Source organism: Clinocottus analis, unplaced genomic scaffold (assembly GCF_023055335.1).
Source record: "Clinocottus analis isolate CAN_PGR_092001 unplaced genomic scaffold, fCliAna1.0.p SCAF_87, whole genome shotgun sequence".
Classification (NCBI taxonomy): Eukaryota; Metazoa; Chordata; class Actinopteri; order Perciformes; family Cottidae; genus Clinocottus; species Clinocottus analis.
This window is the reverse complement of record NW_027176248.1, coordinates 22,501-85,811: the sequence shown is the minus strand read 5'-3', so window position 1 is coordinate 85,811 and position 63,311 is coordinate 22,501. Positions and strand designations below refer to the sequence as shown.

General features: G+C 44.6%; 2 protein-coding genes across 2 annotated transcripts in view; both read right to left on the bottom strand.

Annotated features, from left to right (window-relative positions):
• Positions 1 to 9,235: 9,235 nt before the first annotated feature.
• scn4ab (sodium channel, voltage-gated, type IV, alpha, b) lies at positions 9,236 to 56,646 on the bottom strand. The gene is made up of 31 exons (XM_068568911.1): positions 56,551 to 56,646; positions 43,126 to 43,309; positions 42,544 to 42,681; positions 40,370 to 40,488; positions 39,785 to 39,874; positions 38,741 to 38,869; positions 35,044 to 35,135; positions 34,682 to 34,951; positions 31,667 to 31,730; positions 31,446 to 31,587; positions 30,960 to 31,160; positions 30,772 to 30,880; positions 29,205 to 29,443; positions 23,922 to 23,993; positions 23,547 to 23,648; positions 23,074 to 23,430; positions 19,175 to 19,358; positions 18,734 to 18,968; positions 17,475 to 17,602; positions 16,799 to 16,953; positions 15,325 to 15,498; positions 14,721 to 14,843; positions 14,129 to 14,413; positions 13,914 to 13,967; positions 13,064 to 13,201; positions 12,877 to 12,981; positions 12,507 to 12,777; positions 11,667 to 12,288; positions 11,439 to 11,583; positions 11,275 to 11,352; positions 9,236 to 11,171 (listed from the first exon to the last, which is right to left on the bottom strand). Exons 2-31 carry the CDS (start codon positions 43,255 to 43,257, stop codon positions 10,827 to 10,829), a joined length of 5,298 nt encoding a protein of 1,765 aa, XP_068425012.1. The 5' UTR covers positions 43,258 to 43,309; positions 56,551 to 56,646; the 3' UTR covers positions 9,236 to 10,826.
• A 4,632-nt stretch (positions 56,647 to 61,278) lies between these two features.
• The window catches only part of LOC137780723 (globoside alpha-1,3-N-acetylgalactosaminyltransferase 1-like), a 3,077-nt gene continuing 1,044 nt past the window's right edge, over positions 61,279 to 63,311 (bottom strand). Inside the window, exons 4-5 of the mRNA XM_068568912.1 lie at positions 63,118 to 63,311; positions 61,279 to 61,526 (exon numbers count right to left, since the gene is read on the bottom strand). The exon at positions 63,118 to 63,311 is cut by the window's right edge and continues 26 nt beyond it. Of these exons, the coding sequence (XP_068425013.1) occupies positions 61,385 to 61,526; positions 63,118 to 63,311 (336 nt within the window). The 3' untranslated portion in view covers positions 61,279 to 61,384. The remainder of the gene's footprint in view (positions 61,527 to 63,117) is intronic.

Below are 63,311 nucleotides of genomic sequence, written 5' to 3'. Positions count from 1 at the left end.
CCTAACCACCTAACCCTAACCCTAACCCTAACCCTAACCCTAACCTAACCCTAACCCTAACCCTAACCCTAACCCTAACCCTAACCCTAACCCTAACCCTAACCCTAACCCTAACCCTAACCCTAACCCTAACCCTAACCCTAACCCTAACCCTAACCCTAACCCTAACCCCTAACCCTAACCCTAACCCTAACCCTAACCCTAACCCTAACCCTAACCCTAACCCTAACCCTAACCCTAACCCTAACCCTAACCCTAACCCTAAACCCTAACCTAACCCTAACCCTAACCCCTAACCCTAACCCTAACCTAACCCTAACCCTAACCCTAACCCTAACCCTAACCCTAACCCTAACCCTAACCCTAACCCTAACCCTAACCCTAACCCTAACCCTAACCCTAACCCTAACCCTAACCCTAACCCTAACCCTAACCCTAACCCTAACCCTAACCCTAACCCTAACCCTAACCCTAACCCTAACCCTAACCCTAACCCTAACCCTAACCTAACCCTAACCCTAACCCTAACCCTAACCCTAACCCTAACCCTAACCCTAACCCTAACCCTAACCCTAACCCTAACCCTAACCCTAACCCTAACCCTAACCCTAACCCTAACCCTAACCCTAACCCTAACCCTAACCCTAACCCTAACCCTAACCCTAACCCTAACCCTAACCCTAACCCTAACCCTAACCCTAACCCTAACCCTAACCCTAACCCTAACCCTAACCCTAACCCTAACCCTAACCCTAACCCTAACCCTAACCCTAACCCTAACCCTAACCCTAACCCTAACCCTAACCCTAACCCTAACCCTAACCCTAACCCTAACCCTAACCCTAACCCTAACCCTAACCCTAACCCTAACCCTAACCCTAACCCTAACCCTAACCCTAACCCTAACCCTAACCCTAACCCTAACCCTAACCCTAACCCTAACCCTAACCCTAACCCTAACCCTAACCCTAACCCTAACCCTAACCCTAACCCTAACCCTAACCCTAACCCTAACCCTAACCCTAACCCTAACCCTAACCCTAACCCTAACCCTAACCCTAACCCTAACCCTAACCCTAACCCTAACCCTAACCCTAACCCTAACCCTAACCCTAACCCTAACCCTAACCCTAACCCTAACCCTAACCCTAACCCTAACCCTAACCCTAACCCTAACCCTAACCCTAACCCTAACCCTAACCCTAACCCTAACCCTAACCCTAACCCTAACCCTAACCCTAACCCTAACCCTAACCCTAACCCTAACCCTAACCCTAACCCTAACCCTAACCCTAACCCTAACCCTAACCCTAACCCTAACCCTAACCCTAACCCTAACCCTAACCCTAACCCTAACCCTAACCCTAACCCTAACCCTAACCCTAACCCTAACCCTAACCCTAACCCTAACCCTAACCCTAACCCTAACCCTAACCCTAACCCTAACCCTAACCCTAACCCTAACCCTAACCCTAACCCTAACCCTAACCCTAACCCTAACCCTAACCCTAACCCTAACCCTAACCCTAACCCTAACCCTAACCCTAACCCTAACCCTAACCCTAACCCTAACCCTAACCCTAACCCTAACCCTAACCCTAACCCTAACCCTAACCCTAACCCTAACCCTAACCCTAACCCTAACCCTAACCCTAACCCTAACCCTAACCCTAACCCTAACCCTAACCCTAACCCTAACCCTAACCCTAACCCTAACCCTAACCCTAACCCTAACCCTAACCCTAACCCTAACCCTAACCCTAACCCTAACCCTAACCCTAACCCTAACCCTAACCCTAACCCTAACCCTAACCCTAACCCTAACCCTAACCCTAACCCTAACCCTAACCCTAACCCTAACCCTAACCCTAACCCTAACCCTAACCCTAACCCTAACCCTAACCCTAACCCTAACCCTAACCCTAACCCTAACCCTAACCCTAACCCTAACCCTAACCCTAACCCTAACCCTAACCCTAACCCTAACCCTAACCCTAACCCTAACCCTAACCCTAACCCTAACCCTAACCCTAACCCTAACCCTAACCCTAACCCTAACCCTAACCCTAACCCTAACCCTAACCCTAACCCTAACCCTAACCCTAACCCTAACCCTAACCCTAACCCTAACCCTAACCCTAACCCTAACCCTAACCCTAACCCTAACCCTAACCCTAACCCTAACCCTAACCCTAACCCTAACCCTAACCCTAACCCTAACCCTAACCCTAACCCTAACCCTAACCCTAACCCTAACCCTAACCCTAACCCTAACCCTAACCCTAACCCTAACCCTAACCCTAACCCTAACCCTAACCCTAACCCTAACCCTAACCCTAACCCTAACCCTAACCCTAACCCTAACCCTAACCCTAACCCTAACCCTAACCCTAACCCTAACCCTAACCCTAACCCTAACCCTAACCCTAACCCTAACCCTAACCCTAACCCTAACCCTAACCCTAACCCTAACCCTAACCCTAACCCTAACCCTAACCCTAACCCTAACCCTAACCCTAACCCTAACCCTAACCCTAACCCTAACCCTAACCCTAACCCTAACCCTAACCCTAACCCTAACCCTAACCCTAACCCTAACCCTAACCCTAACCCTAACCCTAACCCTAACCCTAACCCTAACCCTAACCCTAACCCTAACCCTAACCCTAACCCTAACCCTAACCCTAACCCTAACCCTAACCCTAACCCTAACCCTAACCCTAACCCTAACCCTAACCCTAACCCTAACCCTAACCCTAACCCTAACCCTAACCCTAACCCTAACCCTAACCCTAACCCTAACCCTAACCCTAACCCTAACCCTAACCCTAACCCTAACCCTAACCCTAACCCTAACCCTAACCCTAACCCTAACCCTAACCCTAACCCTAACCCTAACCCTAACCCTAACCCTAACCCTAACCCTAACCCTAACCCTAACCCTAACCCTAACCCTAACCCTAACCCTAACCCTAACCCTAACCCTAACCCTAACCCTAACCCTAACCCTAACCCTAACCCTAACCCTAACCCTAACCCTAACCCTAACCCTAACCCTAACCCTAACCCTAACCCTAACCCTAACCCTAACCCTAACCCTAACCCTAACCCTAACCCTAACCCTAACCCTAACCCTAACCCTAACCCTAACCCTAACCCTAACCCTAACCCTAACCCTAACCCTAACCCTAACCCTAACCCTAACCCTAACCCTAACCCTAACCCTAACCCTAACCCTAACCCTAACCCTAACCCTAACCCTAACCCTAACCCTAACCCTAACCCTAACCCTAACCCTAACCCTAACCCTAACCCTAACCCTAACCCTAACCCTAACCCTAACCCTAACCCTAACCCTAACCCTAACCCTAACCCTAACCCTAACCCTAACCCTAACCCTAACCCTAACCCTAACCCTAACCCTAACCCTAACCCTAACCCTAACCCTAACCCTAACCCTAACCCTAACCCTAACCCTAACCCTAACCCTAACCCTAACCCTAACCCTAACCCTAACCCTAACCCTAACCCTAACCCTAACCCTAACCCTAACCCTAACCCTAACCCTAACCCTAACCCTAACCCTAACCCTAACCCTAACCCTAACCCTAACCCTAACCCTAACCCTAACCCTAACCCTAACCCTAACCCTAACCCTAACCCTAACCCTAACCCTAACCCTAACCCTAACCCTAACCCTAACCCTAACCCTAACCCTAACCCTAACCCTAACCCTAACCCTAACCCTAACCCTAACCCTAACCCTAACCCTAACCCTAACCCTAACCCTAACCCTAACCCTAACCCTAACCCTAACCCTAACCCTAACCCTAACCCTAACCCTAACCCTAACCCTAACCCTAACCCTAACCCTAACCCTAACCCTAACCCTAACCCTAACCCTAACCCTAACCCTAACCCTAACCCTAACCCTAACCCTAACCCTAACCCTAACCCTAACCCTAACCCTAACCCTAACCCTAACCCTAACCCTAACCCTAACCCTAACCCTAACCCTAACCCTAACCCTAACCCTAACCCTAACCCTAACCCTAACCCTAACCCTAACCCTAACCCTAACCCTAACCCTAACCCTAACCCTAACCCTAACCCTAACCCTAACCCTAACCCTAACCCTAACCCTAACCCTAACCCTAACCCTAACCCTAACCCTAACCCTAACCCTAACCCTAACCCTAACCCTAACCCTAACCCTAACCCTAACCCTAACCCTAACCCTAACCCTAACCCTAACCCTAACCCTAACCCTAACCCTAACCCTAACCCTAACCCTAACCCTAACCCTAACCCTAACCCTAACCCTAACCCTAACCCTAACCCTAACCCTAACCCTAACCCTAACCCTAACCCTAACCCTAACCCTAACCCTAACCCTAACCCTAACCCTAACCCTAACCCTAACCCTAACCCTAACCCTAACCCTAACCCTAACCCTAACCCTAACCCTAACCCTAACCCTAACCCTAACCCTAACCCTAACCCTAACCCTAACCCTAACCCTAACCCTAACCCTAACCCTAACCCTAACCCTAACCCTAACCCTAACCCTAACCCTAACCCTAACCCTAACCCTAACCCTAACCCTAACCCTAACCCTAACCCTAACCCTAACCCTAACCCTAACCCTAACCCTAACCCTAACCCTAACCCTAACCCTAACCCTAACCCTAACCCTAACCCTAACCCTAACCCTAACCCTAACCCTAACCCTAACCCTAACCCTAACCCTAACCCTAACCCTAACCCTAACCCTAACCCTAACCCTAACCCTAACCCTAACCCTAACCCTAACCCTAACCCTAACCCTAACCCTAACCCTAACCCTAACCCTAACCCTAACCCTAACCCTAACCCTAACCCTAACCCTAACCCTAACCCTAACCCTAACCCTAACCCTAACCCTAACCCTAACCCTAACCCTAACCCTAACCCTAACCCTAACCCTAACCCTAACCCTAACCCTAACCCTAACCCTAACCCTAACCCTAACCCTAACCCTAACCCTAACCCTAACCCTAACCCTAACCCTAACCCTAACCCTAACCCTAACCCTAACCCTAACCCTAACCCTAACCCTAACCCTAACCCTAACCCTAACCCTAACCCTAACCCTAACCCTAACCCTAACCCTAACCCTAACCCTAACCCTAACCCTAACCCTAACCCTAACCCTAACCCTAACCCTAACCCTAACCCTAACCCTAACCCTAACCCTAACCCTAACCCTAACCCTAACCCTAACCCTAACCCTAACCCTAACCCTAACCCTAACCCTAACCCTAACCCTAACCCTAACCCTAACCCTAACCCTAACCCTAACCCTAACCCTAACCCTAACCCTAACCCTAACCCTAACCCTAACCCTAACCCTAACCCTAACCCTAACCCTAACCCTAACCCTAACCCTAACCCTAACCCTAACCCTAACCCTAACCCTAACCCTAACCCTAACCCTAACCCTAACCCTAACCCTAACCCTAACCCTAACCCTAACCCTAACCCTAACCCTAACCCTAACCCTAACCCTAACCCTAACCCTAACCCTAACCCTAACCCTAACCCTAACCCTAACCCTAACCCTAACCCTAACCCTAACCCTAACCCTAACCCTAACCCTAACCCTAACCCTAACCCTAACCCTAACCCTAACCCTAACCCTAACCCTAACCCTAACCCTAACCCTAACCCTAACCCTAACCCTAACCCTAACCCTAACCCTAACCCTAACCCTAACCCTAACCCTAACCCTAACCCTAACCCTAACCCTAACCCTAACCCTAACCCTAACCCTAACCCTAACCCTAACCCTAACCCTAACCCTAACCCTAACCCTAACCCTCTAACCCTAACCCTCTAACCCTCTAACCCTAACCCTCTAACCCTAACCCTAACCCTAACCCCCTAACCCTCTAACCCTAACCCTCTAACCCTCTAACCCTAACCCTCTAACCCTCTAACCCTAACCCTCTAACCCTCTAACCCTAACCCTCTAACCCTAACCCTCTAACCCTCTAACCCTAGGGGGCGGGGCCAGGTTTTTTTAATCGGGAAAAATACTTATCTTCGTCGGATCAGCTCGTGTGAGGTCTCGTTGGAAAGGTCTGCTTCTCCCGAAGAGGCCTGCCCAGGCCGCATGCTTCTACAGCCCCCACGGACCGAGCTACACCAGGAAAGGTGCAGCAGGTCAGGTTTCATACCAGAGTAGGGACCGCGGCCATCAGAGAGAGCCAGCATCCCTAAACCAGCCCCACCAGGCCTGCTTGTTCGCAATGCCTGGACATTTAGCCTTGAACACTTGATAACTGAGTGCGCAGCAAAGCTACTTAGCTGTCTGCATTCTTAACTTTCATCATGGTGCAGGGTTAGGGTTACACCAAGACTGCATGCTGGGAAATGCTAATTTCCCTGGGGGCAAACAGCTGTTCGTCCCAGAATGCATTTTGCCACAATTAAACAGGAAACAATGGCGAGGACAAATCAAAACTCAAACTTCACACTATCAATAGACTGTTGTTGACTCACAAAATACATTTTTGGAATGTAATAAGCAGCGGGGCCCTGCTCTGCAATTACACAGCTTAGGTACACTTGGATAACACAACGTCTTGTCCTCAGACCAAATGGAGGCGCTGCAGCACAACCTGACCGCCGTGCTCTGCCCAAAAATACTGCGTCACCTTAGCATTAGCATTAACGAGCGACTCCAGCCACGTTCATACTGACAATAAAAAACAATACTTCAATTAACACAAAAACACGCCACGACAACAAATAAAGCCAGCTCAACACTCACGCACTTTTACTAATTATTTACACAAACGTTTACACACACATTTAGACAACTTACCTGCGCAAGCGTCCGACATTACTCTCACGATTTACCACAATCCTTTGCGTTACATATGAAGCACAGTGACACATTTCGAACGCCAGGTGGCACAATTTTCACATTTCGGCTGGATTTAACCTGCATCTAATTCAACTATGTTACAAACGCAGCATAAAGCTTTGCCGTGATTAAGCTCGGACTTACTCAAATGCCTTCATGATCATCTCCTGCTCCTCACGGGGAAAACTCACTCCTTCTTACTTTTAATACACAACACAGAGACGGACTTTTTCGGGTTAGCGTATGTCGACAGGTTAAGTCACAGGTTATTCACAGACGGAAGCATCCGCTCATCTTTCAAAATAAAACATTTTACAAACAATTACTTGCTTACATTCATTGGCTCTCTCCAGCCCGGTACCGAGGGACACACGGACCGCTACTGCTGGCTGGGACCGCCGCTCTAAAAGACACGCCGGCATAACACACTTTAACACAAAACACACAACTTTAACAAACTCATGGACGCACAGTCCTTAGCAAACACACCGCCGCGATTACCTCAAACAACAAGCTTCGACCCACAATTCACACACACACACAAGGAAATACACCGCACACACGAGCTATGAGGCAAAGACACAAAGCGCGGAGCTCCGCAACAGTAGCTTCAGCTTACCCAGTGGACAGCACATCAACCAACACGTCGAGCTTTTACACTGCGGGACGCTCGTTTCCTTTTGTGTTACAACAAAATTATTCACGCTCACACAAACAAATACACTTCAGAAGCAAAGTCTAGTGCACTCAAGTGATTCGTAACCATAGAGGACACCGAAAACATTTGCTTTTTCCTTTCTGAGCAGCGAGAGGCAAGGGACAGGTTATTAGTTTAACACTCAATTACAAGTGTTAACCAAAACACGCTCACTTGCAATACAGCTTCACACCACTTGGTGGCGGTGACGCATCAGTCACTTCTTTAACCTTTGTATGATGTTCTGCAAACAACATATATCAGACAAAACGGTACATTTTAAAGCACATGGATTTATGGAAACTACTCACTGCACTGGAGCCTTCAGTGTCTATGACTTGTTTTCATCAAGACCCATTTCATCAAATCCAAAATATTACAGTAAGGTCAACTACTGCTTCATGAGCAAAAACTCACTTTAAACATATCTATTGTATAATACATGCTTAAGTTCAGGAGAGCCATTTGGCACAAAACGTGACAATAGAATGATAAAGCAGCAAGCAATAATCAAAAGGCTACAACAATCAACCCACAGTGCTGTCCACACTGACACAAATGCTTTCTCATAAAGGCATAGAAAGACTATAGTCACTACTTTTTCTTTATTTCTCATGTGCCTAGTAGCTAAGAAAACATATTGTCTGTAAAGAGCAAAATATGAAATAAAACATGGGACACTCTTCTCTACATGTCAGCTTCAACAAACTCACTTAGTCAAGTGTTTACCACACATCAGGTACACAGCCTCAGGGTTCAGGTAAATTGCTTGGAGGTTGCCACGGGCCACTCTGGGCCCGCGGAGTCATGAGGGGTTAGGTGCCTTGCTCAAGGACACTTCGACTTGTGAGCTGCAGGCAGACCGGGGATCGAACCGGGTACCTTGTGGTATCCAGACGACCGCTCATCCTCCTGAGCTACAGCCGCCCCTTCAAAGAAACAAAGCTAGTGACCCGACTATAAATTACATGCAGTCTTGTTCAGGGGGATCTCTGTGTGTGTGTGTGTGTGTGTGTGTGTGTGTGTGTGTGTGTGTGTGTGTGTGTGTGTGTGTGTGTGTGTGTGTGTGTGTGTGTGTGTGTGTATTTGGCCTTGAGATATCACTGTGCAGATTCGGAGAAAATATAATTCAAAATCTGATTTTAACCTTCAAGGTTCTGCTTTTAAAGCTGTTTGAATATTGGACCATTACAAAAAAATAACATTTACATTGTCTTTTGAGACGACTTTGCCTTCAATTTGCTCCAAACCTGTACAGTACTACATCAAGGCCAAGAGCATAGCAGGCACCGCCCTGAACAAGAAGTCATTGTGATGTTAATTTACAGTTTTAAGGATCTATTTTTAGACATGTGTGAATATTGGAAGATTGTGAAATTAGGAATATCATTATTTAATTTCAGCTGACTTTGAATTATCGATCTACAGCAGGGGGTTCAAACTCATGTTAGTGAAGGGGCCACATGCTGCCCATTTTAATCTCAAGTGGGCCGGACATGTAAAATCACAGCATAATAAGGCATAAATAACAACCATATTTCTCTATCTTTAAATCATTGGTGAAGGTTTTTGGATGATGAACTTTATTTTAAGGTCTTTCAACAATAACTAGAAACATAAAGACCAGACATTCAGACATCAGTCCTCTGTTTATCTGCCTGCTCTCCTCCGCAGATTCCCTCGCTTTATGGCATATTGTATATTTGTATATTTCACAGCATTCTTACTGTGAAATGAAAATCAGTACCTCTGGAATACTGTAGTCATTTTTACAGTAACAATCAGTCAGTACCGTAATTGTTATATCAGTAGTAATCTAAATACTGTACTTGTGATCACAGTAAGATGGAACTGTATTATGTTTAACAGCAAATCCTGGACTACTTTAAAATTCACCACTGGATTCATTTTAATACTGTGAATGAATAACAGTCAAATAATTACATACAGTAAAATAAAGACACTGATTTCAGGTACGCATGAAGGCCTGAAGAACAGCAGCAGAAACAAAGGAATTGGAGCTTCTATTATTTTATCTTCACTGCAGGTCACAACTGTCAATCATCATCTTCAAACATTCAAAGCGCACCAATCAGCAGACTGATGGCACGCAGCCACCAATCACATAAAGTGTGACCCGAGCCACAGTTTGAAGTTAAAGAAAGATGATCAGAGGTTACTGCACAGATCAATACAAATACACATTATAATAAATACTGATAAACCACAAATACAAAATACATGAAATAAAAAAGAAATAATGAAACGAGCAAAACAAGAAAACAATGCAGAATAATTTGATCATTAATGGTACATTTTTATTTTTTCAGCTTTCTCAACACACCTCCTGTTTATGTGTTTTTGATTGACAGCTGAGTTTAGTGGTCAGCTCCATACATTCTGATTAAAAGACGAGGAACATCACTTTATAACCACAGCTGGAGATCCTGTTGACTTCAGTAAGTAATATAATAATGCAAACATTGATATAATCAGGTATTAAATATGGCAAGCAGCCACAATGAGTTCATCAACGTAGAACACGCATATCTGATAAATGATCAATGTCAGGGGTTAGAAGATTTTCTGAAGATCAGACTCAGATCTAATACTAAGTATGGATTTGATACTAAGTATGGATTTGATACAAAGTATCGGTATGATACCAGTGCATCAAAGACAAAAGACTCTAGGTCATAAGCCCCTCTCTAAAATGTCAGACAATTATCAATTTGACTCAATGGACTCTGAAGGTCTCATAATGTAATTCAATGGAACCGCCGTTAACAGCTGTTAACTTTGTTATTTAGCCAATCGTGATTGTGCTGCTCCTAGCTAATGTTAGCCAGCTCTCCTGCCGAGCTGTATTTCACAATGTAGCATTAAGGGAGGTAACATAAGCTGCGTGTCTGTATTTCCTGCAGCAGAGAAGTCAACATCAATACTGTGACGTCAGTGTCCTCACTTACTGATCCTTTTATTTCAGACTGGAGCTTCAGAATTTCTGCTACAGAAAACATTATGAAACCTAGTTATACACTTCTGCCTCACACAAATAACATTCTAATAACTGTTACTAATAACCTTACATTCATCTGCAAAGTGTGAAATATGAAAACACAAGGATGAAACTATCTATTGTTCAGGATGCATCACTCTGCATTCTTTACAGAAGCCAACACAGAGATTAGTCTGCTGTTCCTCCGACAGCTGAGGACATCAGACAATAGACTCCCTCAGCTTCTCAACCGGCAGGAAGTTGGAGGTATTGAGAGGTGGAGCAGCGTGGAGGAGAAAGTCGCTCTGAAGCGCCACCCGGGTGGACGTTTCCTCACCTGAGACCTCGCTGCCGCCGTACAGCTGACTGATGCGTTTATAGAGAAGTCCTTTTGTCTCGGGCGGCGACTCCTTATCTTGCCGTCCCTCCGTCTTCTCTCGGTATTTGTAAGACGCCAACTTGACCGTCCGCTTCAGGAGGCGTTTCCTGTATGCTCTCTGAATCACTGTTGCTGCCACTTCTTCCTGTTTCCTCCGCAGAGTGCTGCTGATTGGTTCATACGACACCTGGAGGTAACAACCGTTATCTATGACTTCAGTATACTTTGATGAATGAAACAATATCCACCCCTTTTAGAATATGTCAATATTTTAAACTGTAAAACCTTACCTTGGAGGGATTGTTGGCCATGAACTTCTCCTCCATGCTGGCTTTAAGAGCATCCATCTCTCCTGAATCACCCAAAACCTACATACACATATCATCAAACTATGTGATCTGATATGCCACAACATGACAGCACAAGATGAATATAAGTGAGCCGGTCATGTTACCTGTGCAGTGAGAGCAAGCAGGATGTCCAGACAGTGGATCTTGTCTCCAGGAACCAGAGGCAGATCCATGTGGATCAGTTTGATGGTGTTTGGTTTGGAGATCCTCAGCGGATCCTTCAGAGTATCGCAGAAATCTGACAGCTCACTGAGTAATACAAAAAAGTATATTAAAGCCCTGCAGAGTTTTGGAACAACACATCAGAGTCCAAATCGGATCTCAAGACTCGCCTGTACTGGATGAACTGAGATGCATCTGGGTCAAACTTCTCCCAGGTTTCATAGAACATCTCAAAGTCGTCCTCACACAGCGGGTCAGCGCTCTCCTCTGTCGCCACATTGAAGTTCTCCAGGATGATGGCAATGTACATGTTGACCACCACGAGAAAGGACATAATGATGTAGGTGGTGAAGAAGACGATGCCCAATGCCGGGCTGCCACAGTCCCCCCTGACCATGGACCCGGGGTTCTCCATGTCGGGGTCACAGTCCGGTGGTGTGTTCATGATGGGGTTCAGCAAACCGTCCCATCCGGCCGACGTGGTGATCATAAACAAACAGATCATGCTGTTCCCAAACGTCTCAAAGTTAAACATGTCGTCAATCATGGCCTCCTTCCTCACATATGCAAAGTTAGACATGCCAAAGATGGAGAAGATGAACATTATAAGGAATAGGAGGAGGCCGATGTTGAAGAGGGCAGGAAGTGACATCATCAGGGCAAACAGCAGTGTCCGGATCCCCTTGGCTCCACGAATGAGACGAAGGACTCGGCCGATCCGAGCCAATCGAATTACACGGAAGAGCGTTGGAGAAACAAAATATTTCTCTATGATGTCAGCAAGAAGGAGGCCTGAAGGGAAGTACGTAAGGAAGTGGGGAAAAAGAAAACCTGTTTTTCTTCTGGATTGTTTGACTTATCACAAACCAGCACATCTCTGACCATAATTCATAACCCTTAACTTTGAAACATCTCCGGACATGTCTGGGCCTTAAATATGAAAAGAAGACACTTTAATGACATCAGTTGATGAGAAAATGACATCACCAGACACAGATTCACTGACTCACCCACAATGGACAGGATGACCACAACAAAGTCAAAGATGTTCCAACCGACAGCAAAGTAGTGCTGCCGGAGAGCGATCATCTTCAGAGTGCACTCTGTGGTGAAGACGACGATGAAGACGAGATTGACCCAGTACAGGATCATCTCTTTCTCCTCGCTCTGCTCGTCTGTCTCCACCATCATGGTCACCATGTTGAGGCAGATTAGCACCATGATGAAGATGTCGAAAAGCTGAGTGGTCACCAGGTCAAAGACCAGAGCTTGGAACTTGTTCTGGTTAGACAGAGAGACCAGAACCAGGTGAGGACGGGTGCCACCTGAACCTTTCACACCTGTAGTTCACAAAGTCTGGTGGGAAGGATCTGAACTGACCTCTGGCCGTGGAACAGGTTTCTGAGGTTTCTTGGAGCCTAGTTTCTTCATGGCGTTGTAATACTTCTTCTGTTCCTCGGTCATGAACAGATCTGTTCCCCCCAAGTAAAGAGAACCAAACAGAGGAACCATAAATGTCTGTTATCACCACTAAATCTGAAGATAATGTCAGTGAGTAGAAACATATCTTAGATTTCTGCTGGTTGAAGTTGTCTATGATGACTCCGATGAAGAGATTGAGGGTGAAGAAGGAGCCGAATATGATAAAGATGACAAAGTATAGGTACATGTACAAATTGGCCTCGTATTGCGGCTGGGACTCCACCTACACACATGGGACAGTAATCATCATAACATGGTGGTTGAGTTAGTATTGAATTAAGAAATTCATGAAACATGAGACACTCAATTAAATGTAAGTTTGAACCTGTAACAGCATCTATACCACTAAAGTACCTGTTAGTACTGGTACTAGTACCAGTAGTAGTAGCCACACTTTCAAAATTTCTTGTGAAATTTTCTAGTTCTCCCTGTGATTACTCCATCAGCTGACTTCAAATCAACCAGTCAGATTATGTGTCCTAAAGTCAATCACATAATTGCTGTCAAACCTTTAAACAGGTTCTACTCTCTGCTGCTGTCAGAGTTCACGTCAGCTCAAACAGATGGACAAACTCATTCATCATCGGTTGCAGTAAGCCTTCACCACCACCAGGGCGTCTGGACTCCAGGAGGTTCTGCATATCGGACTCAGCATCACTGCCGCTTGGCTATTAGTTTCAGAATGGAGTCCAATCGCCAAAGACTTTGTACTATTCAAATGTTATGCATATGTAATACATTCAACAAGTCTCTCCTGATTGAACTCGTCAAATTATTAAAATACATACTTGTACGAGTATCAGTACCTGGAACCTATTAGAAATAGTACTCGTATCAGTTATATCTTCAAGTCCACACTAGCATTAGTTCCAGTAGGATTACTAGTATTAGTTCCAGTAGTACTAGTATCAGCAGTACATAGCTCTTGTACTGACGTCTCTGGAGTCCACAGCTGCGTACATGATGTCCATCCAACCTTTAAACGTGGCCTGGAAAAGATTATTGTATTATTTGTATTATCAAAGTGAAAACAGCAACAGCAGGAATGAGCTCAGATTAAGACAGTTTGGTTCTGTGGTGTTTTGATGCGACTGTGTCAGGGAAATTATGGGATGCCATGAGCTGTCTAGTGGTTGTCATGGTGACTCACCACTTGCAGCAGGGACAGGTAGCCCAGCCCAACGTTGTCATAGTTGACCTTCACGTTCTTCCAGCGGACCTCAGTGAAGTTGGCCTCCATCAGAGCGAAGCAGTCGGTCTTGTTGTTGACATCTTCAGGAGGAAACATCTCCTCAGACGTCTCGTTAAAACAATAATAAAACTTTCCTGCAAACATATTGACTCCCATGATGCTGAAGATCAGCCAGAATATCAGACAAACCAGCAGCACGTTAAAGATAGACGGGATCGCTCCAACCAGGGCGTTCACCACCACCTGCAGACAGACAGGTACAGGGGAGGGTCAGACAGACAGGTACAGGGGAGGGTCAGACAGACAGGTACAGGGGAGGGTCAGGTAGGTACAGAGGAGGGTCAGACATGTGTCACCTAACAGAATAAAAACGTTTCACTGACTTGGACGTGTTTATATGTTCTTATCAGAACATGGAAACACAACTTATTACACCATAACTTATTACTTCTGTCATTATGAAAGATAGAATTCTTTAGATCTGTCAGATTCAGATAGAAGGTTACCAGCCTCTGGTGACACAGAGACATGTTTAAAATGCCTGTCTCACCCTCATGCCCTCAAAGCGAGACAGGGCCCTCAGGGGCCTCAGAGCTCTCAGAGTCCTCAGAGACTTGATGGCTCCCAGCTCAGAGTATCCCAGGAGGTTTGCTGTCAGAGACACGAGAGACACCTGGAAGACAAGCACACCTGGTGATGACATCACACATTATAAAACAGCTGGTGATGACATCACACATTATGGAACAGCTTGATGATGACATCACACATTATAAAACAGCTGGTGATGACATCACACATTATAAATCACAGAAATAATCCTATAGAGACACCACTGGAATTTTATTATAGGAATAGAATCATAATAATATATAACATATAACTTAATATGGATATAATGTCTAGAAATCTGGTTTTAAAGCCAATTTAAAAAAAAGCATTTTGAATGTTAAATTACAAATGAGATTTTAACTTTGATCTATCAGTGTGTGTCCTGAGGAGATAGATAGATAGATAGATAGATAGATAGATAGATAGATAGATAGATAGATAGATAGATAGATAGATAATTACTTTATTGATCCCCGAAGGGAAAATCAGTGGGTGTCTCCTATGATATTACTGTTGATATGGTTACCAGCAGGTGCCCTTACGTCTACGATAAGGAAGTCCAGCCAGCACCAAGCATTGGTGAAGTAGGTCTTGAACCCGTATGCGACCCACTTGAGGATCATTTCCAGCACGAACACGTAGGTGAACACCTGGTCCGCGTACTCCAGAACCGTCTTGATGACCTGCCTCTGCTCCAGGTAGATGTCCTCAAACGCCTGCTCCCACACACACACACACATACACACACACACACACACACGTGTTCATGTTTCATGTCCTCAAACGCCTGCACACTCACACACGCACGCACGCACACACACCCACACACACACACGTTCATGTTTCATGTCCTCAAACGCCTGCTCTCTCTCTCTCTCTCTCTCTCTCTCTCTCTCTGTCTCTCTCTCTCTCTCCCCCACACACACACACATACACACACACACACACACACACACACACGTGTTCATGTTTCATGTCCTCAAACGCCTGCACACTCACACACGCACGCACGCACACCCACCCACACACACACACGTTCATGTTTCATGTCCTCAAACGCCTGCTCTCTCTCTCTCTCTCTCTCTCTCTCTCTCTCTCTCTCTCTCTCTCTCTCTCTCTCTCTCTCTCTCACACACACACACACACACACACACACATTCATGTTTCCTGTGATCCTATTTCAATGCATTTCCTTTTAATGTGCAAACATATCTGTACACATACGACATCCTGACCTTTCACCCACAGATCAGAACAGGATTACTAAATAACCAGTGCACTGCCGTGAGTCTCTATTCAACTGCCGAGCCGTCGGGTGAACAAGGGGAGAGTCATGAATAAATACATGACACCTCACCCTATTCATGAGTGAATACATGACACCTCACCCTATTCATGAGTAAATACATGACACCTCACCCTATTCATGAGTAAATACATGACACCTCACCCTATTCATGAGTGAATACATGACACCTCACCCTATTCATGAGTGAATACATGACACCTCACCCTATTCATGAGTAAATACATGACACCTCACCCTATTCATGAGTAAATACATGACACCTCACCCTATTCATGAGTGAATACATGACACCTCACCCTATTCATGAATAAATACATGACACCTCACCCTATTCATGAATAAACACATAATACCTAACCATATTCATGAATAAATACATGATACCTCACCTGCTGGATCAGACTTCACAACTCTTAATGATAGTTAATGATGGTTCATGATGGTTAATAGTTGTTAATGGTGGTTAATGAGGGATAATGGGGGTTAATGAGGTCAAGGTCATCTCACCTGGGTAACATGCGGTGAGCCTGCTGCTATCGGCCATGTTGTCTCCACAGGTTAGTAATCACACCGCATGCATTCTTGATGAACCAATCAGATCACACCTGCTCTGGTATGCGATCACAATAAACAGACATTATAGAATATTCAAAAGAAAATATGACATGCAACCTAACATGTATGAATCAATAATCTCTAACATTTACCAGAGCTCCACTGCTCATCAGGATCATGAAAATGATGAAGGTCTCAAAGTAGTTGTGTTCTACGATGGAGAAACAGGTTCTTCTGATGTTAGCCCAGACCTTCCCTCTGCTCTTGGACGTGTCTATGTCCAAGAATGGGCAGCGTCTGTAACACTCTGGAATATATACAAACAACAAATGTTGTATTTGAATAGTTATATTACAAGGTATACATTTCACCTGCTGTCTTTTTCTGTGAACCTGACGAGATCCTTTCACACTAAGGTACATTCATATTCTCATTACCACAACCTACCTCTGGATGGAGATGTTTGTCCCACAGCGAGATGTAAACAGGAAGATGAATGAAGTTGAAGCTCAAAGAAGTGCAGAGTGGCAGACAGTGTTGATGACAGAAGGTACCATGAGACTGCCATGTTAGTGAGGAGGACCTCAGCTGTTAGAAGCTCTACTTCTTCAGAGAGGAAGGTACCATGAGACTGCCATGTTAGTGAGGAGGACCTTAGCTGTTAGAAGCTCTACTTCTTCAGAGAGGAAGGGAGCGGCTCAAACCATGGATAAGTCATTGATTGGCTTCATTTCTTTAATACCTTTTTATGCATGTCGGAAGTTGTTTTACAAGTTACACAAAGGTGTAATTGGATGTGTGTGTGAGTGCCTGTGTGTGTTTCCGTACTGTCACTGAAGCAGTCCTCAGGTGTGTTGGCTTCTTGCTCTTCTTCTACGTCATCATGAGCTTCAGGATGTTTCTGAACGGTGCTGCAGACCGACGACTCGTCACACTGTTGAAACATTTCAAACAGCCTGTCGTTGATATTCATGTTCATATCTGATAAACGGTACTTCAGTGCACTCTCTGAACAGACACTCCCACAGGCAAGCTCGCCACGTTTTTTACTGAATGTACCACATACCACTGGAAAGCTTCTTAGCGTTCGGAATCCTTCGGAATTATCTCGTAAAGCGTTAATTTTTGAAGAGTTTCAGTAATTTGAATTTGGAATGTCACTTTCTGTCACCAGAGACAGGGTTCGGACTACAAGAGTTTCAGAGTTGTACAATGAACTGACAGCTGCATCCAGAGTATTTCTCCTCGGCATAACGAACGCACATCAGCTCATGTCATGTGTACTGTTGGGTTCTGCCTGCAGCCTCCTGCCAGCTTCCTGCATTGAGCCCTTCTGTAACAATGAGTGGACCAAAGAAAGGTCCAGTGAGTGCCGAGTTTTTAATGAGTGGACTGCTAAATATTTTTTCACAGGAGTAATTTTTGACAGGAGACACTTTTCCGCCAAGATGCTAATGCTGCGTTCACACCAAAAACGTTGCAAATTTGACGCACGAGTAGATTACATGCAAAGTCAATGCACAGGCGCTATAGGTTGCGAAAAAGCAAATGTTTCGCCTGACGGCGTGAATGACATGTTTAACAGGGCGTGAATTTGTACGAGTTTACATTTTCCAACTGTCAAAAATGTGCGTGACGCTGAGCCAATCAGCGTTGAGAAGCTCTGCCCTTCATCACGGCTGTTCTGCCATTGTTGAATCAAACTGCTGCTGGTCCCCTTGAAGTGACGCTGATAGCGGCTGTCATTCAGATGCTGTTGTGGCACTACAGATAATATTATGAACTTGCCAAATTTTACAACTCCTTGTGGCATTCTCTCCCAGAGAAGGAATTTGTTTCCTGTACTGTAATAAAGCATCTTTTACACATGCAATGCTTGACTTGTTAAGATGAAAGAGCTTCCAATTCTACAATTTACCTGCAAAAAACTTCTAGTTGTATTTATGTTCCAATATCTTGTATTAACTTCCCTTCTATTAAGTATGGAATAGATTAGATTTGAATAGAATACAATTGAATAGAATAGAATGAATGGAAAAGAATAGAATAAAATAAAATTGAATATAATGATGTTTTCCTGGGAGTGCTTTTCTTCATCCTCATCCTCTTCTTCATCCTCTTCATCATCATGGTCATGCATCTCAAAGTCGGACTCGGCCTCGGCGATTGGGACTGTCAGACAGGGAATGATGTCATAGTTGCTTCTCAGGTTGCCATGGCTATAGTGGAGTGACTTGACCTCTGACCCCGACTGGCCTGAGGTCACAAAGCTCAAAGCTAAAATTTCCTTTGTCGTCCTATGGTCTTCCTCAGTGTCGAACACTAAAGATGAAATTCACAAACGTGAAAAATCAGTAAGTTGCCTAAAATGCATTTGAAAGAACTTCAACCATTTGAAATCATAGTGAATATTTAATTTTAATATGACAAAGAAAATACCTGGAACACTGAATAAATACTAAACACAGATAAATACACAAGGAAATCAATAAATAATGTATTTGCTGTGGTTGCAGGTCTGGTCCTACCGGGGTGGTCTGGGCCGATGTGGTTGGTCCAGATTTGTTCCAGGATCCATTTCTTTGCCCAAGCCACCGCCCGACTGATCCTGTTCATCGCGATCTGCAGATTGTTTTCTCCCTCATCTTCTGGAGCCGCAAGATTATCACCACTAAATGAGCTCAGCAACAAGGCCAGGAACAGATTCAGGACCTGAAACAAGACCAGGGACATATTCAGGACCTGAAACAAGATCAAGGACAGTATGTAAGGCTATCTTACACCTTCTTACCAAGTGGCATAGGCTCGGCAGGGCTCCCTTGATTGAGGGCTCGTCCTATGGTTATAGAACTAACCTTAATTCTAACCCACACAGGGTCCACCCTCTTCTGGCCTCTATGTGTACTGCGGATGGAGCATGCCCTGCCACCACACAACATAGATCCCAACCACACCCATTAAAGATTAGTCGCCACAGTCCATCTACCCGGAATGTTTTTGTCCACACCATCAAATGTTCTTCTGAGATTGGCCCTCCCGCAACCTGTTATGCATGCTTACGTGAACACTGTCATGTAGGAATTCCCTCATCCCAGCTATGTTCCATTCAATCACAGTTATGGGAATCACAAATAGCAAAGGTCAAAGCATAGCTTGTGTTTTTTGGCATCCAAGCAGAGGCTGGCGAACTCTATCTGCAGGTGTCTTGTGTGTTGCAGCCACAGTCGCACTGCCATGAACCAGGCACGTCCTGGTTGTTCGGCTACATTTATGCATAATGTCAGTGCGAGAACACATGCTTGTGACTCGGCCACGGACGTTCTCCTCTCCACCCTGTCTTCCTCCCTCGATTCTCTCTGTCCTCTCACGACACGAAAGGTCTACAAGTCCCCGCCAGCTCCGTGGTTGTCTGACTCAGTGTGCGCTGAGAGAGCCACTCTGCAAGCATCGGAAAGGAAATGGCGAAAATCCAGACATCCTGATGACCTGGTCGCCTACCACTCTCTCCTCTGCCTTCTTCAATGCACATTACTAACTCTACTCCTTTCCGGGAGCCTCTGTGCTTCCTTGCCTTAAGTTTCCATGGACCGTGGCTGTCTGGAGTTGGACCTGCCCCCCCCCCCCCCTTCTCCACCATGGATGATGGCTGTCTGGAGTTGGTCCTTCATGCTACAATGGACTGTGGCTGGATCGTGGTCCATGCCTACCACTCACTAATTATATGAATGTTTTTGTCATATTCATGTAATGTGCTGCAACTCTGTTACGTTGCTCATTCTGGTCACATGTTATCTGTTGCTTCTGTCCATCCGGGGAGAGGATCCCCTTCTGTTGCTCTCCTTCAGGTTTCTTCCCCTTTTTTCCCCTGTGAAAGGGTTTTACTATCTTTATTTGGGGAGTTGTTCCTGATCCGATGTGAGGTTCTGGGACACGATGTCATGGGTACAGATTGTAAAGCCCTTCGAGGCAAATCTTGTATTTGTGATTTTGGGCTATACAAAATAAACTGAATTGAATTCTCCATCTTCTCCAACCTCCTGGACCCCCCATCCTCTCCTCCTCCGTCAACCCTTCAACCAAGCCACTTCATTGACGACTTGACTAAAAAGATAGATGACATCCGCTCCTCATTCACCACTCGACCTTCTTCAACCACTTCACCTCCATCAACTCCGTCCTCCCCTACGCTGTCCTCCTTCCAACACCCTGTCTCCCAATCAAGTTCTCTCCTTGGTGACCTCCGCTCATCCAACCCTCTGCCCTCTGGACCCCATCCCATCTCACATCCTCAAGTCCATCGCTCCTGACCTTCTTCCCTTCCTCACCCATCTCATCAACACCTCCCTCTCAACCGGCTGTTTCCCCAACTCTCAGAAGGAAGCAAGAGTTAACCCTCTGCTGAAGAAACCCACTCTAAATCCGTCCGAAGTCAACAACTACCGACCTGTCTCTCTCCTTCCCTTTGTTTCCAAAACTATGGACCGAGCTATCTTTCTCCACCAGAACAACCTTCTGGACCCTCATCAGTCTGGATTCAAGGCAGGCCACTCCACAGAGACGGCCCTCCTTGTTGTCTCTGAGCAGCTCCACACTGCTAGAGCAGCCTCCCTCTCCTCTGTCCTCATCCTTCTAGACCTCACTGCTACCTTTGACACCGTGAACCACCAGATCCTCATCTCCTCCCTCCAGGATCTCAGTATCTCAGTCACTGTGCTCTCCCTCTTCTCATCATACCTCGACAATCACACTTACCGGGTAAGTTGGAAAGGATCTGTGTCTAAACCTCGTCATCTCACTACTGGGGTCCTTCAGGGCTCTGTCCTGGGTCCTCTCATTACTGAGGTCCCTCAGGGCTCTGTCCTGGGTCCTCTCCTCTTCTCTCTGTACACCAACCCCCTCTGCTCTGTCATTCGCTCGCATGGCTTCTCCTACCATCGCTATGCTGATGACACTCAACTGATTCTTTCGTTTTCCCGATCAGAAACAGGGATACCAGAGCGAATCTCTGCCTCTCTGACTGACATCTCTCAGTGGATGTTCACACACCACCTGAAGATCAACCCTGACAAGACTGAACTGCTTTTCCTTCCAGGAAAAGGCTCCCCCACCAAAGAACTCACGATCACCTTCAACAACGCAGTCTTGGCCCCGACCTCAACTGCCAAGGACCTCGGTGTGACACTTGACAGTCAACTCTCCCTGACTGCCAACATCACCGCAACAACACGCTCCTGTAGGTTCATGCTACACAACATCAGGAGAATACGTCCTCTTCTCCTGGAGGTTCATGCTACACAACATCAGAAGAATACGTCCTCTTCTCCTGGAGGTTCATGCTACACAACATCAGGAGAATACGTCCCCTGCTCACACAGAAGGCAGCACAGGTTCTGGTCCAGGCTCTGATCATCTCCTTGACTACTGCAACTCCCTCCTGCAACTCTACCTGCCAATGCAACTCCACCTCTACAGCTCATCCAGAACGCAGCGGCTCGACTGATCTTCAACCTCCAGAAGTTCACTCACACTACTCCAGTCCTCCGCGCCCTGCACTGGCTACCGGTGGCTGCAGCATCCGCTTCAAGACATTGGCACTTACGTACCGTGCTACGATCAGATCGGGTCCGACCTACATCCAGGACATGGTGAAACCGTACACACCAGCTCGTTCGCTCCGCTCAGCTTCAGCCAATCAGCTTGTCGCTCCGTCAACACTCAACAAAATCACGACTGTTTGCTTCCTGGCTCCTCGATGGTGGAATGAGTTCCTCATTGACATCAGGACAGCAGGAAGTGTCTACATCTTCCACCGCAAACTAAAAACTCATCTTTTTCGACTTGGATGGCTCTTACTGATAGCACTTAGTAGTTTGACTTTATTTGGAGATTGTTCTGTCTAGATTCTTGTTGTTCCTACTTCGTACTTACGGTTGAATGCACATATTGTAAGTCGCTTTGGATAAAAGTGTCAGCTAAATGACATGTAATGTTCTGTTAACTGCGTAAGTTAGACCTATATGTCCAGTCTACTGCTTAATTTAAACCCACTTCACAAAGACAGGATGTTGGAAATGGAGGCATGGTTTCAAGAGCTTTTTTGATGATCTCAAGTATACTCTGCCTTGATGTTAATCCAGAACACCAAGTTGAAACAGACTTTTAAGTTTCATTTTTAGAGTAACTATCACGTAACATGTGTCAAGAGGTTACATCAGAGGTTACGCGCAGACGGATGTCTTTTTTCAAAATAAAACGTTTTTCTGACCTTCATTTATTTTTCATTCATTCTTTCTCTGGGCCCGGCATCAAGGGACCCACGGACCGGTACGGGGCCGCGGTCCGGTGGTTGGGGACCACTGCAGTAGAAGGCGCACCTTGTGTGAGTTCAGGCTCAGGTCAGAGTATCTTTGTGCCTACAGGGACTCACCACCAGATTTCCGATGACGAGGACCATCATGAAGACAATCAGACACATTGTCTGACCAGAGACCTCCATGCAGTCCCACATGGTCTCAATCCACTCTCCACACAGGACCCTGAAGATGATGAGGAAGGCGTGGAAGAAGTCATACATGTGCCAGCGGGGAAGTTCGCAGTCAAGTGCAATGCGACAGACGCAGTCTTTGTAGTTTTTCCCGAACAGCTGCATGCCGACGACGGCAAAGATGAAGACGATGATGGCCAGGACGAGAGTCAGGTTTCCCAGAGCACCCACCGAGTTCCCAATGATCTTTATCAACATGTTGAGGGTTGGCCACGACTTTGCCAGCTTGAACACTCGCATCTGGACATGAGACAGGCAAGGAAACAGGTCAGAAGACAGAAAGGTAGGTAGACAGGTAGACATAATCAATCACGACATAATGATTGGTTTTAAAAATCAAATGAGTTCACACTGACCAATCGGAAGGAGCGCAGCACAGAAAGGCCCTGAACGTTAGCCAATCCAAGCTCCACCAAACTCATGGTGACAATGATGCTGTCAAAGATGTTCCAGCCCACCTGCAGCCACAGCAACAGAACAATCACAGAAACAAGTTACAATGGAAACAGCTGTCATGACCACTGAGTTGAGCTGCAGTCATAAAGTAAAAAAATGGCGTCTTGTGTCTTTTTCTAACTCAGTTTTTACCTGGATTTAAAATGTCATGTGGTGAAAGAACTTAGGAAAAAAAAGAAGATCAAAAGCACTTCCATACTTCGGCTCGTTTCACTCACTTTTCCAAATATAAACACTATTTGACCGGAGCATAGTCAACAAGCAGGAAGTCTGACCTGAAAGTAATTGTATGGGTCCATGGCCAGAAGTTTGAGGACCATCTCAGCTGTGAAGATCCCTGTGAAGACCTGAATGGGGTCAGAGGTCAGCAGAAAAAGCTTAACACCAATTCTGTGTCTACGACCAGACACTTGAGCACTTCGAGCACTGACTTTCAGTGCTTAGGGCGCCACACCGACAAAACCAGCAGAACTCAGAGCCCTGAAAGAACCGGGATGGAGCGCTGCAAACAGTCACACTATGCAGTGTAAAACGATGGACACTACTCGCACTAAACGGACGCCATCATGGCTACATAGCGAAAGAGGAAGAGCCCTTTCTGCCAGCTTTTCATTTATATCCTCCTGCCGCAATTGTGGAGGTGTCGCAGTTTCCACATGGGTTAGAGAAAGGGTTACACAAGTGACAAAAAGAGGGCAAGAAGTGTGTTCATTTTCGCAGGTATCGCAAGCAGATTTGTGTCCGTCACTTCCGCCAATTGGGTAACGTCAGTGTTCCATTTGATACAGTGCCTATGAGCGACGGAGTGCACTAACATCTGTAGTGCACTCCAAAGTATTGCAGTGTACTTTGTAAAGTGTTTGGTAATAGACACAGTCCAAGGCTATTGAATGAATGGGGTTTGTCCAAGCTTTTCAGTAGACCGAATGGTGGCTAATAGAGAAAAGAACATCATGGTATGAATAGCATTTTTTGTTAAAGATCTTTTCGATAATTTCAGAATTGTAATTCTCAGCTATGAACCAGGCAGCTATGACAACCTTCCTTTGAAAGAATTAACCCTCTGCTGAAGAAACCCATTCTCAAGTCAACAACACAGACTTGTCTCTCTCCTTCCCTTTCTTTCCAAAACCCTGGAGCGAGCTATCTGTAACCAAGTCTCTTCCTTCCTCACCAGAACAACCTTCTGGACCCTCACCAGTCTGGATTCAAGGCCTCAACAGAGACTACCTTCCTTGCTGTCTCTGAGCAGCCTCTCTTTCCTCTGTCCTTATCCTTCTAGACCTTTTTGCTCAATTAACCCTAACCCTCTCCTCTTCTCTCTGGACACCAACTCTCTCTCTCATTCACTCGCATGGCTTCTCCTACCATAGCTGTGCTGATGACACCCAACTTATCCTCTCGTTTCCCCAATCGGAAACATAGGTAGCAGCAGGAATCTCTGCCTGTCTAATGGATATCTCTCAGTGGATGTTCACACGTACAAGGGTTGGCTAAATGCATTGAAGAAATCAACATCTGGATGTGCCAGAATCTTCTTCAATTAAATAAAGATCAAACAGAAGTAATTGTTTTTGGTCGCAAGGATGAACGATTGAAAGTGAGCGCTCAGCTTCAATCACTGATGTTAAAAACCTCAAACCAAGCCAGAAATCTAGGTGTAGTTATGGATTCAGACCTCACCCTGAACAGCTACATCAAGACAATTACAAAGTCAGCCTCCTATCACCTGAAGAACATATCGAGGGTTAGAGGACTCATGTCTGAACGGGATCTGGAGAAACTTGTTCATGCATTCATCTTCAGTAGACTAGATTACTGTAACGATGTGTTCACAGGTCATTCATCTTCAGTAGACTACTGTAACGGTGTGTTCACAGGTCATTTATCTTCAGTAGACTACTGTAACGATGTGTTCACAGGTCATTTATCTTCAGTAGACTACTGTAACGGTGTGTTCACAGGTCATTTATCTTCAGTAGACTACTGTAACGGTGTGTTCACAGGTCATTTATCTTCAGTAGACTACTGTAACGGTGTGTTCACAGGTCATTTATCTTCAGTAGACTACTGTAACGATGTGTTCACAGGTCATTTATCTTCAGTAGACTACTGTAACGGTGTGTTCACAGGTCATTTATCTTCAGTAGACTGGACTACTGTAACGGTGTGTTCACAGGTCATTTATCTTCAGTAGACTGGACTACTGTAACGGTGTGTTCACAGGTCATTTATCTTCAGTAGACTACTGTAACGGTGTGTTCACAGGTCATTTATCTTCAGTAGACTGGACTACTGTAACGGTGTGTTCACAGGTCATTTATCTTCAGTAGACTACTGTAACGATGTGTTCACAGGTCATTTATCTTCAGTAGACTACTGTAACGGTGTGTTCACAGGTCATTTATCTTCAGTAGACTAGACTACTGTAACGGTGTGTTCACAGGTCATTCATCTTCAGTAGACTACTGTAACGGTGTGTTCACAGGTCATTTATCTTCAGTAGACTACTGTAACGGTGTGTTCACAGGTCATTTATCTTCAGTAGACTGGACTACTGTAACGGTGTGTTCACAGGTCATTTATCTTCAGTAGACTAGACTACTGTAACGGTGTGTTCACAGGTCATTCATCTTCAGTAGACTACTGTAACGATGTGTTCACAGGTCATTTATCTTCAGTAGACTACTGTAACGGTGTGTTCACAGGTCATTTATCTTCAGTAGACTGGACTACTGTAACGGTGTGTTCACAGGTCATTTATCTTCAGTAGACTGGACTACTGTAACGGTGTGTTCACAGGTCATTTATCTTCAGTAGACTAGACTACTGTAACGGTGTGTTCACAGGTCATTCATCTTCAGTAGACTACTGTAACGGTGTGTTCACAGGTCATTTATCTTCAGTAGACTACTGTAACGGTGTGTTCACAGGTCATTTATCTTCAGTAGACTGGACTACTGTAACGGTGTGTTCACAGGTCATTTATCTTCAGTAGACTGGACTACTGTAACGGTGTGTTCACAGGTCATTTATCTTCAGTAGACTAGACTACTGTAACGGTGTGTTCACAGGTCATTCATCTTCAGTAGACTACTGTAACGATGTGTTCACAGGTCATTTATCTTCAGTAGACTACTGTAACGGTGTGTTCACAGGTCATTTATCTTCAGTAGACTACTGTAACGATGTGTTCACAGGTCATTTATCTTCAGTAGACTACTGTAACGGTGTGTTCACAGGTCATTTATCTTCAGTAGACTGGACTACTGTAACGGTGTGTTCACAGGTCATTTATCTTCAGTAGACTACTGTAACGGTGTGTTCACAGGTCATTTATCTTCAGTAGACTACTGTAACGGTGTGTTCACAGGTCATTTATCTTCAGTAGACTACTGTAACGGTGTGTTCACAGGTCATTTATCTTCAGTAGACTACTGTAACGATGTGTTCACAGGTCATTTATCTTCAGTAGACTACTGTAACGGTGTGTTCACAGGTCATTTATCTTCAGTAGACTACTGTAACGGTGTGTTCACAGGTCATTCATCTTCAGTAGACTACTGTAACGATGTGTTCACAGGTCATTTATCTTCAGTAGACTACTGTAACGGTGTGTTCACAGGTCATTTATCTTCAGTAGACTACTGTAACGGTGTGTTCACAGGTCATTTATCTTCAGTAGACTACTGTAACGGTGTGTTCACAGGTCATTTATCTTCAGTAGACTACTGTAACGGTGTGTTCACAGGTCATTTATCTTCAGTAGACTACTGTAACGGTGTGTTCACAGGTCATTTATCTTCAGTAGACTACTGTAACGATGTGTTCACAGGCCTCTGTAAAAAGTCAATCAGAACGCTGCAGCTCGAGTTCTCACTAAGACCAGGAACGTGGATCACATCGCTCCAGTTTGAGGTCTTTGCTCTGGCTTCCTGTCAAACAAAGAATTGACTTCAACATCCTGCTGCTGGTTTATAAAGCGCTGAATGGTTTAGGGCCTAAGTATGTTTGTGATCTGGTCTACTTTATGAACCATCAGACCCCTCAGGTGGTCTGGTTCTGGTCTACCTTATGAACCATCAGACCCCTCAGGTCCTCTGGTTCTGGTCTACTTTCTCTTCCAAGAGTCAGAACTAAACATGGAGAGGCAGTGTTCAGCTTTTCTGCTCCACATTTATGGAACAAGGTCCCTGAAAGCTGCAGGTCTGCTGAGACCCTCACAGACCCTTAGAGACCCTCACAGACCCTTAGAGACCCTCAGAGACCCTTAGAGACCTTCAGAGACCCTTAGAGACCCTCAGCTCCTGTAAATCCAGTTTGAAGACTTTTCTGTTTGTGGTTGCCTTTAATTGAACCAGACTCAATGCTGCATCTCACTACTGCATTTTATTTATTAAACTGCACTGCAACTCTTATTAATTTTATTTGTATTGTACTGTTTTAATGTTTTCTAAATTGTTTTTAAATCTGCTTTTATGTGAAGCACTTTGAATCGCCTTGTTGCTGAAATGTGCTGTACAAATAAACTTGCCTTGCCTTGCCACACACCACCTGAAAATGAACTACTTTTCCTTCTGTGAAAAGGCTCTCACATTCACAACCTTCAACAACTCAGTGTTGGCCACAACCCCGACTGCCAATAAACTCGGTGTGACACTCAACAGTCAACTCTCCCTGACTGCCAACATCACCACAACAACATGTTCCTGTAGGTACATGCTGTACAACATCAGGAGAATACGTCCCTTTCTCTATCAAAAGTCGGCAGGTTCTCGTTCAGGCAACATCGGTACTTGCGTACTGTGCTACGAACAGATTGGGTCCGAGCTACATCCTGGACATGGTAAATCCGTACAGCTCGTTCACTCCGCTCAGCTTCAGCCAATCGGCTTGTAGCTCCGTCACTGCGAACTCAACACTCAACTAAGTCTCAACTGTTTGCTTCTTGGCTAGTCAATGGTGGAACGAGCTTCTCATTGACATCAGGACAGCAGGAAATCTCCACATTTTCAGTCGCAAACTAAAAACACATCATTTTCGACTATACCTTGAATAAAGACAGTAGCAGCAGCATTTAGTAACACTTAAATGTATTTTACTGATAGCACTTTGTAGTTCGACTTTATTGAAAAAATTGTACTTTTTTAATTCTTGTTGTTCTGAGTTAGTACTTACGGTTAAATGCACTTATTGTAAGTCGCTTTGGATAAAAGCGTCAGTTACATGAAAGGTAATGTCTTAGTGGCCGCATCAACGATTAGAAAAAGGTTCTGTCTTTGACTTGTGGTTGTTCATGAAACTGTTCCGGAAAAAAGACACAAAAATAAATAAGCCCGATGGTATGAACATGACTCATCTGATATTAGACTGATACAGCGATGTGATGGGAAACATTTATACTGAGAAGATTAATGTTGACGCTCCTATTGACTAGGTGACACAAACAATATAATATAGTATGATACATTTTTTACATTTTGTGAAACGCAGTTTGGGAACAAAGACCACGGCCCGAAAAGAAACAATTCTCTGACTGGATTTTCTTCATCACTGACCAGATTTCCAATGCTCAGAAGCTCCTCAAACTCCTGTGTCATTGGATAATGCTCCATGGCCATGAAGACTGTGTTGAGGACGATACAGATCGTGATTCCAAGGTCAACAAAAGGGTCCATGACAATGGTGTAGAGGTACTGTTTGAGCCTCCGCCAGCAGCCACAACAGTTCCATTTCAGGAAGATGTCAGCAAAGACATACCAACATGGAGGACACGGCCTCTGGTCGTCTGCAAAGTCTGAAACACACAGCAAGTTAAAGAGGATACAAATAGAAAGTTGTTTTTGAGACCTCAGTCTACAGGACGATGCTGTTGATCGTTGTAATAACGCTGAGCAACAGGAACGTTTTCCTCCTCAGTCTATGAACAGAACATTACATCATCTGTCTGCCTCCTTCCTTCATCTCGCCTCTTTAATCTGTTTTTTCTCCTTTTCTGTGAAGGCTCATTCCTATACCGATCGATGCGCTAAATCGATTGGTATATTGATGGATTTGGTGTAATGATCGTTGGTGATTCCTATAATGCTCTAATGTGTTCAGGAACACAGTATGGTGGCGGGTTAGGGTCCCTAGTTTAGGGTTAGGCACTGTTGTGTCTGTCTTCATGATGTTCACTTGATTTTCAGTGACAGATTTCTTACGGGACAGGTCAGGGCGACTGTGGTTCAGAAGGTAGAGCGGGTCGTCCCCAATCAGAAGATTGACGGTTTGAACCCTGGCTCCTCTGGTCAATGTGTCCTTGAGCACGACACTTAACCCCAAAAAGGTTGTGCGATCCGTGTGTGAGTGGGCAGGTGGCACATTACGTGGTAGTCCCTCCCATCATAGTCGCTCCTCTCATCAGGGTATGAATATAGGTGAGTAATGACATTAAAGAGTAGACCCAAGACTTTCCTCTATGATAGCGCTTAAAGTTAGAACTGGGTCGGGTTTATATTTAGGGTTGGTTCAGGTTCATAGTTAGGACTGGTTCAGGTCTACAGTTAGGACTGGTTCAGGTCTACAGTTAGGACTGGTTCAGGTCTACAGTTAGGACTGGTTCAGGTCTACAGTTAGGGCTGGTTCAGGTCTATAGTTAGGACTAGTTCAGGTTAGCTCTGCTCCAGCCCCTAGATATGCTGCTATAGGCCTAGACTGCTGAGGGACATCTTAGGATGCACTGCACTCCTCTTTTCTCTCTCCTTCTTGATGAATGTATGTCTCTTCAATAAACATTACTAACTCTACTTCTTCCCGGAAGCCTCTGTGCTTCCTTGTCTTAAGTTTCCATGGATCGTGGTTGTGTCTGGAACCGGTAGATATGTATTCTACTCGCATGTGAACAGATTGTAAATCCCTCTGAGGACAGTTTGTAATTGGTGACTTTGGGCTCTATAAAATATATTACAGTGTTAAAGAGGTTTGAGAGGTCAGGAGACTAGAAAAGATGTATACAGTTTATTCACCATTAGGCTTTTGTGTTGTTAAACTATTGATATTGTCTGGTGTCATTAGTTTGTAATGCGTATGTTTATAAGGTCTTCATGTATGTTTATTTGTCTGTGTGGACATGTATGTGTGTACCTTCCATGGCAGTGTGTTCTTGGTCGTGGCCCTTTGTTTCTGCAGAATAATTATTCTTCTGTGATGCTGCATCTGGTTCCTCTGGGAGCTGAGCCCTGCAGGCTGCCTCCTGGAATGACAAGAAGAATAAGTGTTAGGTTGTGGGTCTTCACTGTCAGCTGCTTAAAAGTTATTTTATCACATCAGACCTCCTCCTCTCTCTTCTTCAGCATCTCCAGGATCTGAGCGTACTCTTCCTCCTTCTGTTTGGCCTCAGCCTTGGTGGCCTCGTTCTGCTCGGCGTAAGCCATGGCAACCACAGCCAGGATGAGGTTAATAAGGTAGAACGAGCCGAGGAAGATGACGACCACAAAGAAGATCATGTAGGTTTTACCGGCTGCTCGCAGTGTCTGCAGTCAGACAGACGGGTGAGAGACAGACAGGTAAAGTGAGAGTGTCACAAATGTCCTTGACAAAAGAGGCATATGCACATGAACAAATTCTGTGTTAACCTAAAGACAACATGAGAGGTCAGCTAAACCTATAATGTCTGCAGTCAGACAGACGATAGATGGACAGATGAAATGCATACACTGAAGTAAATGTTCATACTGAAATAAATATATCCGCACAATGTCAGTCAAAGTCAGAGACCAGTGAGGACCAGTTACTACTGGGACCAGTTTGTTACTGACCAGCTGGAATAGGTTCTCCCAGAAGTCCTGAGTCATCAGTCTGAACAGAGACAGGTACGCCCAACCAAACGAGTCGTAGCTTGTGTATCCGTAGTTTGGGTTTCTCCCCGCTTTCAGACAAATGTAACCCTCCGGACAGACCCTGAAATAGTCATCATTATCACATCATCATCGTCACATCATCATCACCATCATCATCACCATCATCATCATCACCGTACCCGGCATCAGAGCTGTTTCCACACAGCAGAGCATCAAGTTGACCTCGCAGGTAGTAGTAGTTCTCTATCAGACAGACAGATGCATCAGTAATAAGTTCACTAAATATGTGAAGCACAAACATCTGATGACTGACCCTCTGGTGTTGTGAAGTGTCCCACAACTTAACTGATGAACTCAAACAGAGCTATTAAAGGACATCACACCGTCGTAACAATAAGTAAGGAGTACAACATCTCCTGGTTTCTCGAGAACAGGGGGTTGGGGCTGTTGAGAAGGCCGAACCAATAGGCTGAACTTAATTCAATTAACTCAATATTTATATTATAACTTTGTAAAACAAACTGTTCATTACATGATGTTAAGCTGCTACTGGTTAAAATACAATAAGGTTAAGAAAATATGTCAAAAAAAATATTTAATTTTTGATGTTTTCAAGTTCAGTTCAGTTTTTCTTCCTAAGTGAGAAAAGTCCAGTCTGTGTTGACTTGAACAAGAGCACTGACTGGTTGAATGAAGTGGAGACGTGACGGACAGCTGACAGGTATCATGAGAGATCTGTTGAACTTCATCACTGAGACTATAACATGCTAAGGTCTTCTCTAGAACCTGGTCTGTACCTTACTGAAGCTGGTCTGTACCTTACTGAAGTAAAGCTGGTCTGTACCTTACAGACGCTGGTCTGTACCTTAATGAAGTACAGCTGGTCTGTACCTTACTGAAGTAAAGCTGGTCTGTACCTTACTGAAGTAAAGCTGGTCTGTACCTTACTGAAGTAAAGCTGGTCTGTACCTTACTGAAGTAAAGCTGGTCTGTACCTTACTGAAGTACAGCTGGTCTGTACCTTACTGAAGTAAAGCTGGTCTGTACCTTACTGAAGTAAAGCTGGTCTGTACCTTACAGACGCTGGTCTGTACCTTAATGAAGTACAGCTGGTCTGTACCTTACTGAAGTAAAGCTGGTCTGTACCTTACTGAAGTAAAGCTGGTCTGTACCTTACAGACGCTGGTCTGTACCTTAATGAAGTACAGCTGGTCTGTACCTTACTGAAGTAAAGCTGGTCTGTACCTTACTGAAGTACAGCTGGTCTGTACCTTACAGACGCTGGTCTGTACCTTAATGAAGTACAGCTGGTCTGTACCTTACTGAAGTAAAGCTGGTCTGTACCTTACTGAAGTAAAGCTGGTCTGTACCTTACTGAAGTAAAGCTGGTCTGTACCTTACAGACGCTGGTCTGTACCTTACTGAAGTACAGCTGGTCTGTACCTTACAGACGCTGGTCTGTACCTTAATGAAGTACAGCTGGTCTGTACCTTACTGAAGTAAAGCTGGTCTGTACCTTACTGAAGTAAAGCTGGTCTGTACCTTACTGAAGTACAGCTGGTCTGTACCTTACAGACGCTGGTCTGTACCTTACTGAAGTACAGCTGGTCTGTACCTTACTGAAGTAAAGCTGGTCTGTACCTTACTGAAGTAAAGCTGGTCTGTACCTTACTGAAGTAAAGCTGGTCTGTACCTTACTGAAGTAAAGCTGGTCTGTACCTTACTGAAGTACAGCTGGTCTGTACCTTACTGAAGTAAAGCTGGTCTGTACCTTACTGAAGTAAAGCTGGTCTGTACCTTACTGAAGTACAGCTGGTCTGTACCTTACTGAAGTAAAGCTGGTCTGTACCTTACTGAAGTACAGCTGGTCTGTACCTTACTGAAGTAAAGCTGGTCTGTACCTTACTGAAGTAAAGCTGGTCTGTACCTTACTGAAGTACAGCTGGTCTGTACCTTACAGACGCTGGTCTGTACCTTACTGAAGTAAAGCTGGTCTGTACCTTACTGAAGTACAGCTGGTCTGTACCTTACTGAAGTAAAGCTGGTCTGTACCTTACTGAAGTAAAGCTGATCTGTACCTTACTGAAGTAAAGCTGGTCTGTACCTTACTGAAGCTGGTCTGTACCTTACTGAAGTACAGCTGGTCTGTACCTTACTGAAGTAAAGCTGATCTGTACCTTACTGAAGTAAAGCTGGTCTGTACCTTACTGAAGTACAGCTGGTCTGTACCTTACTGAAGTAAAGCTGGTCTGTACCTTACAGACGCTGGTCTGTACCTTACTGAAGTAAAGCTGGTCTGTACCTTACTGAAGTAAAGCTGGTCTGTACCTTACAGACGCTGGTCTGTACCTTAATGAAGTACAGCTGGTCTGTACCTTACTGAAGTAAAGCTGGTCTGTACCTTACAGACGCTGGTCTGTACCTTACTGAAGTACAGCTGGTCTGTACCTTACTGAAGTAAAGCTGGTCTGTACCTTACTGAAGCTGGTCTGTACCTTACTGAAGTGAAGCTGGTCTGTACCTTACTGAAGTAAAGCTGGTCTGTACCTTACTGAAGTAAAGCTGGTCTGTACCTTACTGAAGTAAAGCTGGTCTGTACCTTACTGAAGTAAAGCTGGTCTGTACCTTACTGAAGTACAGCTGGTCTGTACCTTACTGAAGTAAAGCTGGTCTGTACCTTACTGAAGTAAAGCTGGTCTGTACCTTACAGACGCTGGTCTGTACCTTACTGAAGTACAGCTGGTCTGTACCTTACTGAAGTAAAGCTGGTCTGTACCTTACTGAAGCTGGTCTGTACCTTACTGAAGTGAAGCTGGTCTGTACCTTACTGAAGTAAAGCTGGTCTGTACCTTACTGAAGTAAAGCTGGTCTGTACCTTACTGAAGTAAAGCTGGTCTGTACCTTACTGAAGTACAGCTGGTCTGTACCTTACTGAAGTAAAGCTGGTCTGTACCTTACTGAAGTAAAGCTGGTCTGTACCTTACTGAAGTAAAGCTGGTCTGTACCTTACTGAAGTAAAGCTGGTCTGTACCTTACTGAAGTAAAGCTGGTCTGTACCTTACTGAAGTAAAGCTGGTCTGTACCTTACTGAAGTAAAGCTGCACACCATCACAGTAGTAGTCCTGTTATTTGTACTTTGGCCAGGTAGTTCATGAGGTATTGTAGAATTAGTGGTCGTAGTACCTGTATCATACCTGGGTTGTTGATGTACTCTGAGAAATCAAATTCGCTGCTTCCTGTGTTGTTGCTTTGGGTGTCGTTACCATGGTCACCAGTACCGAGGTGGGTATGGGAGGTGTTGCCCAGCAGCAGCGGTGGGACCAGAACACATTTCTGACGCAGGTTTCCCATAAAGAGCTGCAGACCGATCAGAGCGAAGACGCACAGGCAGAACACGGTCAGAATCATCACATCAGCCAGCTTCTTCACTGATTGTATGAGCGCTCCCACAATCGTCTTCAGTCCTGAGGAGGAGGGGGCATTAAAAACGGACTGACTCTTTAGAAGCTGCGCCTTTGCGCAATTGTAAACTAACACAACAGACACACAGACTGACCAGGGATGACTGTGATGGTCTTCAGTGCTCGAAGAACTCTAAACGTTCTCAACACAGAAACATTTCCCAAATCTACAAACTCTGTCAGGTATCTGAAACACAGAGAGCCTCATCTCATCATCATCATCATCAACATCATCACACCAACATTATCATCATCACCAGCAACATCATCATCACCAACAAAATCATCACCAACAACAACAACATCATCACCAACAACATCATCATCATCATCATCATCACTAACAACATCATCATCATCACCAACAACATCATCATCACCAACAACATCATCACCAACAACAACATCATCATCTTCACCAACAACATCATCATCTTCACCAACATCATCATCACCAACAACATCATCACCAACAACAACATCATCATCTTCACCAACAACATCATCATCTTCACCAACAACATCATCATCACCAACAACATCATCATCACCAACATCACCAACAACAACATCATCATCATCATCACCAACAACATCATCATCTTCACCAACATCATCATCATCATCACCAACGACAACATCATCATCACCAACAACATCATCATCATCACCACCAACATCATCATCTTTACCAACATCATCATCATCACCAACAACATCATCACCAACATCATCATCACCAACAATATCATGGAGGAAAAACCCAATACCAAACAAGTCAACGTCTTAAATTAAAACGTTGACGTTAACTGTTTTAAATAAAATAAGTTAACCTTTAATTAAGTAGTAATCGCTGCAACGTTGATGTAAATGTGATGACCTTGTGACATAAGGCTGACTTCCTGTTGCCAATCGAAACAAATTGGTTCCCTCATTCGTTTCTTCTTGACTGGATTACTGTAAAACCTTATTATCAGGCTGCTCTAATAAGTCTCCAGTTTATCCAGAATTGTGCAGCTTGTGTGCTAACGAGGACGAAGAAGAGAGATCACATTACTCCTGTAGTAGTTCCTCTGCACTGGCTTCCTGTAAAATCATATTACCCCACTAGAGAGCTCATAGTACCATGTTACCCCACTAGAGAGATCATAGTACCATATTACCCCACTAGAGACATCATAGTACCTTATTACCCCACTAGAGAGATCATAGTACCATGTTACCCCACTAGAGAGATCATAGTACCATGTTACCCCACTAGAGAGATCATAGTACCATATTACCCCACTAGAGAGATCATAGTACCATGTTACCCCACTAGAGAGATCATAGTACCATATTACCCCACTAGAGACATCATAGTACCTTATTACCCCACTAGAGAGATCATAGTACCATGTTACCCCACTAGAGAGATCAAAGTACCATGTTACCCCACTAGAGAGATCATAGTACCATATTACCCCACTAGAGAGATCATAGTACCATGTTACCCCACTAGAGAGATCATAGTACCATATTACCCCACTAGAGACATCATAGTACCTTATTACCCCACTAGAGAGATCATAGTACCATGTTACCCCACTAGAGAGATCATAGTACCATATTACCCCACTAGAGAGATCATAGTACCATATTACCCTACTAGAGAGATCATAGTACCATATTACCCCACTAGAGAGATCATAGTACCATGTTACCCCACTAGAGAGATCATAGTACCATATTACCCCACTAGAGAGATCATAGTACCATATTACCCCACTAGAGAGATCATAGTACCATATTACCCCAGTAGAGAGATCATAGTACCATGTTACCCCACTAGAGAGATCATAGTACCATATTACCCCACTAGAGAGATCATAGTACCATATTACCCCACTAGAGAGATCATAGCACCATATTACCCCACTAGAGAGATCATAGTACTATATTACCCCACTAGAGAGCTCATAGCACCATGTTACCCCACTAGAGAGCTCATAGTACCATATTACCCCACTAGAGACATCATAGTACCTTATTACCCCACTAGAGAGATCATAGTACCATGTTACCCCACTAGAGAGATCATAGTACCATATTACCCCACTAGAGAGATCATAGTACAATATTACCCCACTAGAGACATCATAGTACCTTATTACCCCACTAGAGAGATCATAGTACCATGTTACCCCACTAGAGAGATCATAGTACCATGTTACCCCACTAGAGAGATCATAGTACCATATTACCCCACTAGAGACATCATAGTACCATGTTACCCCACTAGAGAGATCATAGTACCATATTACCCCACTAGAGACATCATAGTACCTTATTACCCCACTAGAGAGATCATAGTACCATGTTACCCCACTAGAGAGATCATAGTACCATATTACCCCACTAGAGACATCATAGTACCTTATTACCCCACTAGAGACATCATAGTACCATGTTACCCCACTAGAGAGATCATAGTACCATATTACCCCACTAGAGACATCATAGTACCTTATTACCCCACTAGAGAGATCATAGTACCATGTTACCCCACTAGAGAGATCATAGTACCATATTACCCCACTAGAGACATCATAGTACCTTATTACCCCACTAGAGACATCATAGTACCATGTTACCCCACTAGAGAGATCATAGTACCATATTACCCCACTAGAGAGATCATAGTACCATATTACCCCACTAGAGAGATCATAGTACCATATTACCCCACTAGAGAGATCATAGTACCATATTACCCCACTAGAGAGATCATAGTACTATATTACCCCACTAGAGAGATCATAGTACCATGTTACCCCACTAGAGAGATCATAGTACCATATTACCCCACTAGAGAGATCATAGTACTATATTACCCCACTAGAGAGATCATAGTACCATGTTACCCCACTAGAGAGATCATAGTACCATATTACCCCACTAGAGAGATCATAGTACCATATTACCCCACTAGAGAGATCATAGTACTATATTACCCCACTAGAGAGATCATAGTACCATGTTACCCCACTAGAGAGATCATAGTACCATATTACCCCACTAGAGAGATCATAGTACCATATTACCCCACTAGAGAGATCATAGTACCATATTACCCCACTAGAGAGATCATAGTACCATATTACCCCACTAGAGAGATCATAGTACCATATTACCCCACTAGAGAGATCATAGTACTATATTACCCCACTAGAGAGATCATAGTACCATGTTACCCTACTAGAGAGATCATAGTACCATGTTACCCCACTAGAGAGCTGCGCTCACTGAATGCATGATTTTGTCATCATCAGCTGACGGGTCCCATGCAGGAAAGTAGGAGGATGGGCTGGGACCTCAACAACTTCGACTCGCTAAACAAAACACGTTTTGGGAATATCGTACAAATATGTCCAAATAAAGGCCCTCTACACATGAGGGGCGCTATTGACTCTAAACACAAATGAATCCGATCGCTCCATGTTCTCGCAATGTTCACAGGGTTTTTTGAATTTTACAGTGTGTGTCAAAAATATGATTAGGAGGTGCTGGACAGCTGATGTGCAGCGCTCAAACCTAGTTATGACATTGAATCGAAATATTTACTTGTCAAGTCACTTTTTGTCATCCCAGGCCCGTGGAGAATGTGATTGTACATCAGAATAACAACAACATTAAAAATGACAAAAACAACAATAATAACTTATCATCATGTGCTATAGCTTTAAATAGGTTAAAGTATGTGTATTATTGTGTATGACAGTCAATGTTCAATAAGTGTGTTATGAATATTACGCCATGCTGATGACCATGAAGTCCAACCAGTTCCAGGGGTCTTTCAGGAAAGTGAAACCACCGACACAGAATCCTCTGGACAGAACTTTGATTGTCGCTTCAAACGTGTAGATGAATGTAAACACGTATCTGTTCAACAGAAAAATACGTCAGACATCGACATGCAACAAACAAAATACTAGAATTGAAACTACAGACGGAGAGAGAGCAAATATTTCTCTGATGACATGAAATGTCCGTGCCCCTAGAGACTCAACCAACTGAACAAACACATCATGTCCTGATGGTGTTTTTATGAAGCCCACCCGCTTTTGGTGCTAAACTATTCATTTATTAACTAGGAATTTAAGTGGTGAAGAATCACTGCTGCCACTGGGACAGCTACACGTTAAGCAGCTCTTTCTAAATAACATTATGGTTTTGTCAAACAAACTAAGAAGACTAAACAGGACATAACATGGCAGACACCAAGGTCACTGATTGGATAGTTTGATATACGACATATATTTGATATAAGTATTTTACACATAGAAAGACAAGGTCGCTATGTGAATGGTGAATAAGAATAAACACATTATTTATTGACAAAGTACATTTTTAAACTGCAACAATCTTAATTCGGGGCGGCTGTAGCTGAGGGGGATGAGAGGTCGTCCCGTTACCACAAGGTAGCCGGTTCCATCCCCAGCCCCCCCACAGTTCACACGTCAAAGTGTCTCTGAGCAGGACACTTAACCCCTCGTTGCTCCCCGGCGCCTCACAGGGCCACTGCTCCTTCATCAAGGACGGTCAAATGCAGAGAAGAACTTCCCCAAGGGGATTAATAAAAGTGTATTTTTCTTTTTTTAGAGTCGTCCCCTGGTTCTTGGCAGTGGCTGCAGTGTAGGAGACGCTTATGGCTGTGTAATTGTGTGTTTTGTGTGTTGACCCACTCCACAGTCTGAGACGCTTATGGCTGTGTAATTGTGTGTTTTGTGTGTTGACCCACTCCACAGTCTGAGACGCTTATGGCTGTGTAATTGTGTGTTTTGTGTGTTGACTCACTCCACAGTCTTGCTCCATGCAGGAGGATCACTCAGAGTCATGAACACACAGTTGGCCAGAATCGTCAACATGATGAACAAACTGAATAAAGTTTGGGTTTTAAGGAACAAAAAACATCATCAGCTGATTATTAAAGAGTAGCCTGCAAATTAAAGCTAACATTTAACACCTGTCATAAAGAATATGAATCTCCATAAAGGTTATGAGTCTTCATAAAGGTTATGAGTCTTCATAAAAGGTTATGAGTCTTTATAAAGGATATGAGTCTTTATAAAGGTTGTAAGTCTTCATAAAGGATATGAGTCTTTATAAAGGTTGTAAGTCTTCATAAAGGTTGTAAGTCTTCATAAAGGATATGAGTCTTTATAAAGGTTGTAAGTCTTCATAAAGGTTGTAAGTCTTCATAAAGGATATGAGTCTTTATAAAGGTTGTAAGTCTTCATAAAGGTTGTAAGTCTTCATAAAGGATATGAGTCTTTATAAAGGTTGTAAGTCTTCATAAAGGTTGTAAGTCTTCATAAAGGATATGAGTCTTTATAAAGGTTGTAAGTCTTCATAAAGGTTGTAAGTCTTCATAAAGGATATGAGTGAATGAGGATCTTGATGGCGACGGTCCTCAGAGGGTTGAATGGACTCAGGAGGTAACAGGCCGACTCAGCATTAAATCTGTAGATGATGTTTCCTTTACCAAGCACAATGAATGTCTGCAGTGAGACAGACAGGTCAGAGAGAGAGAGACGGGTCAGAGAGACAGACACAAAGAGACAGACGGGTTAGAGAGAGAGAGACGGGTCAGAGAGACAGACACAAAGAGACAGACAGGTCAGAGAGAGAGAGACGGGTCAGAGAGACAGACACAAAGAGACAGACGGGTTAGAGAGAGAGAGACGGGTCAGAGAGACAGACACAAAGAGACAGACGGGTCAGAGAGAGAGAGACGGGTCAGAGAGACAGACACAAAGAGACACACGGGTTAGAGAGAGAGAGACGGGTCAGAGAGACAGACACAAAGAGACAGACAGGTCAGAGAGAGAGAGACGGGTCAGAGAGACAGACACAAAGAGACAGACGGGTTAGAGAGAGAGACGGGTCAGAGAGACAGACACAAAGAGACAGACGGGTCAGAGAGAGAGAGACGGGTCAGAGAGACAGACACAAAGAGACAGACATGTCAGAGAGAGAGAGACGGGTCAGAGAGACAGACACAAAGAGACAGACGGGTCAGAGAGAGAGAGACGGGTCAGAGAGACAGACACAAAGAGACAGACATGTCAGAGAGAGAGAGACGGGTCAGAGAGACAGACACAAAGAGACAGACGGGTTAGAGAGAGAGACGGGTCAGAGAGACAGACACAAAGAGACAGACGGGTCAGAGAGAGAGAGACGGGTCAGAGAGACAGACACAAAGAGACAGACGGGTTAGAGAGAGAGACGGGTCAGAGAGACAGACACAAAGAGACAGACGGGTCAGAGAGAGAGAGACGGGTCAGAGAGACAGACACAAAGAGACAGACGGGTCAGAGAGAGAGAGACGGGTCAGAGAGACAGACACAAAGAGACAGACATGTCAGAGAGAGAGAGACGGGTCAGAGAGACAGACACAAAGAGACAGACGGGTCAGAGAGAGAGAGACGGGTCAGAGAGACAGACACAAAGAGACAGACATGTCAGAGAGAGAGAGACGGGTCAGAGAGACAGACACAAAGAGACAGACGGGTTAGAGAGAGAGACGGGTCAGAGAGACAGACACAAAGAGACAGACGGGTCAGAGAGAGAGAGACGGGTCAGAGAGACAGACACAAAGAGACAGACGGGTTAGAGAGAGAGACGGGTCAGAGAGACAGACACAAAGAGACAGACGGGTCAGAGAGAGAGAGACGGGTCAGAGAGACAGACACAAAGAGACAGACATGTCAGAGAGAGAGAGACGGGTCAGAGAGACAGACACAAAGAGACAGACGGGTCAGAGAGAGAGAGACGGGTCAGAGAGACAGACACAAAGAGACAGACGGGTTAGAGAGAGAGAGACGGGTCAGAGAGACAGACACAAAGAGACAGACGGGTCAGAGAGAGAGAGACGGGTCAGAGAGACAGACACAAAGAGACAGACGGGTCAGAGAGAGAGAGACGGGTCAGAGAGACAGACACAAAGAGACAGACAGGTCAGAGAGAGAGAGACGGGTCAGAGAGACAGACACAAAGAGACAGACGGGTCAGAGATAGAGAGACGGGTCAGAGAGACAGACACAAAGAGACAGACGGGTTAGAGACAGACACAAAGAGACAGACAGGTCAGAGAGAGAGAGACGGGTCAGAGAGACAGACACAAAGAGACAGACGGGTTAGAGAGAGAGACGGGTCAGAGAGACAGACACAAAGAGACAGACGGGTTAGAGAGAGAGAGACGGGTCAGAGAGACAGACACAAAGAGACAGACGGGTTAGAGAGAGAGACGGGTCAGAGAGACAGACACAAAGAGACAGACGGGTCAGAGAGACAGACACAAAGAGACAGACGGGTTAGAGAGAGAGACGGGTCAGAGAGACAGACACAAAGAGACAGACGGGTCAGAGAGACAGACAGGTCAGAGACTGATTCATTACATTATTAGATGATGATTGAAACCTTCACTGAGACAAACCCTGAAACTGAATCAACACATCATCAGATTTAATTTCCACTTTCTGATTAATTTATTGATTAATACTGATCAATCCTCAGGCCATAGGGAATATCGTTGGTCAAAGAAAGAGAGAGACCTTCTGTGATAGGTAGAAGGGATCCAGCTCCTCCAATGGGGTGTTGAGAAGCCCTGAGGGCGGGTCTCCGTAGATGAATGGGAGGGGCTTCCCGGCCTCCAGGTCACTGGCTGGTTTAGGAAGATCTTCCTCTGCTGTCTGTCCACAAGAGGTAGGCTTTATTATTCATTTATTACTTTATTAATTTATTTTCATGAGTTCCATTCATGCTATCTTATCATTGTGATCCTTTGCTCCGCTCTGCCCTCTGTGGACTGCACGCCCTAAATACATATGCTCTAATGTTTGGACAAACATAAAGAGGAGCACGCAGACGGGTCTACAACATACATTTGAAGGATGTATCCAAAAATTAAAGATGAACATGTGCAAGAGTCAACAGATCACATTACAAAACAACGCCGGTCTGTCGCCACCGTTGGTCATTAAAAAGCTAAAGCAGCATGTGTACACATTTAGCATACGTTCTAGCGTAACACAGATACACCCACTCTTTAATGTTAGCTCTACAAAACCAGCCTGAAAATGAACAAAAAAACATCTCAAACAATTACATGAAAGACGCATGAATATTTTCAGTACCTCTATGTTCTTCTCCTTCCTGCTCTGTCGCTCCTTCTCCTCCACTTCATATCGATGAAGGACTTCCTCCAGCGAGGATGGCGTAAAGCGTCTGAAGACCTCCGAACCAAGAGGGGGCAGCAGAGGCGCCATGCTGGCATTATGCAACGCTGCTGGCACTCCACTGTCTTTCAGCAAGCGCCTCCTGTAAGAAGAGGGGAGGGGGGGGGTCACATGCCGGTTTGTGAAACAGTCACCAAATGGACACTTCATGTAGCTCAGGATGCAAACGATGGTGAACGGTCATGACTTGTAGAGTAGCTTTAACACCACCTGATGGGAAGCCAACACGGTGCGGTGAGAGGGGAGCCCGGGCCGGCCCGCTGCCACCGAGACCCCACCCCAGAAAAGCGGATGATAATGAATGAATGGATGAATTTTAGATGGAGAAGAGGGACCGAGGGCAGGTGCTCCCGTGTTCATGGGGTTGACTTTCTATCGGACATTTATTTATTTAATTCAACTCGCAATAAAGCTCACAGATAACAAACCATTGCTAAAAGCAATATTGCTTTTAAATGTTAAACAAATGTTCTCTGTTGGAACATGGAATTAATAGTTCTGACATTTTTTTAGGGTTAGGATTATATATTTAGTTCAAATGGAGTTTTTATGGTGTAATTACAGCCACCAACCAGCAGGTTGTTCATCAGAAATTAAACTAGGCACTTAAACTGATCTACAGTTTGACAGCAAATGAAACACACACACACACACACACACACACACACACACACACACACACACACACACACACACACACACACAGTCTCTGGTGTCTTTATCATTGCCAGGGTTGACCCCACCCTTGCGTTGCCATGGCAGCAGCAGCTGTTACAAGTCATCAGTTTGACCTTTTGGTGTAAAGTTGCAGTCGCTACGATGACCCAGCTCATTCCAACACACACACACACACACACACACACACACACACACACACACACACACACACACACACACACACTGACTTGGGGAACCTTTGGGGACCTTGCATGGACTTCATTCATCTCTTGAGTCTGAAACATGTCATGGAGCTGAAGTCAGAAACAAACTCACTTCATTCACTTTGATCAACCTCTGACTATATGTTCCTTCACTTTTCCCCTCATTGTTTCTTCTCCTTGTCTCCTTGTTTCCTCTGTACAACATGGAGGGAGTTATGGCTTGAAAAGATTCATTTGCATCCATTCAAGCCTCAAATGGGGTAATATTGTACTATGATCTCTCTAGTGGGGTAATATAGTACTATGATCTCTCTAGTGGGGTAATATGGTACTATGATCTCTCTAGTGGGGTAACATGGTACTATGATGTCTCTAGTGGGGTAATATGGTACTATGATCTCTCTAGTGGGGTAACATGGTACTATGATCTCTCTAGTGGGGTAACATGGTACTATGATCTCTCTAGTGGGGTAATATAGTACTATGATCTCTCTAGTGGGGTAACATGGTACTATGATCTCTCTAGTGGGGTAATATAGTACTATGATCTCTCTAGTGGGGTAATATGGTACTATGATCTCTCTAGTGGGGTAATATGGTACTATGATCTCTCTACTGGGGTAATATGGTACTATGATGTCTCTAGTGGGGTAATATGGTACTATGATCTCTCTAGTGTGTAATAAGGTACTATGATGTCTCTAGTGGGGTAATATGGTACTATGAGGTACTTAAGATTTGATGGTGCATCATCAGTTAAGGCTTTATAGGTGAGAAGGACTTTAAATATGATTTTTGATCTCACAGGAAGCCAGTGGAGAGCAGCTGGAGTACAAGAGTAACGTGATTTCTCTTCTTAGTCCTTGTTAGTACACGAGCTGCAGCATTCTGGATCAATTGGAGAGATTTAACAGACTGATTAGAGCAGCCTGATAATACAGTATTACAGCAATCTAGTCTTGAAGGAACAAATTAACCAGTTTCTACACTGATGTGAGAGCTTTGGTTCAGTGTCTTCATGGACACATTGAGCCCCGGTATCTTATGAACACTGACATCCAGAAAAGATCATGTGCACACTGAACATGTTGCGCTTCCCTCCAGCTCTTGTTTTACATCATCATCCTCATCCTCACCTCATCTCCAACAAAACAAACTCAGAAGCATCCCACTATCAAGTAACAGGAATCCCTCTAAACCCATCCCACTGCTTCCCTTTGGTCAGATCTTCTTCCATCACTTCCCTGGAGAAGAGCGGTGGGAACTCACTGGGCAGGATGGGATTCAAACCCTCTCTCTAGTTATTTCTTACAAAACCAAACCGTAACATAAACATAATCTAATCCTAACACTAACATAAACCTAACCCTAACATAACCCTAAGCCTAACATAAACATAACCCTAACATAAACCTAACCCTAACACAACCCTAATCCTAACAAAAACCTAATCCTAACATAAACCTAACACTAACATAAACCTAACCCTAACATAAACCTAACCCTAACATAAACCTAACACTAACATAACCCTAGCCCTAACATAAACCTAATCCTAACATAAACCTAACACTAACATAACCCTAATCCTAACATAAACCTAACCCTAACATAACCCTAACACTAACATAACCCTAACATAAACATAACCCTAACATAGCCCTAATCCTAACATAAACCTAACCCTAACATAGCCCTAATCCTAACACTAACATAAACCTAACACTAACATAAACCTAACACTAACATAAACCTAACACTAACATAACCCTAATCCTAACATAAACCTAACCATAACATAGACTTAACCCTAACATAAACCTAATCCTAACATAAACCTAACACTAACATAACCCTAACCCTAACATAAACCTAACCCTAACATAAACCTAACACTAACATAACCCTAACATAAACATAACCCTAACATAAACATAACCCTAACATAAACATAACCCTAACATAAACCTAACACTAACATAACCCTAACATAAACCTAACCCTAACCCTAACATAGACCTAACATAAACCTAACCCTAACATAGCCCTAATCCTAACATAAACCTAACACTAATATAACCCTAATCATAACATAAACTGAACACTAACATAACCCTAACATAAACATAACCCTAATCCTAACATAAACCTAACACTAACCTAACCCGAACATAAACATAACCATAAACATAGCCCCTTGTCTGGTCATTGCTCGATGAAGTCATCAAGGTCAATGCACTGTGGCGTTAAGCTACGGTTGCTAAGCTCACACACAATGGCTGCAAGGCGTTTTACTAATAAATGCATTTACGTCGGTGTCTCAAACAAAGCCAGCGGACATTTTGGCAAATGTTAGCTAGATGCGGTTAAAGTTTGCAGCATTTGTCAATTAAAACAAGCGACGCTCCCGATGACCAAAACAAAAGCAAGTGAAGCTCGACAGATGAACAGCTGATCTAAAAACAAAGTATCTGAATATGTGACGAGAGAAGTCTTACTGTGTCCAGTTGCTGTTGGTTTGACCACTGCTTTAAACTGTGTGTGTGTGTGTGTGTGTGTGTGTGTGTGTGTGTGTCCATCACCCACATGTCGTTGAGCCTCTTGTCTTTGTGATAACAGGCGCCACACAGAGTCTGAGACAAACTGCATTAATGTCATTGTTCACCACAAGATGGCTCCAGAGAGTAGAAGGAAAACACACGGTACACAGAGTACACATTACACAGCTAACAGTACACAGAGTACACATTACACAGCTAACATTACACAGAGTACACATTACACAGCTAACAGTACACAGAGTACACATTACACAGCTAACAGTACACAGAGTACACATTACACAGCTAACAGTACACAGAGTACACATTACACAGCTAACAGTACACAGAGTACACATTACACAGCTAACAGTACACAGAGTACACATTACACAACTAACAGTACACAGAGTACACATTACACACATAACAGTACACATTACACAGCCAACAGTGCACATTACACAGCTAACAGTACACAGAGTACACATTACACACATAACAGTACACATTACACAGCCAACAGTACACATTACACAGCTAACAGTACACAGAGTACACATTAGACAGCTAACAGTACACAGAGTACACATTACACAGCCAACAGTACACATTACACACCTAACAGTACACATTACACAGCCAACAGTACACATTACACACCTAACAGTACACATTACACAGCTAAACAGTACACAGAGTACACAGCAGGGCTGTAACCCTTCTCTGCTGACCTAAATATAATCACAAAGTTAGAGCTATTTCATCATTATTTAATATTTTTATTCAAACTTACATCTGTCCTTCCTGTCTGTTCCTCCTGTCTGTTCCTCCTGTCTGTTCCTCCCGTCTGTTCCTCCCGTCTGTCCTTCCTGTCTGTTCCTCCCGTCTGTTCCTCCCGTCTGTTCCTCCCGTCTGTCCCTCTTGTCTGTCCTTCCTGTCTGTTCCTCCTGTCTGTTCCTCCCGTCTGTTCCTCCCGCCTGTTCCTCCCGTCTGTTCTTCCCGTCTGTTCTTCCCGTCTGTTCTTCCCGTCTGTCCTTCCCGTCTGTTCCTCCCGTCTGTTCCTCCCGTCTGTTCCTCCCGTCTGTTCCTCCCGTCTGTTCCTCCCGTCTGTTCCTCCCGTCTGTCCCTCTTGTCTGTCCCTCTTGTCTGTCCCTCTTGTCTGTCCTTCCTGTCTGTTCCTCCTGTCTGTTCCTCCTGTCTGTTCCTCCTGTCTGTTCCTCCTGTCTGTTCCTCCTGTCGGTTCCTCCTGTCTGTTCCTCCTGTCTGTTCCTCCTGTCTGTCCTTCCAGTCTGTTCCTCCTGTCTGTTCCTCCTGTCTGTCCTTCCAGTCTGTTCCTCCTGTCTGTTCCTCCTGTCTGTCCTTCCTGTCTGTTCCTCCTGTCTGTCCTTCCTGTCTGTTCCTCCCGTCTGTTCCTCCTGTCTGTTCCTCCTGTCTGTTCCTCCTGCCTGTCCTTCTTGTCTGTTCCTCCTGTCTGTCCTTCCTGTCTGTTCCTTCTGTCTGTCCTTCTGTCTGTCCTTCTGTCTGTCCTTCCTGTCTGTTCCTCCTGCCTGTTCCTCCTGTCTGTTCCTCCTGTCTGTATGTGCCGTCTGTACCTCCTGTATGTACTTCCCGTCTGTTATTCATGTCTGTGCGTCCCCATGTTCCTCCTGTCTGTACTTCCTAACTGTACTTCCCATCTGTTATTGCTGTCTGTACGTCCCATTTGTTCCTCCTGTCTGTACTTCCTAACTGTACTTCCTAATTGTACGTCCCGTCTGTACGTCCCATCTGTATGTCCCGTCTGTACTTCCTGTCTGTACTTCCCGCCTGTACTTCCCATCTGTACTTCCCGTCTGTACTTCATGTATGTACTTCCTGTCTGTACTTCATGTATGTACTTCCTGTATGTACTTCCTGTCTGTACGCCCCGTCTGTACTTCACGCCTGTAATTCACGTCTGTACTTCCTGTCTGTACTTCCTGTCTGTTCCTCTTGTGGTCAGTGAGCTTGTTGAGCTTTGTGCTGCTTTAACGCTCTTCATCTAGTCAGACTTCTCTTTTCCTCTCTGTCTTTCTTCTCTCTCTCCGCCGGTTGAACACTTGGTTCTGCGCTGTGATTGGTCACAGCGGCAGCAGTAGCACCCTGCACACACACTCCGGGACACTAGATGGCGGTACGCACCTCGTCCAGTTGGTTGCAATCCACCACTTTAACTTGTAGAAGAAAAAGGGTTATAAGGAGCTAGGCTAAAAGTTTACACTTGCTCCTAAACGTTTTGCTAAGCTAAGCTGAACGCATTTCCCTTTTCTTCTAGGTTGTATGCTAAGCTAGGCTAAATTTTTGCCTTTGCGCCTAGGTTTTGTGCTAAGCTAGGCTAAATGTTTCCCTCTGCTCCTAGATTTTGTGCTAAGCTAGGCTAAATGTTTCCCTCTGCTCCTAGATTTTGTGCTAAGCTAGGCTAAATCTGTCATGTGTCCTGATGTCGGAAGGTCACAATTGTCGTCGAACTGAGAAAATTTATTTAATCTTAGACTTTAATACAACTTCTTCTTTCCTCTAGGAGACAGGTGACGCATGACACGCACGCACGCACACACACACGCACACACACACGCACCTGTTATCAGTGGTGTTATTATATCAGTGTGACGCTGTGTCACACTGATTGTGTGTGTGTGTGTAACTGTAGACTGCAGAATGCTGTTGGACGCTTAGAGGCTTCAGGCATTTCCTCTCTCCGTTCGCTCTCCACATTAAAATAAAAAGCTGTGCGAGTGTGAGAGTCAATATTTTTGTGAAACATTGTGTGTTTATGTTGATGCCAATGAAGACACATTGAATTGAGAATGTAATTGTGTGTGTGTGTGTGTGTGTGTGTGTGTGTGTGTGTGTGTGTGTGTGTGTGTGTGTGTGTGTGTGTGTGTGTCCTTCATGACGTGAAGTTAAATATTGACCATAAAATATGTTCATGAGAGAAAAGAAGGGTTCACTTTTTTAATTTATTCTGGAAATGTTTTAATCTGTAAAGTATATTTTATGAAATGCTATAAAAATACAAGTATTTGGAATATACTAAATACTGTGACTGGAGGCTGGTACTCTGCACCCTACAGCTAGTATTAATATACTAAATACTGTGACTGGAGGCTGGTACTCTACACCCTACAGCTAGTATTAATATACTAAATACTGTGACTGGAGGCTGGTACTCTGGAGCCTACAGCTAGTATTAATATACTAAATACTGTGACTGGAGGCTGGTACTCTGCACCCTACAGCTAGTATTAATATACTAAATACTGTGACTGGAGGCTGGTACTCTGCACCCTACAGCTAGTATTAATATACTAAATACTGTGACTGGAGGCTGGTACTCTGCACCCTACAGCTAGTATTAATATACTAAATACTGTGACTGGAGGCTGGTACTCTGCACCCTACAGCTAGTATTAATATACTAAATACTGTGACTGGAGGCTGGTACTCTGCACCCTACAGCTAGTATTGATATACTAAATACTGTGACTGGAGGCTGGTACTCTGCACCCTACAGCTAGTATTAATATACTAAATACTGTGACTGGAGGCTGGTACTCTACACCCTACAGCTAGTATTAATATACTAAATACTGTGACTGGAGGCTGGTACTCTACACCCTACAGCTAGTATTAATATACTAAATACTGTGACTGGAGGCTGGTACTCTGGAGCCTACAGCTAGTATTAATATACTAAATACTGTGACTGGAGGCTGGTACTCTGCACCCTACAGCTAGTATTAATATACTAAATACTGTGACTGGAGGCTGGTACTCTGGAGCCTACAGCTAGTATTAATATACTAAATACTGTGACTGGAGGCTGGTACTCTGCACCCTACAGCTAGTATTAATATACTAAATACTGTGACTGGAGGCTGGTACTCTACACCCTACAGCTAGTATTAATATACTAAATACTGTGACTGGAGGCTGGTACTCTACACCCTACAGCTAGTATTAATATACTAAATACTGTGACTGGAGGCTGGTACTCTGCACCCTACAGCTAGTATTAATATACTAAATACTGTGACTGGAGGCTGGTACTCTGCACCCTACAGCTAGTATTAATATACTAAATACTGTGACTGGAGGCTGGTACTCTACACCCTACAGCTAGTATTAATATACTAAATACTGTGACTGGAGGCTGGTACTCTGCACCCTACAGCTAGTATTAATATACTAAATACTGTGACTGGAGGCTGGTACTCTACACCCTACAGCTAGTATTAATATACTAAATACTGTGACTGGAGGCTGGTACTCTACACCCTACAGCTAGTATTAATATACTAAATACTGTGACTGGAGGCTGGTACTCTACACCCTACAGCTAGTATTAATATACTAAATACTGTGACTGGAGGCTGGTACTCTGGAGCCTACAGCTAGTATTAATATACTAAATACTGTGACTGGAGGCTGGTACTCTGCACCCTACAGCTAGTATTAATATACTAAATACTGTGACTGGAGGCTGGTACTCTGCACCCTACAGCTAGTATTAATATACTAAATACTGTGACTGGAGGCTGGTACTCTGCACCCTACAGCTAGTATTAATATACTAAATACTGTGACTGGAGGCTGGTACTCTACACCCTACAGCTAGTATTAATATACTAAATACTGTGACTGGAGGCTGGTACTCTGCACCCTACAGCTAGTATTAATATACTAAATACTGTGACTGGAGGCTGGTACTCTACACCCTACAGCTAGTATTAATATACTAAATACTGTGACTGGAGGCTGGTACTCTACACCCTACAGCTAGTATTAATATACTAAATACTGTGACTGGAGGCTGGTACTCTGCACCCTACAGCTAGTATTAATATACTAAATACTGTGACTGGAGGCTGGTACTCTACACCCTACAGCTAGTATTAATATACTAAATACTGTGACTGGAGGCTGGTACTCTGCACCCTACAGCTAGTATTAATATACTAAATACTGTGACTGGAGGCTGGTACTCTACACCCTACAGCTAGTATTAATATACTAAATACTGTGACTGGAGGCTGGTACTCTACACCCTACAGCTAGTATTAATATACTAAATACTGTGACTGGAGGCTGGTACTCTGCACCCTACAGCTAGTATTAATATACTAAATACTGTGACTGGAGGCTGGTACTCTACACCCTACAGCTAGTATTAATATACTAAATACTGTGACTGGAGGCTGGTACTCTGCACCCTACAGCTAGTATTAATATACTAAATACTGTGACTGGAGGCTGGTACTCTGCACCCTACAGCTAGTATTAATATACTAAATACTGTGACTGGAGGCTGGTACTCTGCACCCTACAGCTAGTATTAATATATTAAATACTGTGACTGGAGGCTGGTACTCTGCACCCTACAGCTAGTATTGATATACTAAATACTGTGACTGGAGGCTGGTACTCTACACCCTACAGCTAGTATTAATATACTAAATACTGTGACTGGAGGCTGGTACTCTGCACCCTACAGCTAGTATTAATATACTAAATACTGTGACTGGAGGCTGGTACTCTACACCCTACAGCTAGTATTAATATACTAAATACTGTGACTGGAGGCTGGTACTCTGCACCCTACAGCTAGTATTAATATACTAAATACTGTGACTGGAGGCTGGTACTCTGCACCCTACAGCTAGTATTAATATACTAAATACTGTGACTGGAGGCTGGTACTCTGCACCCTACAGCTAGTATTAATATACTAAATACTGTGACTGGAGGCTGGTACTCTACACCCTACAGCTAGTATTAATATACTAAATACTGTGACTGGAGGCTGGTACTCTGCACCCTACAGCTAGTATTAATATACTAAATACTGTGACTGGAGGCTGGTACTCTGCACCCTACAGCTAGTATTAATATACTAAATACTGTGACTGGAGGCTGGTACTCTGCACCCTACAGCTAGTATTAATATACTAAATACTGTGACTGGAGGCTGGTACTCTGCACCCTACAGCTAGTATTAATATACTAAATACTGTGACTGGAGGCTGGTACTCTGCACCCTACAGCTAGTATTAATATACTAAATACTGTGACTGGAGGCTGGTACTCTGCACCCTACAGCTAGTATTAATATATTAAATATGGACATGGAGCCATCTTGTTTTTGAGCGGTAGAAGAGAAGCAGCTCCAGACCTGTACTGGGAGGATGAACTGGGAGCTCTGGTTTACGCTCAGAGAGCAGCTGCTGCTTCAGGTCCAATCAGGACGACTAGTTTTTATTCTGTTTGTACTTTTTTTTAACTGTTTGTTTCACGTTGTGTTTTGCCTTTTTGTATTAAATTGTGTTCCTTTCTAACTCCAGGAAGAGTTCTGTTATTTTAAATAATGTTTGCAATTTATTTTTTATCCTGTAAAAATTCTTTTCTAGAAGTCTTTCTGTTTGTCATGGACATTTTTAATCCCGACGAGTTAAAAACAACAAGGAAGAACAAGTCCAATATTCAGGCCCGGGCCTTTGGAAGACATGTGGCTCAGGGTCCATGAGTGTCCTCGCAAAGGTAGAAGTAGATAGAAGCTTGTGTGTGTGAGCCAGATCCCAGACACACTCCTTCCACTGCCAACGCTACCGCCAATGCACCGAGAGTATCAACCCCTAACCGCTGGCTTTCCTCCCACACCACCGTCCACCATCCACCGCGCTAACAGCTCACGGTTCAAAGTTCAGCAGATTCATCTGCAGCAACCAGATCTGTGGGATCAGCCCTAAATATTAAAGCTTTCCTTATCAGGCCGCTGGCGCCGTTTATAGCTGACATATTTTCCTAAACTGAAGCTAGCGCTGCTAATCCGACTAGCTAAACGGTATTTGTTCTTGCAGGCTGTTAACCTTTCAGTGTGACCCTGCTCAGTGAGCGGTTATCCTGATCACAGACAGGCCGAGCTAAATCAGACTGCAGCAGTTGTTGGTGGCAGCAGTTGTTAATATCTGATCCCTGATCAGCTTGTTGAACAGTCAGTGGCCTAAAAATACTGAGTGTGCGACATCCGAGGTGGAAGATGTCATAAGATCAAAAAAACTGAGAGGAACCTCACCTCCTTACTCTTTCTCTAAGGCTGAGCCCTACAGAGGAACCTCACCTCCTTACTCTTTCTCTAAGGCTGAGCCCTACAGAGGAACCTCACCTCCTTACTCTTTCTCTAAGGCTGAGCCCTACAGAGGAACCTCACCTCCTTACTCTTTCTCTAAGGCTGAGCCCTACAGAGGAACCTCATCTCCTTACTCTTTCTCTAAGGCTGAGCCCTACAGAGGAACCTCATCTCCTTACTCTTTCTCTAAGGCTGAGCCCTACAGAGGAACCCCATCTCCTTACTCTTTCTCTAAGGCTGAGTCCTACAGAGGAGCCTCACCTCCTTACTCTTTCTCTAAGGCTGAGCCCTACAGAGGAACCTCACCTCCTTACTATGTCTCTAAGGCTGAGCCCTACAGAGGAACCTCATCTCCTTACTCTTTCTCTAAGGCTGAGTCCTACAGAGGAACCTCACCTCCTTACTCTCTCTAAGGCTGAGCCCTACAGAGGAACCTCACCTCCTTACTCTTTCTCTAAGGCTGAGTCCTACAGAGGAGCCTCACCTCCTTACTCTTTCTCTAAGGCTGAGCCCTACAGAGGAACCTCACCTCCTTACTCTTTCTCTAAGGCTGAGCCCTACAGAGGAACCTCACCTCCTTACTCTATCTCTAAGGCCGAGCCCTACAGAGGAACCTCATCTCCTTACTCTTTCTCTAAGGCTGAGCCCTACAGAGGAACCTCACCTCCTTACTCTATCTCTAAGGCCGAGCCCTACAGAGGAACCTCATCTCCTTACTCTTTCTCTAAGGCTGAGTCCTACAGAGGAACCTCATCTCCTTACTCTTTCTCTAAGGCTGAGTCCTACAGAGGAACCTCACCTCCTTACTCTTTCTCTAAGGCTGAGTCATACAGAGGAACCTCACCTTCTTACTCTATCTCTAAGGCCGAGCCCTCATCAAGTGGTGTTACATGCAGGACACCAAACTGCTTTTACTTTTTTTTTGAAACTCTGAAGACTGAGATTTTGATATTCTGTTCAGTGATCGCATGTTGTGACTTTGGACTTTCTTACACGTGTCATTTATTACATGTGTCATATTTGTGTGTATGATCTTGCTACAGTGGCAAACAAATGTCCCCGTGGATTTAAATAAAGTACACATCTATGGATTTATCCTAAGCAGCCATTGTAATAATTCAACGAACAGTATAATTCTGATAGGCCTTGTATTAACTTAACCTGATTCTTATGACATTTTAATTTCAACATTATGGACGACTAATATCCTTGTTGCAGCTCGTTGAAGACATAGAAGTCTCTTCACTGCCTAAATATTAAGAACACAGTTCAACCAGCTGTCTCTCCATTTTAGGTTAGCCACGCCCACTTCCAGGACCTGGAGCATCTAACTACCGTGCAGTCTAGAGGAGTCGGGTATTGAACCACCGTCATTAGAGAGAATGCATGTTGAAGACACTCTGCAGATCCAAAGCTCGCCTCCTGCTCCTTCAGCCAGATGTCTGACAGCTTCTCCGATCACAGATCACAGCTTCTTTTGTCCGCCATCACCTGAACTCAACCAACAGACTCGGCGGCTCCTCCGCGCGGCCGGCTGTCCATTCTATGACCGACCCCGCGAGAAGCGATCCATAATCAATCAGCACTGTGGCTCCACCACAGCCCTTCAGAGACAGAAGCCAGCAAAGGCCTCAGAGCAACTCACACACCTCAGAGAGAGGAGAGGCGTCCACTCAGCAGCCAAACCTGGACCTCTCTAAAGACACAAAGATCCAGATATTTATTCTCTGGTGTAATCTGGGTTTATAAACCAGAGTTCTTCTGATATGTTAAGGTGCCGCACGGAGACGAGGTGGAGCTGGAAGTGAGTTAGTAGAAGTGATCAGTCCAGTTCAAGAAGCCTTTGGGCTTTTCTACCTTCACTATGATGAATATATCCTATCTGTGAAACATTTCAATAAAGATTAAACTCATTTGTTATAAGACCCACAATGCAATGCTGTGGCTGCAAACGCTGGGGACTTCCGGTTTAAGGATGATTTTCATTTGTATTAAATTACTAGCGCATACTTTAATCCAGCACAATGTTAGATCTAAATGGCAGATTGTATCCGGGAATCTGGTTCTAATAACTTTGAGGAATGAATATTTGAGCAAGGGGAGATTTGTTATGCCTTTAATAAGCATTTGTTTGCAGCTGGTCATCAGTTTCATGTAGAGAATGTAAGAGGCGTGTTCCCTCTCGCTGATTACTTCATGTGCCACGGGTCTCACTTTACCTTCTAGACTTTCTGGGGTTGGGGTCAGCGTTGACCCGAGTGTTGTTTGTGTAGGACTGCGTTCCAGTGATTCCAGGAGATCCACTGGGGGGATAAACTGGACCTGTGTTTTCTCAGGCTACAGCGCCAATAACACACATTTCATTGTTCTAATCAACCAGGAATATGTTCCCGATACTCAAGTTAAGCCCTTTCTCACAAATGATTCCTCATTATTTCCTTCATCAGTAGCTTGGTTGGCCTCGTCTTGCAGAGAGCATGAAGAGCTGGTTTATTTATTGGTCCTCCTCTCGTCTCAATACTGCTGGAAGTTTGCTCTCAGAAAGAATTGTCTTCATGCAGCTTTCCTCTCACTTGCTTTGTTTAAACTTTCTTTCATTCAGGTTCTTGTCGTTGTCCTGAATAGTAAATGGACTGTACTTGAATCTTTTCTAGTGTTTACACTTTACACAGGATGCATTACATATGTCAACCTCATTAAACATCAAAGACTTAACACACACAGTTGTGGTAAACAGGTGATGGTCAACACTTACCTGCTTCTGTTGTTAACTTACAGAATTATTCCAGAAAATATCCGTCTGCTCAGTGTGTCTGTTGACTGTCTCTCTCTCCGTGTCTTTCACCCTGTCTGTCTCTCACCAGCCGTCTTCTGGCCTCGCCTCTGAAACCTGAGAGGTCAGGTACTGTGACACACACACACACACACACACACACACACACACACACACTTCAAACGTATGTAAAATAAAATGTTTCAAGTCCAACTTCTGACAAATTCAGTTGGGCAATTCAATGTTGGGCAAAGGTTTTGGGGTTTTAGCCCCCCCCCCCCACCCTCTTGGGGGTTCAGACCCCCTGGAGTCTTGGTAACCTGGTCCACAGCTAATTGCCCGCTTCCCTTACAAACAAGAAATGATATGAATACAATTATTTGTGGCCCCCTCCCTGTGTTCTGGTTCTTGAAGCACTCTTTCTGTTTGAAATGAGTCCCTCTGGTTTTACATTTAGGTCGGACTTCGACCTGAGTTTTGGCCCCGACAGATAATCCTGCAGGTTGTTGTTTCTGAAGGAACAGTCCTGTGATAATGTGACTCTGTGCTCATCCTATCAAACTTGTTCCTGCGTTTCTGAGCCCGGTGGAAGGTGAGGAGGTTGTGATGAACTATAAGATGTCACCAGAGTGGGTTTGCTTTTCAAAACGTTTTTAAGGCCTTTTCTGCAGAAGGACCTGCAGCGCCCCCTGGTGGACAGTGTTTGGAATAGGGTTCTGCTTGTTGAAAATCTTCAGGTCTGGTGCAAATTCTATGAAATCAGAGTAACAGAGATTTAATGAGGCCTGCAAACGTGTACTCAGGATGAGAACTGTTTTGTGAAAGGCAAAACATGAATGTCTGTCTCTTTAAACAACACCTTAAGGTCCAGTGTGCCGAGAAAACGACCGATTCAAGACTCTTTGTGGACTTCATGTCATAGACTGTGTGAGTGTGTTGAATATTGCCACACTCCCCACATGTCGTCTAGACACCTGTAGCAGTGGAGAGGCTGTAAAGGACGAGCCTCGAGTGCTTATCATTTTAATTTGTTCGAAATGTTTTTCTGCTGTTTGTTCTTGTCATGTGTTTTTTGTCTGTTGTGGACTGTGAACCTCATCTGTATGAGTCTGTTGTCTATGGGGACAAAGGAGCTTCTCCACTGGGGATTAACCGACCCACCCACCCTACCTACCAACCCACCCTCCCTCCCTCCTTACCCACTTACCCACCCTCCCTACCTACCAACCCTCCCTCCCTCCTTACCCACTTACCCACCCACCCTACCTACCAACCCACCCTCCCTCCCTCCTTACCCACTTACCCACCCTCCCTACCTACCAACCCTCCCTCCCTCCCTCCTTACCCACTTACCCACCCTCCCTACCTACCAACCCTCCCTCCCTCCCTCCTTACCCACTTACCCACCCTCCCTACCTACCAACCCTCCCTCCCTCCCTCCTTACCCACTTACCCACCCTCCCTACCTACCAACCCTCCCTCCCTCCCTCCTTACCCACTTACCCACCCTCCCTACCTACCAACCCTCCCTCCCTCCCTCCTTACCCACTTACCCACCCTCCCTACCTACCAACCCTCCCTCCCTCCCTCCCTCCTTACCCACTTACCCACCCTCCCTACCTACCAACCCTCCCTCCCTCCCTCCTTACCCACTTACCCACCCACCTACCCTCCCTCCCGCCTTACCCACCGACCTACCTACCTCCCCACCCACCCTCCCTCCTTACCTACCCACCTACCTACCCAGCCACCTATCAAACATCAGTAGTGGTCCTCAGGTTCATCAGCTGTTCAGCCATCATCGCTGGACCCCCTCACCTGAGGGAGGCCCTGCTGGGGCGATCAGCCCTGAGCAGTGTGTTACATCATAGCGTATTTGAGGGGTCACTAGGTCAGTCGCGTTGAGCAGGTTTCAAAAGTCGTGTTGAGATCTTAGCGCCTGTATTAGCTGGATAGCTTTTTAAAGTCTTAGTAAATGTGATTTAATGGTGTCCTTTGGGATGCTGGCTCAATGGCCGATATAACTTATTTTGAGAAACCAGTCCAATGTCCAGTACAACACGCACGACCCCAGAAATGTTTTCTGTAGTTATTCCATAAAATCAAAGGCATTATTTTGACAGATACTCACCACAGAGAAGACTTCTGGAATGGAGACCATTAAAAGGAATGAAGTTGGCGACCATCATTCTGGGTGAAGTTCCTCTGACTCACGGTTCAGGAAGAGCAGATGTGCTCATTAGCATTCACAAACCCGTTGTTGCCGTCATTTTATCGGTGGGGAATGAGATTATACTATGTACCTGCAAGTGTAAGTTGTGTGTGTGTGAAAACATTTGTATTTAGGGCACTCTAGCTGGGTGAAAGAAGTGTACTAAAGTCTGTGGTGGGTGTGGCTTCTTAACATACGGACCAGCCTCTGGATCAAATAGTCTGTTCGGGGGCAGAATTGAGAGAGGAGGTGTGGTTTCACCAAGTACCCTGCCACACCTTTTTAGGCAAATCTTTTTTTGTTAGCTAACCACTGGGGGTTTCGTTAGCTAATTGCTAGCATTTTTCTTGCAGTTGTCAGGTCGGTTCCTAAAATGTGTTTTTGATGCTGTGATAATAATGTGGAAGTCTCTCCGAAGCAGCACGGCAGGATGGAACTGCAGTTCAGGATCTTTGTCAGAGAGAGACAAACCATCTTCCAAAAAATATTGACATCTTTATGACATAAAAGTCTTTCTTACCGTAACCTTTTCCAAATTAGCAATGATTTCCCTTGGAAAAACAAACAAGTAACTTTGTGACGGTTGCCATTTTGAAAAATGTAATTACACGCAGATTCTTAAAAACATTGTTACAAAACATTGTTTGAAACATTCCTTTATCATTCCTACATTGGAGAAATGAATCTCTGCATTTGAACCATCCCCAGAGAAGGAGCAGTGTGAAGCACTGGGGCTTCAGGGTCTTATCAAGGACACTTCAACATGAAACTATGGAGAACAGGATGAGCACTACCTGGTGCTTTCAGGACCAACTCTCTCCATGAACATGAGAACTTTACTTCGTACAAAAGTACAAAGAACCATGAACTTGGGATCTGCGAGTCCATGGCTGGAAGTTGCAGAACTTTCCAGATGCAAGAAGCCACACAAAGCAGAAGAGGAAGAAAAAGCCGATGGCCAAAGTAGAGAAGGAACTGGAGGCCCTGTGTTCGTCTGGAAGCATAGAACATCGGTGGTTTCAGAGGCGGACCATCGCGGTCTCTACAGTTCTCAAACTAAAGGCCTGAGCATCAGAGCCTGCACGACGCTGCCAGCAGCAACCTGCGGACTTTGAAGAAGAACTTCAGAAACCTCTTAAGAGAACTGGGTCCTGTTCCACGTACCTGGTTTACTGATGTAACTGGATAACTTCAGGATGAGATGATGAAGATCTGGATTCCACGAAGCCAGTTTAGATCAGTCACCATAGCAACACATTGAAATCCCCTCACCTGGTCTGGAGCAGGTTTAGTGAAGTTCACTGATGTTCACTCACCGGACAACACACAGCTCCACTGATGAAGTGATAGTACTTTATATTAGTTATATATTAATAATAATAATTATTAATACATATATGTACACAATACATACTGTACACAGTACACACTGTACACAATACATACAGTACACTGTACACAATACATACAGTACACAGTACAGTACACAGTACAGTACACAGTACATAGTGTCCATGCAGACTGGATCACAGTACAGTACTCAGTACACAGTACATACTGTACACAATAGATACTGTACACAGTACAGTACACAGTACAGTACATTTAGTGTATTTGTCATTTTAGAAAGAGAACATCATGAATTTGGCGTTTGACTTTTCTCCCTGCTGAAGAGCAGCGGACACACACAGTTATCCTGAGAACTGACGTCTGGTTAGAATGAAGGAGAGCGTTTGTGGGCGGAGCCACCGTCAGGGAAGCACATGACCTGTAGTCCATCATCCCGTTGGCTAAAGCTGGACAACAGGACGTAAGATCGGATTTGTTGAACCTGGTACGTGGAACAGGGCCCTGATCTGACAACTTTATTCAGGAATATGGACGAGGTTCCTCTGACCTTCCAACCGAAAACTCTTCTCGATTCTTAAAGAATGAAATGGAAACTGAAATTAAACAGATTCATGTTGTAGTGGTACAACTTTGGCGGGAATTAAATCAAAATACACTTATACACTTATAAATATCCATAATCAATGAAGTAAAATCATTCTTCAGAAATGACTCCACCACGAGCTTTATGTGTTGAAGAAATCTAATGAAGTAATTCAACTAAAAGCATTTTATATCCCACTGCAAAGTAAATAAAGAAATACAATATGATCTTTATCCTCGCCTGACGTATGAAGTACATTTCAACCACAATGTGGCCATCATATCTCTGCACCATTAGGATGCAGAGATACATAATACATTTTATACAATTTATAAGTGGTTATTTCTTCTATGGTGGATTTCAGACTCAATCTGAACCCAAACATTAACAGCCGGTTCCTTCACGGAGGAGGTAGTTCATGGTGGAGAACATGTCATGTGATTGTGATTCTCTTTTCCCGCGTCGCCATAAAACACTCATTTAGCAGTTTTAGTGAGTGGCGCTAATGCTAGCTACTCATTAAAGGTGATGCAAGTTCAGCTCAAGAGTCTGTAAAGGGGGCGGGGCCTGTGTCACAGGAAGTGCTTCTTTCGTCTGTAGCGTCCGGTCTGCTCGTCGTTAAGGGACTCCATCAGGTGAAGCGGTGGGTCGTGGGTCCGGAGTCCAGACTCTCAGGCGTTGGGTCGGATCTCAGTGTAGTTCTTGATGACTCCGGAGAACCTGATGATGTGAAGTTCGGGATTTTTGGGTTTGAAGTCCTGCCAAAGGTATTCAGGTGAGAGCACCTTAGTGGGCTTGTTGATCCACATGTACCTGGACAGGAGCGGAAGGTCATTAGAGCCCACAACCAGGTTCACCGCAAGACAACTCTAGCCTACCTGCCCAGGTGTCTCTCCCCTAGCCTACCTGTTCAAGTTGTTGATGATTGGCTTATGTAAACTATGAGTTCTTTACATTTCTAAGGTTATTTTTCATTATTCCTTCTCCTTTATTGAATATAGTCATGTTTTATGAGTTAAGATAGTTTCTATAGTGTTGCATTAATTAATACACGTTAACATAGCCATGTTTTATGAGTTAAAATGTTTTCTATATTATTGCATATATACGTTTTGACATATTCCTGTTTCTATAAGGGGAAATGTTTTCTATCACAAGTGCATTGATATGTTTCTGTTTTATATGACAAAGTCCAAATGAAGTCATAAGTAGACATATGATCATGGGAAGATCTGCTGCAGAGAGGTATTGACCTTTGACCCAAGCCAGAGCATGTTGCACCACACCCATTACTCACTAATGAAAGGTCTGACGCCTGTAAGCTTATCATGACTCCATCAAACAGCATCGGCATGTTTCATCTGCCAACTCTGCGCACAAGGCGCCAGTCAGACTGACACCTGTTCAGACTGACACCTGTCCAGACTGACACCTGTTCAGAATCCCTTTCTGCAGCTTCATTACAAACGCGCGATGAGCGAGTGACCAAAGACAGATCAGTAAATCACTGTCGACAGTCACCTCTACTGTAAGACCCCTCCTCACATTTGCCTATAAAAGCAGAGACAGCGGAGCAGTTCTTCAGTTCCTTCTCGGACTCTGTCCCCAGAATAAACCACTCTATTGGAGCAATCAAATGGAGATTTTTTATGTGAGTAAACTGAGTCTCTTAGCGCTGCGGAGAAAACCTCCAAGAACTAAGAGGCCGGGGCAAGGTGTGTTGAGCACCTGAAACATGTCTTACTTTTGGACTGTCTTTCAACTCTTGAGGGGATAACCTCCAAAGAAAGGAAGTTGCAGTAAAAGTATTTATGTCTAAATAACCCTTGTTGAAATAAATCTTGTATATGTACAATTGTATATTATATTAATGGCGACTCCCGTTTAATGGAAGGAGATAAGTTCCAGGTTGTTGAGGCACAGAGATAACTACCGGGTCGGAGCCTTTGACAAGGGAACGCAATCCAGCAGGAGTCCTGCCCCGTTTCCAGATCCAGACAAATGTAAGTGATCTTTTGGGGGTTTTTTTGTGGTGAAACGGTTCATCGTCCTTTCCTATTAGAGGAAACAGTCTGGTGGAGTACGTGGCTCAATAGCAGGTAAGCCGCGAGGGAAACCAGACGAAAGGGCTTTTAAAATCCGTCATTGTCTCTATAAATTGTAATCGAAAGCAAACTGTTCGGGGTTCTAAAACGGGCCCTTCTCACACGGCTGGCGTAAGGAGAAGGAGCTCCCCCTTAGCTTTGACCAGGTCAAGGCCGAGCCCGTTACAAAGTGACTCTCCTCCTGCCTACCTGTCTAGGTGGCTCTCCTCCTGCCTCCTGTTCAAGTGACTCTCCTCCTGCCTACCTGTCTAGGTGGCTCTCCTCCTGCCTCCTGTTCAAGTGACTCTCCTCCTGCCTACCTGTTCAGGTGGCTCTCCTCCTGCCAGGCCGCCTCAATGCCGTCTTGAGTGTCGGCCTCAAAGTTGGAGCGGCAGGTCTTGGCAAGCTGGTGCACCTCCTGCAGGAGGCCCCCGAAAGCCCCCCCGCAGTAGTAGAAGTCCCCCTCCCCAGGAGCCAAGTGGGCGCTGGAGGCCGGCCTCCGCTCGTAGGGGAA

Bases quoted from the DNA above. Each gene is read 5' to 3' on its own strand.
- scn4ab (XM_068568911.1), bottom strand. From the start codon at position 43,257: ATGGCGCCTCTGCTGCCCCCTCTTGGTTCGGAGGTCTTCAGACGCTTT. The intron at 42,682-43,125 runs GTACTGAAAATA...TCTTGTGGACAG, and splicing joins GGAAGGAGAAGAACATAGAG to ACAGCAGAGGAAGATCTTCC. The intron at 35,136-38,740 runs GTAATATTCATA...TCTGTGTTTCAG, and splicing joins TTCATGGTCATCAGCATGGC to ATACCTGACAGAGTTTGTAG.